Here is a 72,089-nt window from a genome sequence, read left to right on the forward strand (position 1 = left end):
GCTTCCGCTCCACGATGGCGGTGCTGGTCCCACACGTGTGACCGTGCCTTCGGGTTTCTGGGCCTGAGGACCTGAAATCCCCTGCCGGTCGGCTTCTGCTGCTGGGTAGGAGTTAGTCCCCACAGCCTCGGACGCCGGGTCCGGTAAGAAAGCTTCTCAGTCAGGGCGAGCTCTGCAGCTGCCAGCCCCTGACTCGTAGTAGTATTGCTCCCACTGAGCTCCAGCTGTTTCTTCCTATGACTGTCTCTTGTCTCTACTCTCCTTGACTCCTAACCCTGCTTCAGCCCCGGGTTTATATAGGGGAAGTTCTTCCCCTCCCAAGACTGGGCAGGAGGTGTGGCATGCACAGGATCCCTGACCAAAGGACCTCCCACCTGCTCTCAGACATAACATCTCTATCACTGTGGCAACCAGACCCCTGGGGTGTCACATTCCCCCCTAGTGAAATTTAGTACTCCGGGACTAAACATATTTTAGAAAAACATAACAAGATAAAAACAATAATAATACAATAAGAAAAACATATAAAGTTGGTTACGGCATGTCCGTAACCGGGTGCAGTCTTTGAAGAAAAGCAAGGTGTCCATTTCACCAAAACAGGGAGACGTAACCAGGTAGGGGTTTGTCCTACCCCGAGTCCTTAACAGTCTTTAGTCCGTCCTGGGTTACGCTCCAACTATGTACAAGGATTCCCGGTAAATCCACCAAGGATTCCTAAAAATAACTGGAAACACAAAATTATACACAAGCAACAATACACAGATAAACATAAATAAAACCATTTATACACTTCAAATCCTCCAGCGTGCGGGTAACTGGCCTCTAGTGGCCCTAGTGGACCTACGGAGCTGACTGTCTGGCCCTGAACTACAGGGTGTAGGAGCTGTCAAGGGTAAACTGGGCAGCTGTCTACCGGCTCTTTGTCTCACTAGGGGTACGGCAGGCTCACTATAAGCAGAGGGTTGATCCTCCTGTTCTGCTTGTGTGGAGTCTTCTGCCTCCTGGACCGGCTGTTCTTCCAGCTCTACCTGTTGCTCCGTAGGTGCTTGGGATGCTGGTTGGAGGAAGGTGAGTACGGGTACCACAACTGCACCATTGACTTGAGTCCAAGACCGAGGGAAGTCCCCGAGCACAGTACTAACCATATCTTCCCTTTCCTCTACGGGTCGATGGTCTTCTTGTTCCTCTTCAGGGTTCCTCAGTTGTTCGGGACACTTCTTCAGGTGGTCCCGGGATACAATGGCTGTGGTTTCCCCTCCGTCTTTACTGATGGTACAAACCTTCGGGTTCTCGTGGCTTGAGGGCAGTACGGTGTACGGGTCCTTCTCCCACTGGTCGTCCAACTTGTGGAGCCGTCTCTTCCTCTTCAAGACCTGCTCTCCGGGTACCAGGGGAACAGCGGGAGCATACTGGTTGTAAGTTTTCTCTTGTCTTTCCCTAGCCTGACAGAGACTTCGCTCCACGCTCTCCTGTACTCTCCGGTACTGCTGCTGCCTCTCTGTGTCCCAGTCTGTTTCTGGTGAAGTGTCCTCGGGTGTCAGGACTCCCATTTCCAGGTCAACAGGTAACTTACCAGGTCTTGCCCTCATTAGGTAAGCCGGGGTACAGTTGGTGGAACCTACCGGGATGTGGTTGTATAGGTCCACCAGATCGGGCAACTTCTCAGGCCACAGACTGCGTTCTTCCAGGGGCAACGTTTTTAGAAGATCCATTACCACCTGGTTCATTTTCTCACAAAGTCCATTAGTTTGCGGATGGTAGGGTGTCGTCCTTATCTTCCGGCAGCCATACAGATTGCAGAATTCCTGGAAGACCTCCGCTTCAAAGGCAGGTCCCTGGTCCGTCAGCACTTGGTCCGGGTACCCGTGTGGACGGCAAAAGTGCTGCTGGAAGGCTCTAGCTGCTGTTTGAGCCGTTAAGTCCTTGACGGGGACGACAACCAGAAACCGGGAGTAATGATCCACGATGGTTAACGCGTAGACGTAGCCACTTCTGCTTGGAGTCAGTTTTACATGATCCAAGGCTACCAGTTCCAACGGTTGCCGGGTGACGATGGACTGCAGGGGAGTCTTCTGGCTGGCACGGTCCTTCCTTCTCAGGTTGCACGGGCCACAGTCTCTGCACCACTTCTCGATGGTTCCCCTCATGTCTACCCAGTGGAACCGCTCGCGCAGCAGGAACTCCAGCTTCTTCCACCCGAAGTGTCCAGCTCCGTCGTGGTATGCCTCCATCACCATGGCTGCGTCTCTTCGTGGCACCACTACTTGCCAGAGTAATTCATGCGTCCGGGAGTTAACCATTCTGCGGCACAACTTCCCTTTGTAAAGGAACAGTCGACTCTTCTCTGCCCATAGTTGTTTGGCTTCCTCCGGAGCGTCTGGTTCAAGGCGAGCCTCCGGCCGAGTCAGCATCTCCTTCACCAGTCGGACGGCAGGGTCGCTGTCTTGCGTTTCCGCCCAGTTGTAGTGGGGTAAGGGGTTCAACGTAGCAGCCTGCTTACTCCTTACCCGGTGGGAATACTGGATAGTCCCATGATGGTGGAACGCAGGGAGTTCAACTTCTTCCAGTCCCTCCGGATCTTCTCCTCCGTCCGGCAGGTTGGGCATCCTGGACAGGGCGTCCGCGTTGGTATTGGAGCGTCCTGCCCGGTATTTGATTGTGAACTCGTAGTTGGACAGACGGGCCATCCACCTCTGCTCCAGGGCACCGAGTCTTGCCGTGTCCAGGTGTGTCAACGGGTTGTTATCCGTGTACACGGTGAACCGGGAAGAAGCGAGGTAATGCTTAAAGCGCTCGGTGACTGCCCATACTACGGCCAGGAACTCTAGCTTAAATGAGCTGTAATTCTCGGGGTTCCTTTCGGTGGGTCGCAGTTTTCGGCTGGCGTAGGCGATTACTCGTTCCTTCCCCTGCTGGATCTGGGACAGTACGGCTCCTAGCCCGATGTTACTGGCGTCGGTGTAGAGGATAAAGGGCTGGCTATAATCCGGGTACGCCAGGATTTCGTCCCCCGTGAGGGCCATCTTCAGCTGGCGGAAGGACTCTTCTTCCAGCTCCTCCCATTTGAAGGGCGGCTTCTGGTTCTTGGCCTTCCGGGACTGGCCTATCAGGAGGTCCTGCATAGGTGCTGCCTTTTTGGTGAAACCGGGAATAAACCTTCGGTAGTAGCCTACCAACCCGAGGAACTGCCGCACTTCTTTTACGCTGGAGGGGCTTGGCCATTCCTTAATTGCGGTGATCTTATCAGGGTCGGGAGCCACTCCGTCAGCGCTCACCACGTGTCCCAGGTACTGCACCTTTGGTTTCAGGAGGTGACACTTGGAAGGTTTCACCTTTAGGCCGTAACTTGCCAGAGCTTCGAACACTTCCGCCAGGTGTTTCAGGTGGTCCTCATACGTCTTGGAATATACGATGACATCGTCCAGGTACAACAGGACCGTCTCGAAGTTTCTGTGGCCCAGACAACACTCCATTAGTCGTTGGAAGGTTCCCGGTGCGTTGCAGAGTCCGAACGGCATGCAGGTGAACTCGCTAAGTCCCATCGGGGTGGTGAATGCGGTCTTCTCCCGGTCCGCCTCTGCTACAGGAACCTGCCAGTACCCGCTAGTGAGATCCAAGGTAGAGAAGAAGTTAGCAGATCTTAAAGCAGCCAAAGACTCCTCTATCCTTGGTAAGGGGTACGCATCCTTGTGTGTGATACGGTTGATTTTCCGGTAATCTACACACATCCTCATGGTGTTGTCTTTCTTTTTGACTAAGACTAGTGGAGCTGCCCAGGGGCTACAGCTATCCCTGATCACCCCAGCCTCCTTCATGTCCCTAAGCATCCCCTTGGCGTGTTGGTAGTGTGCAGGGGGTACGGGTCGATACCTCTCTTTTATGGGAAGATGGTCTCCCGTGGGGATGCGGTGTTCTACCCCCTTGACTCGCCCGAAGTCTAACGGGTGTTTACTAAACACTCTCTCGTACTCCTGAACCACCCGATAGACTCCTTGTTTCTGGTGGGCGGGAGTGGAGTCAGTACCCAGATGTAGTTGCTGACACCAGTCCTCCATGTTTTTCTTAGAGCCGTTACCTTCCTCCGGGTGAGATGGAGGCAAGGGTTCCACAGATTGTATAGAATTTTGGTTAATGGTATATAATTTAGCTAGCGTGGCATACCGGGGCAGATACACTTCCCTCTCCCCGATATTTATTATGCGAACGGGCACCCTCCCATGGCGTACATCAACCACCCCCCGTGCTGTCAAAATGGTGGGCCTACTGTCCGAGTAAACTGGTTCTACCATTGCCTGGTAATCCCTACCTCTCAGACCAATAGCTGCCCGGCACCAAATCATCATTTCACTTTTTGGGGGCATGGCAATAGGAAAAGGGTCACACATTCTTACGCTACCAATCTCACCGCCGGAGAGTTCCACCTGTTGCCGTCGCATCAGTGCCCGGATCTCTTTCTGGAGCACCCGCTGCTCGCCGGAGCTGGCGTTCTTGGCAACCTGCTGTAAAAGGAAAATCACCTCTGCAAGACAATTTTCAATTACATTAGTTCCTAGAGTTATTTTTGGGTGACTCTCATGTTTGTCAATATCTACAATGATCAGTCCCTGTGCTGCCAGTTCGACTCTACCGATTTTGATGGTCACCTCTTTAAATCCGATCTGTGGCACGGGCTGGCCATTGCTGGCGATGATACTCAAGTCGTCGTCAGGGTAGCGGGTAATATCCGAGTCATTCCAGTACTGCTTAAAGAGCACGTACGGGATGGTGGTGACCTGTGACCCGGTGTCCAGTAGGGCACTCATGGGAATGCCATCCAGTACCACAGGCAAGACTGGACGTCCTCCCACATATCTGTCGCGCCAGTTCGATGGGCCTGGTGATCTTTTTCCTGGGGGTTGGCCCTCTACCCCAGGTTGTGCCCGTTTAAAGAACAGTACCTGGCCATATGTCCGGGTTGATTGCAGCGGCGGCAGATGGGTCGTCCGTCCTCGCTGTATCGGTCACTGGGTCTTCCTCTGGCCGGTGGGGTCCTCCTTGGTCGACGCCACGGGATGTCCTCCGGTCCGGATGCCAGCTGGATCTTCCCTGGGGTGGAAACCTGTAAAGACTGCACAGTTCGGGTTAGCGCAGCAACGCTCTTAGCTAGCTCTTGGACCTGATGGTGTAGGTCTGGAGCCGGGTCATTGTCCAAAGCCTGCGCATCAGCTCCCACAGGCCCTGCCGACAAGGGCGCCGCCTCCTGGTGGTAAGTAATAGCTGGGCGCCTGTGGGTCATAACGCCACCCGGTGCCGGTTCTCGGAGCACCCGGATGGCTCTGTCCTTGAACTGTGCAAAGCCCAGATGGGGATTCTGTAAGGCCATCGCCCGCAACTGAGTTCGGTGGGCATTACAATACAGTCCCTCTATAAACTGTTCGGTCAACAGCCTGTCCTCATTTCCCACTCCATCAGGGTCGGTCTGCTTAATGGCCCTCAGGGCCTCTTGTAGGTTTAGTGCATAGTCCCTTATACTCTCATGCGCTCGCTGCTTGCACCCGTAGAATCTAAGCTTAATCTCGGCTGAGGTGCGGGTATCAAAGGTGTCCTTCAGCCGGGTTAGTATCCCTGCGACAGTCTTCCTCCCAGGTGGCCAGGATTTTACTTCCCTTTTGGCTGCCCCGGTTAGTTGGGCCACCAGGATGCTCACTTTTTGCTCTTCTGTGAGGGGGTACACCTGGAAGAGGCTATCCAGCTTTTCTCTAAAGTCATGCAGGGTATGTGACTCCCCTGAGTACTGGGGTAGCCAAGCTGCTCCCGGGATATAGGGCATGGTGAAGGGCATAACTGCAGCAGCGGTAGCGCTGGCGGGGGTTGAGGCAGTGAAGCTCTCCTCCGTATCCGACATCTTCCTCCCCCCTAGTGGACCGTGGCCTACCTTGCGATGATCCTCTTCCGTAGGCCGCGGCTCCGCAGTGGATTGTCAGGGTTGAGGACCTTCCGTCGCGCTCCTGTGACGTCGGCGTCTGCTGGGCTCCTTCCAGGACCTTACGCAACGTCCGGACGTGAGGCGGGGCTTCAGTTCTCGCGCGCTTTCGGAGTCCACGCCCCTCTTCTTCCCGCGCGGCGTCCTCAAGATGGCGTCCAATGGCGGGAAAACTCCACGGATGGCGGGAAGAAGGCAGAAGATGGCGCCGGATGGCGGGAAACTTCACCGATGGCGGGAAGAAGGCTGAAGATGGCGCCGGATGGCGGGAATCTTCACCACAGGTAAGTTTGAAAAGTCTCTTTTTCAGGCACGCAGTACCCGGTGGTTGCGGGCACGAAATCCTGCCGACTACGCCAAAGTTGACGCGCCCCTGGGCCTGCTGTGTCGCGCAGCGTCTCGCGCACGGGGGCTTACCCGGAACCGGATCAGATGAGGGTTGTAGTCTCCGAGTGGCGGGGACCCGGTCCGTGCCCAGGGAGTCAGACTCAGTGTGTGGCAGTCTTGATAGATGTTATTTGAGTGTCGACTACGCCACCCGTTGATTTGCAGCTATGGAGCTGCCGCTGCAGGGCAGACCGCTGAGGCCGGTGTAGAATTGTGCAGCGTGATAGTATAACCCCCAACGGGAGGGGTATGGCCTCAGGGCAGCCGACGTGGAAGATGGGGGTAGCAGGAACCACTCAGAGACAGTGCGGTGTAATTCAGGGTCTTTACTGGTAACAACGATAGACCCTCCCGGAGTACTTGCTAGCGAACGGGGCCTGGTCAGTCCTTGAGCAGATGGGATCTCCCCTGGCCAGGCGGAGTTGTAGGCCTCCCAAACTGACTGTACTCTTCTGGCTACCTTGCTAGAAGCGGATATAAGTAGCCCACGTCCCTGAGTGTACTGTGTGGTGCTCACCCGTATGGCCGGTGACTCGGGGCCTTCTATTGGCTTCCGCTCCACGATGGCGGTGCTGGTCCCACACGTGTGACCGTGCCTTCGGGTTTCTGGGCCTGAGGACCTGAAATCCCCTGCCGGTCGGCTTCTGCTGCTGGGTAGGAGTTAGTCCCCACAGCCTCGGACGCCGGGTCCGGTAAGAAAGCTTCTCAGTCAGGGCGAGCTCTGCAGCTGCCAGCCCCTGACTCGTAGTAGTATTGCTCCCACTGAGCTCCAGCTGTTTCTTCCTATGACTGTCTCTTGTCTCTACTCTCCTTGACTCCTAACCCTGCTTCAGCCCCGGGTTTATATAGGGGAAGTTCTTCCCCTCCCAAGACTGGGCAGGAGGTGTGGCATGCACAGGATCCCTGACCAAAGGACCTCCCACCTGCTCTCAGACATAACATCTCTATCACTGTGGCAACCAGACCCCTGGGGTGTCACATTTGCATGGGGTGTCCATCAACCAGCCATCCTCCACTCCATCCATCTGGACCATCGAGATCATTTCATGCATGATAATGCCCCGTCTCATGCTGCACATAACACATCTGCATCTCTGGCTGCTATGGGCATAAAAGGGGACAAACTTATGGTGTGGCACCCATGCTCCCCTGACCTCAACCCCATTGAGAACCTCTGGAGCATCATCAAAAGGAGTGTCTATGATGGTGGGAGGCAGGTCACATCTAAGCAACAGCTCTGGGAGGGTATTCTGTCCTCATGCAAAACAATTAAAGCAGGACCCATCCAAAACCTGTCAAATTCAATGGACGAGAGAGTTCAGAAGCTCCTTTCGAACAAGGCGTCCTATGTGCAAATGTAACATCACATAGAATAAAGTTTTGAGTTGAAAACTGTTTGATTTCAGTTTGTAATAACCTGCTAATGCTTATAATTTCAAAAATGACCATTTTTTTGTTCTTTATTAAAATGAAAAGGTTGAAAACTCTGCTGTGCATAATAATTTGGAACATGCATTTTGAGTGCAGTTTGAGTTTCTGATTTTTTTTAAAATATACTGTTATCATAGGCAGTTTGTACAAAAACCTTTCAATTGTACTCTAATAGTTATTTGACTGGAAAATTTGGGAAAATCTGAGAAAATATTATTTGCATAATAATTTGGAACACAGTGTAGATAGATAGATAGATAAATGCGCCACAGGTAACATACAGATGATGTGAGGTGCATAGAACATGTATGGATACAGTAACATTGTGGATAATATAAGTTGATAAAAATTAAGCTCTGAGAGGGTGATCAATGTATTATGTGCTGAACATAGCCTACAGATCGCTTCTCTGCAGACGGCTAATCTGATTTTACCATTCAGGGTACGTGGCCACGATCAGGAGCCGCTGCAGGTTTGACTCTACATGTTTATACAGCGCCAAACCCGCAGCGCCAGATGTTACAGCATAGTGGATGGGATCTCTAGAAATCCCATGTCCGCTATGAGTGCATCTGAGGCTGCGGTTCACCCGTGGACACTGACATGCGGCGCGTCTTTCAGGACAGCAGCATGTCAAATTCTCTTGCGGAGTCGCTAGTCTGCGCAACAGAAATTTGACCACTAGAAAGTATTGAATGCGGTAAACCTGCATGGATCAGTGAACATATGTGGATTTACCTGCGTTCAATAGAATGCAACGTTTGGGACGAAGCAAAAAATATGCCATGTAAGGCAGCTCATGTACCCAGACCTGACCAGACATACACAAGCAGCATTATATATATATACACACATATCATATAAATACACACACACACACTCTATGTCCACCTGCACGCATGAACCTACAGAGAAACACACTGTAAAATGTGTAATACACTATACACACAATATTACATATACCATATACACACTGTCATGTACACTATATACTACGTGCTATTATGTACACTATATATTAATTATATACCCACTTAGGTACACTATATATCATATTCATACTATTTACTAGTATAAACTCTATATACTACATACATTTACACAGGCTATATACTGTATACAGACTGGGATATACTCACCTAGGCTGAGGTCGGTCTCCAGAAGCAGTCGGGGTCTTCACACACCGGGCGCCCCCAGTACAGCAGTCATGAGCAGAGGTGAATGGTCGGCAGGATATTGGGGACACAGAAGGACTGAGAGCCGAGCGGCCTCCTGTCACTGCCTCTACACACAGCACAGCTGCCATGTCTGCCCTCCCCCTCCATCTGTCCCGACTGCCTGTCTAGTGATGACTGGTGAGGGACGGGACAGGACATGGTTTATACACAGGCGCCTGTGGGGCAGTGACACTGCTATGGAGGTGGAGAGCCTGTGTACTGGGGAGCTGGGGCTCCCTCCTGCCCCCCATACTGCCGGCATCTGCAGACTTCTCACAAATCACTCAGTCTCTGATGCCGCCACCTGCTGGACATTACGATGTTTTTCTCTCACACAGAGAAGACATCATTACTGAAGCTTTACTGAGCCCGGACACAGAGTTTACCTGGAGGGCAGAGCAGCTCCAACTCCACTGTGCAGGAGGAGCAGAGGGACTTACCAGGTGTGCTGCTCAGGGTGACTGCTCTCTCCCTGCAGCACCGCCTCTCCTGCACAGCTCCTGTCAGCGGCGGCTCCATCAGTAACAGGAGAGCCCCCGCTGTCTCTATGATGATGATGTCATCGTCGGTAGTTGTTTGGGCCCCCGTCCTTCAGGGCCCCAGTGCACCGGTGGTATGTCCGCCCGATGTAGTGGACCACCTCTTTGGTTTTCCCACGAATGAAAGTTCATTTTAAAAATTGTCTGTGTCTGACCGTGTACGGAGCATACCACAGCTCCTGGGCAGGGGAGGACGCAAAGACAATACAGACATTACAGCAGGGGATCGCAGAGGATTCATTTTTGAGGTAAAACATTTCACTGACTGTTTTTAAACGATATTTTACCTCACAAAACGAATCCTCTGCGATCCCCTGCTGTAATGTCTGTATTGTCTTTGCGTCCTCCCCTGCCCAGGAGCTGTGGTATGCTCCGTACACGGTCAGACACAGACAATTTTTAAAATGAACTTTCATTCGTGGGAAAACCCCTTTAAGTCTGCAATTACAATCCGGCCAATGCCTCCGTTCGTCGGCGTCATGTAACACATGCTGTCTCGTGAAACGGCTGGTACCCATGGTACCTGAATTCTAAATTTCTCTACCTCCTTTTCCCCATCCTCTTTAAGGCTGTGTGCCCACTATGCGTTTTTCAAGCGTTTTTGCTACGGAATTTCCACAGCGAAAACGCTTAAAAAATGCTTGTTAATACGTGCCCCATGGACCCCAATGATAATCCGCATGTGCTGTGCACATGCTGTGGAGATTTCCGCTGCGGATTATCATTGCGGAAAAATACGCAGCATGTCCATTAATTTTGTGGATACGCAGCGTAATTGCCGCCATTGACTTGCATTGAATCGCATAATATCTGCATGACTACATGTGCACATGCGGATATTAAGCGATTCAATGTCCGGATGGTACCTGGGTCTGGAGAAGAGGAGACTCTCCTCCAGACCCGTGTACCATAGAACCTGTTAAAAAAAAGAATTTAAAATAAAAAATAAAGATAATACTCACCTTCTGATGGCCGCCGGTCTTTTCTCCGCTGCGTCCAGTTTGTTGTTCGGCTCGCGATGGTCTAAAAGGACCTTTCATGACGTCATTTGGTCATGTGATAGGTCACGCTACCGATGACGTCGGCGGTCGCGTGACCTGTCACATGACTCAATGACGTCATGAAAGGGCCTTTCACACCACCGCGAGCTGTACAAGAGACCGGACGCAGCGGAGAAAACACCGGGGCCATTGGAAGGTAAGTATTATCTTTATTTTTTTTACCATTTTTATTCTTTTTGTTTAACTATTAACTTGGTCACACAATATAAATCCATGCCGGTTGCATGGATTTATATAGTGTGACCGAGTAGTCAAGCACTTTTCCAAGTGATGCTAAAATCGCTTGGCAAAGCGCTTGATAACCCGCATGCAGAAATGCATGCAAAAACGCTTCACAAACGCTTCTACCTGGCGGGAAAAAAGCATTGAAACTCTGCATGCGTTTTTCCTGCCAGCGAGATGCAGAAAAAATCTGCAGCATTTCTGCATCGTGGGCACTTAGCCTTATTCATTAATATATATTCAATTGCAAATCAAAAGGGTTTTGATAGATATTGTTACCAATACCCCAAAAATGTGACGGTCAAAATTCTTGACACCCTCAACTCAACCCCTTCACCACCTTGCAATTTTCTGTTTTTTGCTCCCCTTTTCTTCCCGGAGCCATAACTTTTTTATTTTTCTGTCAATATGGCCATGTAAGGGCCTGAATTTTTGCAGGACGAGTTGTACTTTTGAACAACGCCATTGATTTTACCATATAGTGTACTGGAAAATGGGGAAAAAATTTCCAAGTTTGGTGAAATTGCAAAAACAAGTGCAATTCCACAATTATTTTTTTTTTTTTTACCATGTTCATTAAATGCTACAAACATGTATAGGTTCTTTTTCAAGTGTTGAAAAAAAATTAAAGTTTGTAAGAAAAAAAAACAATAGTGCCATTTTCCGAGACCCGTAGTGTCTCCATTTTTCTTTATCTGGGACTGGGTGAGGGCTTATTTTTTGCGCACCAAGCTGACATTTTTATTGATACCATTTTGGGGTAGATCCGATGTTTTGATCGCCTGTTATTGCAATGTTGCTAAAAAAAAAATCCTGGTGTTTTGATTTTCTTTTCTCGCTATGCCGTTTACTGATCGTATTAATTTACTTTATATTTTGATAGATCAGACATTTCTGAACGCAGTGATAAAAAAAAACAGATGTTTGGTATTATCGTTTTATTTTGAATGGGGCAAAAGAGGGGTGATTTGAACTTTTATATTTTTTTAATATTTAAAACTTTTTTATTTTCACTTTTCAATGTGCTTCAATAGTTCCCTTAGGAGACTTGAAGCTGTAATCATCTGATCGCTTGTGCTACACATAGGAGGGTTTGAACCCTGCTACGTGTAGCAAAAATCATCATCTATGAATGCCGGTGACGAGTCGGCGTTCATAGGAGATCTACAGTGACAAGCAAGGGTTTTTCTGCAGACTCCAGGTTGTCATGCCAACCCATCGGCGCCCCACGATCATGTGACAGGGGCGCTGATGGGCGGGTGTTATACACACATCCAGTTTGCGCGAGTTAAATGCCGCAGTCAGATTGATAGAGGCATTTAATATGTTAGCAGGTGCGGGCGGTTCGTGATTCCACCCTTGGTTGTTAGGGGCACATGACAGCTGATCAACTCAGAGGTCATGCGAAGGGAAAGATGCGGCCTCAGCATCGGAGCACACATCAAAGGGAGGGAGACTACTTTGAACGTACCTTTGTCATAGGTCGTAAAGAAGTTAATATTTGGTTGCACACCCTTTGGAATAAATCATTTCAATCATTTGCTTCCTATAACCATCAACAAGCTTCTTACACCTCTCAACTGGAATTTTCTGCTGTTGGGAGAAGGGACCCTTCAAATATAAGATCTCTCCACAGGTGTTCAATGGGATTTAGATCCAGACTCATTGTCGCCACTTCAGAACTCTCCAGCGCTTTGTTTCTATCCATTTCTGGGGGCTTTGTGAAGTATGTTTTGGTCATTATCCTGTTGGAAGACCCATGACCTAGGATGCAAACCCAGCTTTGACACTGGACACTACACTCCGACCCAAAATCCTTTGGTAATTTTCAGATTTCATGATGCCTTGCACACAGTCAAGAAACTCAGTGCCAGAGGCAGCAAAACAACCCCAAAGCATCTTTGAACCTCCACCATATTTGACTGTAGGTACTGTGTTCATTTCTTTGTGGGCCTCATTCCATTTTTGGTAAACAGTAGAATGATGTGCTGTACCGAAAAGCTCTATCTTGGTCTCATCTGTCCACAAGATGCTTTCCCAGAAGGATTTTGGCTTACTCACGTACATTTTGGCAAACTGCAGTCTAGCTTTTTTATGTCTGTGTCAGCAGTGGGGTCATCCTGCCATAGCATTTTATTCAAATGTTGACGGATAGTTCGTGCTGACACTGATGCAAGCTGCGCGACAGCTTGAATTTCTTTGGAACTTGATTGGTGGATAAGCAGCCCCATTACGCGTTTTTTCATTGCAACCTTTCATCAATTTGTCTCTGCCGCCCACGTCCAGGGAGATTAGCTACAGTGCCATGAGTTGTAAACTTCTTGATTATGTTGCGCACCATAAACAAAAGGAACCTCAAGATCTCTGGAGATGGACTTGTAACCTTGAGATTGTGGATATTGTTTAATGATTTTGGCTCTCAAATCCTCAGACAGCTCTCTTCTCCTCTTTGTTCTCCATTCTTAGTGCGGTACACAGACACACAATGCAAAGATTGAGTCAACTCCTCACCTTTTCATCTGGCTTGAAGTGTGATTTTCATATTGCCCACACCTGTTACTTGCCACAGGTGAGTTTGAACGAGCATCACATGTTTGAAACAAAGTTTTTTACCCATAATTTTGGAAAGGTGTCAACAATTTTTTCGGGCCCAATTTTTTGGGTTAAATCATAGAATCCTAGAATGTTAGAGTTGGAGGGGACCTCCAGGGTCATCGTGTCCAACCCCCTGCTCAATGCAGGATTCACTAAACCATCTCAGAGAAATGTCTCTTTGAAGGCTTCCATTGAAGGAGAACTCACCACCTCTTGTGGCAGCCTGTTCCTCTCATTGACCACCCTCACTGTCAAAAAGTTTCTTCTAATATCTAATCCGTATTGTCTCCTTTTCAGTTTCATCCCATTGCTTCTAGTCTTTGTGCAAATGAGAATAAAGCTGAACCCTCTACAGTGTGACAGCTCTTCAGATATTTGTAGACAACTATTAAGTCTCCTCTCAGTCTTCTCTTTTGCAAGCTAAAGTTTCCCAAATCCTCTAACCGTTCCTCATAGGACATTGTTTGCAGACCAGTCACCATTCTGGTCACTCTTCTCTGAACTTGCTCCAGTTTTTTCATGTCTTTTTAAAGATGTGCCCAGAAGTGTACACAGTATTCCAGATGAGGTCTGATCAAAGAGTAGAGGGGGATAATTACTTCACGTGTTCTAGACTGTATGCTTCTGCTAATGAAACCCAGAATTGTGTTTTCCTTTTTTTTTGCTGCTGCATCACACTATTGATCAGTCTGTGATCTATTAGTATACCCAAGTCTTTTTCACATGTGCTGTTGCTTATAATAATAATAATTTTTATTTACATAGCGCCCACATATTCCGCAGCACTTTACAATTAAGCGGGGACATGTACAGACAATAAATTCAATACAAGGTAAGACAGTTTAAACAGTTAGATTAGGAGTGAGGTCCCTGCTCGCAAGCTTACAATCTACAAGGAAATGGGGGGACACAATAGGTGAAAAGTGCTTATTTTAGGTCTGGCAATTATAATAAATAGGGATTTTCATATAAAGTTGCATGATCGGTCATCAGCCCGTATGTTTAATTGCAATAATCAAGTATCGAGTGCAGTTATCGTGTGCCTGGAGGGTGTAGAGACAGATGAACAGTAGGTAGCAGATTCTGAATAATATTTAGGAGGGAACAGGGGAAAGTTAGTTTACGGAGTAGTTGAGGTGGTAGGCTTGTTTAAAGAGATGGGTTTTTAAAGAGCGCTTGAAGACGTGGGGGCTAGGCCTCAGTCGGATTGTCTGGGGTAGTGCATTCCAGAGAACTGGCGCAGCACGAGAGAAGTCTTGGAAACGGAGGTGTGAGGTTCAGATTATGGGGCATGTTAGTCTTAGGTCATTTGTAGAATAGAGGGCATGTGTAGGGTGAATGACAGAGATGAGAGAGGAGGTATAAGGCGGTGCAGAACTGTGGAGAGCTTTGTGGTTGAGAGCAATGAGTTTATATTGGACCCTGTAGCGAATGGGTAACCAGTGTAATGACTGGCACAAGATGAAGACATCGGTGAAGCGGCTGGACAGAAATACGACCCTCCCTGCCGCATTCAGGACAGATTGGAGAGGAGAAAGCTTGGGAAGAGGGAGACCGATCAGAAGAGAGCTGCAGTAGTCCAGACGAAGCTTGGTAAGAGGGAGACAGATCAGGAGAGAGCTGCAGTAGTCCAGACGAGAGTGAATAAGAGCAACAATAAGAGTTTTAGCAGTTTCAAAGGTGAGAAAATGTTGGATTCTGGAGATGTTTTTAAGATGCAGGTGACAAGAGCGAGTGAGTGATCGAATATAGGGAGTAAAGGAAAGTTTAGTGTCGAATATGACCCCAAGGTAGCGGGCGTGCTGCTTGAGAGTTATAGTTGAACCCTCCAAGGTAATTTCGATGTTAGGTAGAGTTAGGTTAGTAGAGGGGAGAAACACAACAAGTTCAGTTTTGGAGAGATTCAGTTTAAGATAGAGGGAGGACATGATGTTAGAGACAGCAGATAAACAATCTTTGGTAATTTGTATTAGGGTAGGGGGTGATGTCAGGGGAAGAAGTGTATAATTGGGTGTCATCAGCATAGTGATGATACTAGAACCCAAATCTGCTGATTGTTTGTCCAATAGGGGCAGTGTATAAAGAGAAGAGGAGGGGGCCTAGGACTGAGCCCTGCGGGACCCCGATAGTAAGGAGACGAGGAGAGGAAGAGGAGCAGGCGAAAGATACAGTGAAGGAGCGGTAAGAGAGGTAGGAGGAGAACCAGGAGAGAACGGTTTCCTTGAGGCCTATAGAGTGGAGCATAGTGAGGAGGTGCTAGTGATCCACAGTGTCAAATGCGGCAGAGATCCAGGAGAATCAGCAGGGAGCAGTGACCTTTGGATTTAGCTGTTAGTAGATCACTAGAGACTTCAGTGAGGGCAGTTTCAGTGTAGTGTAAAGAGCAGAAACCAGATTGTAGAGGGTTGAGAAGAGAGTTATCTGATTGCGGATTATACGGGAATGGACCAAGCGTTCCAGGAACGTAGCCCCATTCCGTATATGCTTTTTTCATTTTCCTTGCCAAGATGTAGGACTTTGCATTTCTCCTTGTTCAAAACCATTCTGTTAGTTGCTGTCCATAGTTCCAGTTTGTTTAGATCTTTTTGAATCCTCTCTCTTCTCTAGTATTAGTTATCCCTCCTAGCTTTGTGTCATCGGCAAATTTAATCTGTTTACCCACAATTCCTTCATCTAAATTATTGATAAAGATTTGGAACAACACAGAGCCCAGGACAGAGCCTTGTGGTACCCCACTTGAAACATTCCTCCAACTAAATAAGCAACCATTTATGACCACTCTTTGGGTCCGATCACTGAGCCAGTTATGAATCCACCTAACAGTTGCCTTGTCCATTCGATAGTTAGTCATTTTTTCAATAAGGATGGTATAAGATACGTTATCAAATGCTTTGCTGAAGTCGACATACAGTGCCTACAAGTAGTATTCAACCCCCTGCAGATTTAGCTGGTTTGATAAGATGCAAATAAGTTAGAGCCTTCAAACTGCAAACGAGAGTAGGTTTTATGAACAGAAGCATAAATCTTACAAACCAAAAAGTTATGTTGCTCAGTTGAATTTTATTAATTTTTAAACATAAAAGTGTGGGTCAATTATTATACAACCCCTATGTTTAATATTTTGTGGAATAACCCTTGTTTGCAATTACAGCTAATAATCGTCTTTTATAAGACCTGATCAGGCCGGCACAGGTCTGTGGAGTTATCTTGGCCCACTCCTCCATGCAGATCTTCTCCAAGTTATCTAGGTTCTTTGGGTGTCTCATGTGGACTTTATTCTTGAGCTCCTTCCACAAGTTTTCAATTGGGTTAAGGTCAGGAGACTGACTAGGCCACTCCAACACCTTGACTTTTTCCCTCTTGAACCAGGCCTTGGTTTTCTTGGCTGTGTGCTTTGGGTCGTTGTCTTGTTGGAAGATGAAATTACGACCCATCTTAAGATCCTTGATGGAGGAGCGGAGGTTCTTGGCCAAAATCTCCAGGTAGGCCGTGCTATCCATCTTCCCATGGATGCGGACCAGATGGCCAGGCCCCTTGGCTGAGAAACAGCCCCACAGCATGATGCTGCCACCACCATGCTTGACTGTAGGGATGGTATTCTTGGGGTCGTATGCAGTGCCATCCAGTCTCCAAACGTCACGTGTGTGGTTGGCACCAAAGATCTCGATCTTGGTCTCATCAGACCATAGAACCTTGAACCAGTCTGTCTCAGAGTCCTCCAAGTGATCATGAGCAAACTGTAGACGAGCCTTGACATGACGTTTTGAAAGTAAAGGTACCATACAGGCTCGTCTGGAACGGAGACCATTACGGTGGAGTACGTTACTTATGGTATTGACTGAAACCAATGTCCCCACTGCCATGAGATCTTCCCGGAGCTCCTTCCTTGTTGTCCTTGGGTTAGCCTTGACTCTTCGGACAAGCCTGGCCTCGGCACGGGAGGACACTTTCAAAGGCTGTCCAGGCCGTGGAAGGCTAACAGTAGTCCCATAAGCCTTCCACTTACGGATGATGCTCCCAACAGTGGAGACAGGTAGGCCCAACTCCTTGGAAAGGGTTTTGTACCCCTTGCCAGCCTTGTGACCCTCCACGATCTTGTCTCTGATGGCCTTGGAATGCTCCTTTGTCTTTCCCATGTTGACCATGTCTGAGTGCTGTTCACAAGTTTGGGGAGGGTCTTAAATAGTCAGAAAAGGCTGGCAAAAGAGATCTTTAATCCACACATGTGAAGCTCATTATTCTTGGTGCCTGAACTACTTCTTAATACTTTAGGGGGACCAAACAGAATTCTTGTGGTTTGAGGGGTTGAATAATAAATGACACTCTGAATTAACTTTTAACGTTTAAAAAAAAAAAAAAAAATTTGCTGCAGTGCATTTCCCACTTCCAGGCTGATCTACAGTACAAATGTCACAATGCCAAGTTAATTCCGCATGTGTCAACCAGCTAAATCTGCAGGGGGTTGAATACTACTTGTAGGCACTGTATACTACATCTACTGCGTTTCCCTGATCCACTCAGTCAGTGATTCTGTCATAGAAGCAAATTAAGTTAGTCTGACATGACTTATTAGCTACAAACCCATGCTGGCTCTGGTTAATCACTTCATTCTCATAAAGGTTACATACATGTTAAATAATTTGTTCAAAGATCTTTCCTGGCATAGAAGTAAGACTCACAGGCCTATAGTTCCCTGGGTCCATCTTCTTCCCCTTTTTGAAGATAGGGACAACATTCACTCTTCTCCAGTCTTCTGGGACTTCTCCTGTTCTCCAAAAATTTTCAAAGATTATGGAGAGTGGTTCAATAAGTTCCTCGGCTATCTCCTTCAGTACCCTAGGATGTAATTCATCTGGACCTGGAGACTTGAATTCATTTATGTTAGCTAAGTATTCCCTCACGATCTCTCTGTTTATAGATAGAAGAATCCACACTATTCCTTCAATAGTACAGTGAAGATCAGTTGCAAGTGTATAATTGGGTGTCATCAGCATAGTGATGATCCTGGAACCCAAATCTGCTAATTGTTTGTCCAATAGGGGCAGTGTATAGAGAGAAGAGGAGGGGGCCTAGGACTGAGCCCTGCGGGACCCCGATAGTAAGGGGACGAGGAGAGGAAGAGGAGCCGGCGAAAGATACAGTGAAGGAGCGGTAAGAGAGGTAGGAGGAGAACCAGGAGAGAATGGCTTCCATGAGGCCTATAGAGTGGAGCATAGTGAGGAGGTGCTAGTGATCCACAGTGTCAAATGCGGCAGAGATCCAGGAGAATCAGCAGGGAGCAGTGACCTTTGGATTTAGCTGTTAGTAGATCACTAGAGACTTTAGTGAGGGCAGTTTCAGTCTTCTGGGACTTCTCCTGTTCTCCAAAAATTTTCAAAGATTATGGAGAGTGGTTCAATAATTTCCTCGGCTATCTCCTTCAGTACCCTAGGATGTAATTCATCTGGACCTGGAGACTTGAATTCATTTATGTTAGCTAAGTATTCCCTCACTATCTCTCTGTTTATAGATAGAAGAATCCACGCTATTCCTTCAATAGTACAGTGAAGATCAGTTGAGGTTACATTTACTTTCTTAGAGAACGCAAAAGCAAAATAGAAATTTAAAAGTTCGGTCTTAGCATTTTTTTACCACTTTACCATTTTCATCCTGTAAAAATCCTATAGCGTCTTTGACTTTTGTTTTACTTTTGACATACCCCAAAATCCTTTCTTATTGCTTTTGACATGTCTTGCAAGTCTTAATTCATTATCAGCTTTAGCTAATATGTGTACCCTGCAGGTTCTGCAGACAGAATTATATTCTTCTTTAGATATGCCTCCCTCTTTCTATTTGATAAACACATGCTAAAAAGGAAGAAAGAAATGTTTAAGTTCTGTGTTCATCCATCCTGGTTTCCTTAAATGCTTCCTATTCTTCCCTCTTTTAGGGATTGTTAATGATTGTGCTTGGTTGTGTGTGAAATTATGTTCAATTTGCCTGTTTTCCTTTGTGTGTATTAAAACAAAACGTGCGTGATTGCAAGAATTTTCTCGGAGAAATACTTCATTTTCTGGAACAATTTCATAGGTGCCAACATTGTATATAAAAGATCTACAGTTGTGCTCAAAAGTTCACATACCCCAGCAGTATTTTTGCTTTCTTGGCTTTGTTTCAGAGAATATGAATGATAACAAAAAAACTTTCTTCACTCATGGTTATTGGTTGGGTGAAGCCATTTATTGTCAAACTACTGTGTTTTCTTTTTTCAAATCTTAATGACAACCAAAAACATCCAAATTACCCTGATCAAAAGTTCACATACCCCAGTTAATACCGTGTATTGCCCCCTCTAACATCAATGACAGCTTGAAGTCTTTTGTGGTAGTTGTGGATGAGGTTCTTTATTTTCTTAGATGGTAAAGCTGCCCATTCTTCTTGGCAAAAAGCCTCCAGTTCCTGTAAATTCCTGGGCTGTCTAGCATGAACTGCGCGCTTAAGATCTCCCCAGAGTGGCTCAATGATATTGAGGTCAAGAGACAGAGATGGCCACTCCAGAACCTTCACTTTGTTCTGCTGTAGCCAATGACAGGTTGAGTTGGCCTTGTGTTTTGGATCGTTGTCATGTTGGAACGTCCACGTATATCCCATGCGCAGCTTCCGGGCTGATTAGTGCAAATTTGCCTCCAGTATTTGCTGAGAACGTGCTGCATTCATCTTTCCTTCAACTGTTACCAAGTTTCCTGTGTCTTTGTAGCTCACACATCCCCAAAACATCAGCGATACACCTCCGTGCTTTACAGTAGGAATGGTGATCCTTTCATCATAGGCCTTGTTGATCTCTCTCCAAATGTAACGTTTATGGTTGTGGCCAAAAAGTTTAATTTTGGTCTCATCATTCCAAATTACCTTGTTCCAGAAGTTTTGAGGCTCGTCTCTGTGCTGTTTGGCGTATTGTATGCGAGATACTTTGTGGCATTCATGCAGTAATGGATTTATTCTGGCGACTAGACCATGCAGCCCATTTTCCTTCAAGAGCCTCCTTATTGTGCATCTCGAAACAGCCACACCACTAGTTTTCAAAGAGTCCTGAATTTCAGCTGATGTTATTTGTGGGTTTTTCTTTGCATCCCGAACAATTTTCCTGGCAGTTGTGGCCAAAATTTTTGTTGGTCTACCTGACCGTGGTTTGGTTTTCACAGATTTGATTTTCCATTTCTTAATCACAGTTTGAACGCTGCTGACTGGCATAATCAATTCCTTGGATATCTTTTTGTACCCCTTTCCTGTGTTATACAGTTCAGCTACCTTTTCCCGTAGATCCGTTGACAATTCTTTTGCTTTCTCCATGACTCATAATCCAGAAATAATGTGCAAATAGAGGTGGTCAATGGGGCGCTGGAATCTGGACAAGGCGCTGGAAAAGGATAAAACAAACCTCTTTATTGAAGGTCTAATGCCCACAACGCGTTTCTGAAGCGATCTGCTGCCTTCATCAGGTGGAGTTATGGGAAATGGCAGATACAGACACTTTTATACATAAAGCAAAGGAACTCAATGGGAGGTACCAAGGAAATTTCTGGTACTTAACCCCTCAATCACCATTCAAAAAGACAATTGCAATTTAATAACAAAGAGGACTTAAAAAAGCATTACGGGTCAATAACTACACATTATAAACTTACAAGATGCAAATATTAGCAGCTGCCTTAAAAATACATACATGTGAAAATGCATATACAAATAAGGATAAATGAACATATTACATAAAAATTAGTGGGGCATATCCTGAGTATACACCTCGAACCATTTTTTTCCCCCCCAAAAAAAAATCACATGGTTTTTCAATAGAAACATCCACTTCCAAAGGACTGGATATTGCATTATACTAATGATTCACTTGGAACTGTCCATTGATTTGGCCACATCTGCAAGTCATATGGACATGTAATAATAGCTATTTATTATCTTCCGCGCATTTCATGTACATTTTAATCATTAATGTGATTTTTTCCATTTCCTTGTTTTAGATTTTTTTTTTCCCACCTTAGCCATAATAGATCCTCACTTCATAATCATACGTCCACCCTAATATACGTTTTGCAGTAGTTCCATCTATACTCACGCAGTCAATATGGACTACTTGTCCCATGAGGAGTCTAGGAGAGAGAGGCTCATTTTAGGAGCCATTTGCACCCCTAATAGCCTCCATGTGGAGAGTATCTGCACCACACATCGTGATACCTTAAGTGAATCAGATAAGAAACACATGTACGATCTATTTTTGGAGTTTGAAAACAGATCCAAGATTGAGATTGTGAATAAATTGGATATACTGTTTCTCAAACAATATGTGCTGAACAGAATCACGCCAGGGGTTTAAAGGTGAAGGTATCATCCTCTTTTCTCCAGGATGTTGAGTTCACTAAATATTGGGATAAATGTCTTACTGATTGCTCCATGAGCCTTATGGAGCTCCTCATTAAGAAAAGAACAGCTTTGGTGGACAAAGCTATGGGCGAGATGGTTGATTTAAGGAATAATTTGGAACTGTATTCTTGTCATAGGGACTTCCAGGAATTTTATCCCGTTCTTAAAAGTAGATTATTGAGGTTTGAAGGTGACATTGTGAAGAAAAAAGGGAATAAATATTTAAGAGATAAAATGTAGAACTCCACGCTTCACCAGGCTGGGGTCTCTTCCCAAGCATGTAACACTGTAGGTGAAGTTGACACCACGAGTAAAATGACAGGACAGAGGGCAAGAACACCCGCTACTGGTTCCTCTGGAATCTTAAAAACTAAAGAGCAAAGGGATAATTATGAGAAGCATAAGAAAACCTAGCTAGGAAAAAATAGAAGTGTACCCAAAACTGCCGTCTTCTCCGCTCCACCAAGTATATTATTAGATCAGCATAAGATGCAAGGCAGCGATGGCATTTTGCAGGTCACAACATCATCAAATCCGTTTGCTCCACCCTTGGATTTTGGCTGTAATGATGGTTTGGGGAAGTCCATGAGGATGGACAATGTGTCCGTGCTCCCCATAGGGTCAATAATATCGGAGTCACAGGGCACTATTGCTGCATGTAATGTCAGTGATAAAGCAAAAATCACTGCCTCTGATATTAATAACTCCATGGTTATGTTCAACAACACACTTGAAGTTGTACATAACACAATGGAACCGATCATTATGCCATGCACGAGTAGTTCCATTACCTCCCCCTCCAACATGGTACCTGTGGTAAATCAGGATGCTGGGTTGGCATCAAGTCACGAACGTTCGTTTAATAATACGAACACTGCAGATGCTTCGTTATGTTTCACAATTCACCCGACCTCACAAGACTTTAATAGGATCATAGAACCAGACATGAGTCAGGAATTATTTGAATCAGGAGATAATACTAAATTGGTCGAACCCATTGTGGACACCACATGTACCATGTACTCGCCATCATTAGAGGTAAAAAACTCTGCCTTGTTTCTAACTGCACCCATGTTGGATACGGCTAACATAGCAATGAGATCCACATCATTGCTTGGCCCATCTACGTTACCAATATCAATGAAAGATTCAAAAACACTCAATTTTTTCAAGTGGCACCAGGGCGCCACCCAAAAAGAAAAAGAGGACACGTGGATGTAGAGGGATCTCAGGGAACAGCCGTCACCTCGGAATCCCTAATCACCAAGAAAACAAAGGTATAGGTGAGGTAGCATCCAGCTCACAAATTTCCGAGATTAGTGATTTAAGATCCTGTGATATATTTAAGCTTTCTAGTCACATGCTTACAGAAGGTGAAACTTCCTTATTGGCTAAAGGATTATCATTTTGTCCAGATGCTGAATTAAATACTTTTAATCTTTTTTAAGATCTGAACAAATTTTTTCATAAATTGACTATTAAACGACATTTTTTGATAGAGGAACGTGGCAATAAATTACCAGCTCCCAATGCTTCCGTAGGTTCTTCCAATTCACCTGATGAGGTGACCATCTCCACTGATCAATATAAGCATATGGCGGTCAGGGGAGGCTCTAACAAGTTTTACCCGATGCACCACAAGGGTGCGCATATAGAATCTTTTCAGCAATTGGTCCTCAGAGATCTACGCTCGATTGAGCGGTGTAAAAAATCAGACAATATGATAAAAAGCGAAAGGGAAGCAATATAGTCTTTGAAGAATAATAATAGCATTATAATAAAAAGTGCCGACAAAGGAGGAGGAGTCGTAGGATACTTAGTGACGAACAGTACTATCATAAATTGGATATTGATCCCTCTATCTCCATCTTTGTTAATTATACTTATTTGATTAAGGAAGGTTATGAAAAGGGCATTCTGAATAAGAATGAAAATAGGTTTTTAGATATCTCAAGTTACCGGACCCCCATTTTTTTATTTTTTACCTAAATTACACAAGGATCCCTGTAACCCACCCGGGCGCCCCATCATATCTGGGATAAATTCCATTACGTCCAACCTATAACATTTTATCGACTTGTTTCTTCAGAAATATGTATGTGAATTGGGGTCCTATCTCAAAGACTCTTCAACTCTGATTGCCACAGTTAGAAGTTTGCCGTCTGTGAAAAATTGTATTCTCATTACAGCAGACGTTGCATCCCTTTAACCACTTCGCGCCAGAGCCTGTTTTTGCCTTCGTGACCGGGCCAATTTTTTCAATTCTGACCACTGCCAGTTTATGAAGTAATTACCCTGGAACGCTTCAACGTATTCCCCTGATTCTGAGATTGTTTTTTCGTGACATATTGTACTTCATGATAGTGGTAAAATTTCTTCGATATCACTTGCGTTTATTTGTGAAAAAATCGGAAATTTGGCGAAAATTTTGAAAATTTTGCAATTTTCAAACTTTGAATTTTCATGCCCTTAAATCAGAGAGATATGTCACACAAAATAGTTAATAAATAACATTTCCCACATGTCTACTTTACATCAGCACAATTTTGGAACCCAAATTTTTTTTTGTTAGGGAGCTATAAGGGTTAAAAGTTGACCAGCGATTTCTCATTTTTCCAACAAAATTTACAAAACCATTTTTTTAGGGACCACATCACATTTGAAGTCACTTTGAGGGGTCTTTATGACAGAAAATACCCAAAAGTGACACCATTCTAAAAACTGCACCCCTCAAGGTGCTCAAAACCACATTCAAGAACTTTATTAACCCTTCAGGTGATTCACAGGAATTTTTGGAATGTGGAAGAAAAAAATTAACATTTAACTTTTTTCACAAAAATGTTACTTCAGACCCAATTTTTTTATTTTCACAGGGGTAACATGAAAAAATGGACCCCAAATTTTTTTGTGCAATTTCTCTTGAGCGTGCTGATACCCCATATGTGAGGGAAAACCACTGTTTGGGCGCACGGCAGGGTTCGGAAGGGAAGGAGCGCCATTAGACTTTTTGAATGTAAAATTTGTCTGAATAATTAGCGGACGCCATGTTGCGTTTGGAGAGCTCCTGATGTGCCTAAACAGTGGAAACCCCCCACAAGTGACACCATTTTGGAAACTAGACCCCTTAGGGAACTTATCTAGATGTGTGGTGAGCACCTTGAACCCCAAGGTGCTTCACAGAAGTTTATAATATTGAGCTGTAAAAATAAAATTTTCACATTTTTCCCACAAAACCGTTTTTCATCCCTTAATTTTGCATTATCATAAGGGTAATAGGATAAATTGCACCATGAAATTTGTTATGCAATTTCTCCTGAACACGCTGATACCCCATATGTGGAGGCAAATTACTGTTTGGGCACATTGCAGGGTTTGAAAGGGAAGGAGCGCCATTTGACTTTTTGAATGTAAAATTTGTTTGAATAATTAGCGGACGCCATGTCACATTTGGGGAGCCCCTAATGTGCCTAAACAGTGGAAACCCCCCACAAGTGCCACCATTTTGGAAACTAGACCCCTTAGGGAACTTATCTAGATGTGTGGTGAGCACCTTGCACCCCCAGCTGCTTCACAGAAGTTTATAATATTGAGCCGTAAAAATAAAATTTTCACATTTTTCCCTCAAAAAATGTTTTTCATTCCCTAATTTTGTATTATCATAAGGGTAACAGGATAAATTGCACCATGAAATTTGTTGTGCAATTTCTCCTGAACACGCCGATACCCCATATGTGGAGGCAAATTACTGTTTGGGCACATGGCAGGGTTTGAAAGGGAAGGAGCGCCATTTGACTTTTTGAATGTAAAATTTGTTTGAATAATTAGCGGACGCCATGTCACATTTCGGGAGCCCCTAATGTGCCTAAACAGCGGAAACCCCCCACAAGTGCCACCATTTTGGAAACTAGACCCCTTAGGGAACTTATCTAGATGTGTGGTGAGCACCTTGCACCCCCAGGTGCTTCACAGAAGTTTATAATATTGAGCCGTAAAAATAAAATTTTCACATTTTTCCCATAAAAAATGTTTTTCATTCCCTAATTTTGCATTATCATAAGGGTAACAGGATAAATTGCACCATGAAATTTGTTGTACAATTTCTCCTGAGTACGCCGATACCCCATATGTGGGGGAAAACCACTGCTTTGGTGTACGGCAGGGTTCGGAAGAGAAAGAAGCGCTATGTTGGCTGGGATAGGCAGCAGACACCATGTCACATTTGAAGAGTCGCTGACATGCCAAAACAGCAGAAACCCCCACAAGTGACCCCATTTTGTAAACTACACCTCTCAAGGAATTCATCTAGGGAAGTAGTGAGCATTTTTTAATTTTTAAATTTATACCATTGGGCAGTGAAAAAAGCATAATTATATTTTTACCACAAAAAAATGTTTTACCCTCAGATTTTACATTTTCACACAGGGCAATGGGTAAAAATGGTGCCGAAATGTGTCACACAATTTCTTCTAAAAGTGTCAATACCCCATATGTGGCTGTATCGTACCACTGAGCCATACGGTGAGATTTGAGGGGGAAGGAGCGCTATTTGACAATTGGAGAACAAATTATTGTAGAATAGGCATTTGGATTTGGGAGCACAAAATTTTCTGAATTTCTTTTGGGGGGCAAGGACCATTTTGCTTTTCCAGAGCCTTTCTGCTACCAGTAACTTGGAAGTCCCTTATATTTTTAACAGATGATGGACCTGAGTGGGGACTAGCTTTTTTTGAGGACTGAGTTGAAGCTTTTATTGGGAACATTTTACGTAACATTTATCCGGCGCTCTAGGCTGAGCATTTACATCGGGGTTTCCATCTAAATTTCCAAGTGATGTAATTCAGATGAATCCCCTGCAGGATCCATTCACTGTAATGAGGCAGCAGAGTTACTCTGGACTCCGTCTGGCCTCTGTTTAGTGGTGTCCTTTTTTTCAGAAGTGCACAAAACTGTGGCCAACCGCACTTTTATGCACGCCTAAAACAAATGACACCGTGGGATCCCAGGCTAGACGGCATCCACAGTGGCCTATATCTGCCTCATTACAGGGAATCTTCCATCATGGGTTCTGGCTGAATCACGTATTTCAGAGATTTACACGGAAACTCTGGTGTAAGTGCTCAGCGCAGAGCACAGGATAAATGTGAGCAGAGCCTTACTGGGATCTTTGGGAGACATAATAAATCAGTAGCAGGTGAATAATATTTGTTTTATTTATTTTTTTATGCCGTTCCTAGTGTGATATAACTGATTAGATTACTTTATTCTTCGGGTCGGTGCGATTACAGAGATACCAGATTTATATCGGGTTTTTATGACTGACAGCTGTCACACACTAAAATACGCTTTTTTTGCAAAATCTAGTTTTTGCATCACCATATTTTGAGAGCTATAATTTTTCCATATTTCGGCCGATAGAGTCATGTGATGGCTTGTTTTTTGCGGGACAAGTTGAAATTTTTATTGGAACCATTTTTGGGCACGTGACATTTTTTGATCGCTTTCTATTCCGTTTTTTGGGAGGTAAAGTTAACAAAAACAAACACTTCAGGAATTGTTTTTTGAGTTTTTTTTTATGGCGTTCTGCGTGTGGTAAAAGTGATCAGGCAGTGTTATTCTTCGGGTCAGTACGTTTACAGCGATACTACACTTACTGTATTTTTTTCATGTTTTGGCGCTTTTACACAATAAAACAATTTTATAGAAAAAAAAATATTTTTTTTGCATTGCTTTATTCTGAGCGCTATAACTTTTTTATTTTTCGGCTGATGGAGCTGTATGGCGGCTTTTTTTTGCGGAACAAGATGACGTTTTCAGTGGTACCATTTTTATTTCTATTCTGCTTTTTGATCGCATTTTTTTCCACTTTTTGTTTGGCGATATGATGAAAAAGCATATTTTTTTGCTTCGTTTTTTATTTATTTTTATTACGGTGTGCACAGAAGGAGTTAATTAGTGTGACAGTTTTATAGCTCGGGTTGTTTCGGACGCGGCGATACCAAATATGTGTACTTTTTTTGGTTTTGTAATAATTTACGGATTTATTGGTTTAATATTTTATTTATTTATTTTTATTTATTTTGTGATTTTTTTTTTTAATAGTTTAAAAACTTTTTTTTTACATTTTTACTTAGTCCCTGTATGGGACATTAATTTTTATTTTTCTGATCACTGATCTCATGTAATGTAATACACATATATTACATTATATGAGATCTTCACTGACTGTTTCAGTCAGAGTCTCCTGTCTGACTTCAGCTACATACAGGCTGAAGTCAGACAGGAAGGACACCATATATGGCAGAGCTGGAGGCGGTCATGTGACCTCCAGCTGCCATAGCAACCCCAGGTCCTCAAACGAAACGGAGGTCTTCGGAGGTAAGTAAGACGACCCCCTCTCTTCCTGCTGTCTCCTATATGCCGTGATCACTATAGATCACAGCATATAGAAGACAGCAAAGGGTTAACATCACTGGGACCTGATCTAATCAGGTCCCGATGATGTACCCTGTCAGAGCTAACGCTCTGCACCGGAATCGCAGTGCTTGCAGGACCCTGGGGGTCCTGAGCACTGCGAGACCACCCACCGTTTTTAAACGTCGGCACTGCACAGAGCCCGGCAAGCGCCGACGTTTATCTACAGTGGGCGGTCGGGAACCGGTTAAGGTAATATCTCCCATGAACTAGGTATAGAAGCAGTGGGCAGTTACTTAACGGAAGATGGTAGTATCCCCCTTTTTCAAAAAGAGTTCATTTTGAAATCAATAGAATTCATATTAAATAATGTTCTCATTCGAGGATAATTTTTATAAGCAAATAAAGGGCTGTGCAATGGGGACAAAGGTAGCCCCAAGCTACGCGAATATCTTCATGGGACGCTTTGAATCTTTATTCATCACGTCTTCTCCTCTAACCCAAGGCCGTATACGATTATATCGTCGTTATATCGATGATTTGTTCTTTATCTGGGAAGGGACGGAGAAATCAGCCCAGGATTTCTTTGATATTTTGGATAATAACCCATGGGGTCTTAAGTTCACTGTATCCATGTCAAGTGACTCCATACAGTTTCTTGACTTTGTTTTAAAATTGGATGATTTGGGGAAGGTTCTCACATCCACCCATTTTAAAACCGTGGATGTGAATAGCTACCTCAGATTTGATAGTGGCCATCTTCCAAGGTGGATTAAGAACATTCCGTATGGCCAGTATTGGCGTATACGGAAAAATTGTACGCAGGATGAAGATTTTGAAAAGGAGGCTGATGTCCTAAGAAATTGATCAGGGATGCACATAAAAGAATTAAGCCGCTCAGTCAGGAATTATGTTTAGCTCGAAATTCAGGCCCTAAATGTGAGCATGCGAATATAGGATATAAAGACTGGAGTTTAGTGACTACTTTTAATAAATCTAGAGTGTGCATACAGAAACTATTAAGTCGTTATTGGTGCGTCCTGTTGGCAAATGCTTAGACAAAAGCGGATCCCCCATGTAAACCCAGGATTGTTTATAGGAAAAAAAATTGAAATTTACGGTCCTTTATATCGCCCAGTAACACGACATTGAAATCTGCAGCTTCAGCACGGGGATATGGGAGGCAAAGACAAGGAGTAGGTTGTTCTGCTTGCAGATCTCCTGGCTGTTTATGCTGTAGTAACATTAAGCATGGGGCAGCAACCACTGGTGAGCAATTTCCCATTGCCTGTAAAGTAGACTGTCATTCTGACTATGTGGTCTACTTGTTGCAGTGTGGATGTGGTTTGCAATATGTGGGCCGTACCATACAAAGAATGCAGGCCCGCCTCTAATATTAAGAATGGATATGTGCAGCATAGTGTCTCCAAGCACTTTCTGACTACCCACCAGAGAGATCCCAGTAGCTTGAAACTCATAATTTTAGAACAAGTCCCTGATAATGTAACAAATCGGCTTAATTATCTTATGAAGAGAGAGAATTTTAGGATTTTTAAATTGGGTACATTATATCAAGAAGGACTGAATTTAGCAATTGATAATGTGTGCAGATTAATTATTAATAATAAATAAATTCTATATATATATATATATATATATATATATATATATATATATATATATATATATATATATATATATATAAATAAACCCCCCCCCCTCTTTTTTTTGGGGGGGGGGGGGGGGTGGTTCGAGGTGTATACTCAGGATATGCCCCACTAATTTTTATGTAATATGTTCATTTATCCTTATTTGTATATGCATTTTCACATGTATGTATTTTTAAGGCATTGCTGCTAATATTTGCATCTTCTAAGTTTATAATGTGTAGTTATTGACCCGTAATGCTTTTTTAAGTCCTCTTTGTTATTAAATTGTAATTGTCTTTCTGAATGGTGATTGAGGGGTTAAGTACCAGAAATTTCCTTGGTACCTCCCATTGAGTTCCTTTGCTTTATGTATAAAAGTGCCTGTATCTGCCATTTTTCCCATAACTCCACCTTATGAAGGCAGAAGATCGCTGCAGAAGCGTGTTGCGGGCATTAGACCTTCAATAAAGAGGTTTGTTTTATCCTTTTCCAGCGCCTTGTCCAGATTCCAGCGCCCCACTGACCCCCTCTATTTGCACATTGTTCACTTTTCCCTCGGGAGTTGTGGCTCAGGGCTGCGGATATCTGGATACATTTTCAGCTGCAGGACCTGTAGGACCTGCGATGATGTCATCACCCACGTGATCCCACCCGGAACCACGTGATTGGAAGCTCCGTCTGCTAACCCAGAGGAGACGCTGAAGGCATTGTGGCAGCGCTATCAGCTGTTATACCTGGGTTGTGCGGTCTGCACAACCCACTCAGGTGAGCAGACCACTGTATCTGCACACATATTTCACGTCCATACAGGCTCACACAAGCACCGCACTTCTCCACCCCACCCCTTTTTTTGTCTTCACAATCCAGAAAGGTCAGTGGCTGGATGAAAGATGTAAGAGTCTGTCTGGATCCCAGAAACTCACTCAGCTTTTATGCACACACATTGATTACAAGCAAACAGGTGAGGATGTTACCTTTAGTAGCCATTCAAACCCATTTGTGTCAAATTCTGAGCATGTTATCAGGCCAAAATCACCAGGGTATGTGAACTTTTGATCAGGGTCATTTGGATGTTTTTGGTTGTCATTAAGATTTAAAAAGAGAAAACACAGTAGTTTGACAATAAATGGCTTCACCCAACCAATAACCATGAGTGGAGAAAGGTTTTTTTGTTATCATTCATATTCTCTGAAACAAGGCCAAGAAAGCAAAAATTCTGCCGGGGTATGTAAACTTTTCAGCACGACTTCCCATTCGCCTTTAAAATAGAGACTTTACTCGGATTCCCCTGACAAACTCCAACATATATTGTCATACAGGTTCTCAATAAGGCACCATGCATCAGCAGATAAAGCTCACAGGTCTGACAGACACTTCTTGTGCAGCCATAGTGTTTCCCCACAAAAGCAGACATGACGCAAATGGTGCATTTCTGTGCACTGCTGGTTCAGACAGCCATTCCCAATACCGTAAGGTGATAAAGAATAAGGGACTATATGAAAACTACTCCATATTCAGACTGTGCAGATTGCATGGTGTAAAATCCATTAACTTTCCTTCTTACCGATCTTTCCATTAAGAGTGAATGATTACAATCCTGAATTCTCTCTGCAAGGTTGTTTACTTCACTGTAAGGAGTTTGTCCTGGACTGTATGCAAGAGATCTGCAGCTCCTTATAGTACTAACAGAAGAAAAGTGAAAGCTGACAAAGAATATACATTTTTTGTTAAATTTATTTATTTCCCAGACTTCAACAGCAGGTCGTGCGGCAGGAGAACCACCCCCCAAAACAGAGCAACCAGCCACTGGTAGATATACAGGAACCTGAAGAACAGGAGATACTTCACATGGCAAACAGGATGAGGAAAGCGACCATGAGACAGAACAGACCCATAGCTTCAGACAGGGCAAAGCCCAAGATGGCGTAGGAGAACAGCTGCTGCTTAAGAGATGGGTTCCTATAGAGCAGAGAGAAGAAAAGTGGAATTTTTTATTTTTTTAAATGCAAATTACAATACATATATCCTACAGAAAGTTATTAATTACGAAATCTGCATGATTTAAAAAAAAAAAATAAAAAAAAAAAATGATATGTGCACGCTCCGGGAACAGCAGCACCGAAATTGCTGCAACGGCGCCGATGCAGGAGGTAGTAAATACAGTTGTTATTTGAATTGGGGTCCTGCATCGATTACTCTGGGATTATCCAGTAGTGGGAGGCACTTTTAAAGCCTAGAGATTGATTTAAACATTGGAAAATGTACCAGAATTAACTGTATTTTGCTTTTGGCAATGTCATTAAATGGGGATTTTACAGTGTTAAAGTCAGCAGCAGATTCTTGATGTCAGCATATAGGAAATGACTGAAATCTGCAAAGCAAAGGTTTTATTGTGGATCTTTTAGGCTGGGTTCCAAAACATAATTTACTACATATGAACCCAGCCCAAATGCATGATAACATTTAGGCCCAGATTACTTAAACCAATTACTCCATAATTTTGTCATAAAACACCTTGGGAGGAGGGGGGGGGGGTGGGGGAGTAGGAAGTGAGAAGATGCAAATTTTGCAACTTTAGATGTTTCATGCTAATTTCAACTTCACCAAAATGCAGCTGGAGGTCGACATGAGACCACAGCTGATCTAATTCAAGATGACGTGGCGTTCCTTAGACCAGGACTGGAGTAAGATTTAGATTTGTGGCGAGATGTACGGAGGCACACGCCACTACTCAGCTGCACAAAATACATTAAGAGGTGCTGATCTCGGTCTTTATGAACCGGGACCTTTGTGTTTTCCCTTAGGGCTCAGCTGAAACCACAGGCCTTTATCTAGTCAGACACTATAAAGCAGGCTATAGACTGATGTTAGACAACTGGGGATGCTAGACATGAGGCCATTCTACATACAATTTACATTCCTGGTAGCATCCTTATTTTGTGTTCGTACACAATGGAAATGTTAAAATAATGGCCAAAAAGAGAGGAAGCTAGTCGAGGGTCCTACAAAGGGGGTTTTAAATATCCTAGTTGTGAAAACAATGGTTGCACCAACCTTCTTTAGATACGTCTCCTTTCATAGTACAATCATTAAGCCAAGATGACTGACAACAGACGCTAGTAGGACTCCAGCTTATAAGCCTGACATAACATTAAATGGAACCTGCCATCTGATTCGTGCTGTCCGAATTGCAGGCAGCATGAATCACAGCCACATAATTTATCTCTGAAGCACCAGAGAGGAGACAACACCAGTCCAGCTCTGCTAGAGGAGGTGACCCACAGGTCTCACACTATAGTAGAGACCTATCAGACAATCACCTGCAGCAGCACTGGGAAGAGACCTGTCAGTCACCTACTGCAACGCTGAGAGAAGTCGGCCGGGGGCGGCTCCGGACTAGTCTCCTCTCTAGCTGGATGCAGTCGTGAGCAATGCCAGTTCGTGGTTTGGGCAGCATGAATCAGATGACCCATTCCCTTTACAGGGACGGTCAGCACAGAATGACTGTTCAACGAAGTCCCACTGCTCGGTGCTCCATGGCGGAGCCAATCATTTAATACACCTTCCCACCTGCTTGTTTTCCCTCCATCTCCACCCCCCTCTTTGATTGACAGCTCTGGCTTCATAGGGCCAGAGAAGGGAGGAGATAGATGGAAACCAGCAGGTGGGACGGTGCATTTAACTGATTGGCTGTTCAAACCAAGTACAGGTGCCTGGTTCTTCATGGCCAGTCTGTGCCGACAGAGTCCCTTTAAAGCTTTTTGGCATTACAAAACGATTATGGCCAGGTCTGGAACAGGTCTATGCTATGTCTAGTTATTAAAGTGGTTGTCCACTACTAGGACAACCCGTTCTTGAACAAAATGTTTGGCCCCAATATAAAAAAAAAAAAAAAAAAAAAAAACACACCACCTTATAGGCACCTCTTGTGCCAGCACCGTTCCAGTTGTGTCGGCACTCACTGTCCCCAGAGCTCTGGTGAAGTGAAATGACATGTGATGCCAGAGATGTAGTCCGGACCCTGACTAGAGAAACATTTCTGGATGAGGCGCACACCAGCTGTAAGATGCACCACATTCATCAAAGGCCTCGTAATAAATTTGGAGCTTCTTACTACAGCGCAATGGAGTCATAGTCTAAATAAGGCCTAATAAGTATTACCATCAGTATCAAGGCCTTCAGACAGTTACATATGGTTGTGTACCGCTACAGAGAGCAAAATAACCAATTGGTTTGCTGGGTGCTAGTCAGAAGAAAACCTATAGTATCTGATGATAATGTACAGATAATCTAATAACAAACTTCTTAAAATTCCTCTACCTGGCATATCCGATAATGAGGCTACCGAACACTGTACCAATACCAGCACCAGAACCGGCTACTCCTACAGTGGCAGCTCCAGCACCAATAAATTTTGCAGCAGTATCAATATCCCGGCACACAGCGCTGCTCTGAATTCCTCGAGCTGGAACCAGCGCCATCTGGGAAAAACACAAGCAAGAAGAGCATTGACAAAACAAAAAGATGCATTAGTAATGCAAACAGTATGGACCTGGCTCATTGGGCGAAAGCTCAGCGCATACAAAAAACATATCTATGGACACATTTACAAGAAGCTACAGTCATGGCCAAAAGTATTGAGAATGAGACAAATAGTAATTTTTCCAAAGTTTACTGCTTCATTTTTTGTAATGACAATTTGCATATACTCCTGAATGTCAAAGAGTGATCAGCTTAACAGCAATTACTGTACTTCCAAAGTCAATATTTGCCCAGAAAATGAACTTTAACCCCCAAAACACATTTCAACATCATTGCAGTCCTGCCTTAAAAGGAGCAGCTAACATCGTTTTAGTGATTGATCCATTAACACAGGTGTGGGTGTTGATGAGGACAGGGCGTGCGATCAATCAGTCATGATTAAGTAAGAATGACATCACTGGACACTTTAAAAGGAGGCTGGTTCTTGGTATCATTGTTTCTCTTCAGTTAACCATGGTTATCTCTAAAGAAACACGTGCAGCCATCATTGCACTGCACAAAAATGGCCTAACAGGAAAGAGTATCGCAGCTACAAAGATTGCACCTCAGTCAACAATCTATCGCATCATCAAGAACTTCAAGGAGAGAGCTTCCATTGTTGTCAAAAAGGCTCCAGGGCGCCCAAGAAAGACCAGCAAGCGCCAGGACCGTATCTTAAAACTGTTTCAGCTGCGGGATCGGACTACCAGCAGTGCCGAGCTTGCTCAGGAATGGCAGCAGGCTGGTGTGAGTGCTTCTGCACGCACTGTGAGGCAGAGACTCTCTGAGCAAGGGCTGGTTTCAAGGAGGGCAGCAAAGAAGCCACTTCTCTCCAGAAAAAACATCAGGGACCGACTGATATTCTGCAAAAGGTACAGGGAGTGGACTGCTGAGGACTGGGGCAAAGTCATTTTCTCTAATGAATCCCCTTTTCGATTGTTTGGGACATCTGGAAAGCAGCTTATTCGGAGAAGAGGTGAGCGCTACCACCAGTCTTGTCTCATGCCAACTGTAAAGCATCCTGAAACCATTCATGTGTGGGGTTGCTTCTCAGCCAAGGGAATCGGCTCACTCACAGTCTTGCCTAAAAACACAGCCATGAATAAAGAATGGTACCAGAATGTCCTCCAAGAGCAACTTCTCCCAACCGTCCAAGAGCAGTTTGGCGCCCAAAAATGCCTTTTCCAGCATGATGGAGCACCTTGCCATAAAGCAAAGGTGATAACAAAATGGCTCATGGAACAAAGCATAGAGATTTTGGGTCCATGGCCTGGAAACTCCCCAGATCTTAATCCCATTGAGAACTTGTGGTCAATCATCAAGAGATGGGTGGACAAACAAAAACCAACAAATTCTGGCAAAATGCAAGCATTGATTATGCAAGAATGGACTGCTATCAGTCAGGATTTGGTCCAAAAGTTGATTGAGAGCATGCCAGGGAGAATTACAGAGGTCTTGAAGAAGAAGGGGCAACACTGCAAATATTGACTTGCTGCATTAACTCATTCTAACTGTCAATATAACCTATTGGTACTCATAATATGATTGCAATTATATTTCTGTATGTGATATAAACAGCAGACAGGCACTAATAAAAACCAGAGGCCAGCAGATCATGTGAAAATATAATTTTGGTGTCATTCTCAAAACTTTTGGCCATGACTGTAGAAATGATCTATTGGCTGACTTTGCATTTTCTTTTTCTAACAGCTTCCAGATCGCCCATAGACTAGACGTCCAGACAGTCCGGCTGCTATTCCGCAGTGATGTTCTAAAACGTCACTGTATAGGAGCGTGGCTATACGCCATCATGTAGCGGAAGCCCCACAGGGAAGGCGCAGATGATTTATTACCATCTGTGCCGTCTCCATCGCTGCACACACAATGCTAAAGAAGCGCAGTGTACACACTAAAGGCTCGTGCACATGACCGTATTTTCGGTCACACTGCTATCCATTTAAAAAAAAAAAAACACAGATCGCACTCGGACCAATGTTATTCAATGGGCAGTGCAAATGAACAATTTTTTTTCTCACTGACTGAATCGGCATGTAAAAATCGCATTAGGTACGATTTTCTTTGTAAACTGGATGAGGCTCACCTTATCAAGTCAATTGATATGAGGTTGGGGGGACAAAGAAAAAAACAAAAAACGGATGCCACAGTTTACCATTTCATTTTTAAGGATATATTACAATTCTGTGACATAGGAAACTTAAGTGTTCTTGTAAATGATTAATAGCTGCTGCTATAAAAAAATAGAGTGTATGTGGTCTGCACACGGATGGCAAGTGAGAAAGATATCGTTTCACTTTTCCAGAAGAAACTCTGAATGATTGCTTATACACTCATGTGAACCTACCCAATTAGGAAGGGGTGACGGCGCTTCCTCTTCTACAAAGTGGTCTTGTGATCGCTGTATATATTTTGAGGGAGCAGGAGCTGCTGGGTCATAAGAAACCCCACCAACTCTGCTGTACAGCCAAGAGGCTCCATTTCCCCTGTAACTGGGGCCGATATACCAGCCTCAGTTACAGGAGAAATAAGATGAAAATGAGTATTTGAAATGCCCTCCAAAGGGTCTTTTATGGCCTTATGTGGGGCACAATTTGTATAAGTGAATAAAAAAAAAAAAAAAAAAAAAAAAAAAAACAGGTGAAAAAAATAAATAAACTAAAAGTGCAGCAATAATAAAAATGGTAATAATACATTGGTGAGGCCTAGTGCCAGTTAGTTAGTAAGTTAGTGTAGTATTCGTGTAGGGAGTACAATTGGAGAAGGAAGGTTGAACTTGATGGACCTAGGTCTTTATTCAACCTATGTTACTATGCCTGAATAAATGGCCCAGTCTTTAAATAGTTAAACCGGCATAGAAATAACAATTTATGCTTATCATAATTTTTACAATTTTATTAGCACCATTATGGGTTTAACGTAAAAATTATTTGCATAATGCAGTATTACCTTACCTGAAATGATTACAACATTACATTAGGCATCCATGAGGGCAACCCATTAATACTGGACAGCACTGGGGGCTGTTTTCATAAAACCAGGCAGCTCCAGCGATGCCGTGCTGCAGTAAGAGCAGGCAAAGTGCGCTAACAAGGTTAGATGGCAGGATCGTTACTGACCATTACAATCACCCATCGCTGGTGACTCCTACACATCGCTGCTGACAGATGCCTCCCCACCCAATTACCTAACACTCTGGACTCATGTACAGTACAGACCAAAAGTTTGGTGAGCTTCAAGAGGTAGTCACCGGAAATGGTCTTCCAACAATCTTGAAGGAGCTTCCAGAGATGCTTAGCACTTGTTGGCCCTTTTGCCTTCACTCTGCGGTCTAGCTCACCCCAAACAATCTCAATTGGGTTCAGGTGACTGTGGAGGCCAGGTCATCTGGCGTAGCCCCCCCATCACTCTCCCTCTTGGTCCAATAGCCCTTACACAGCCTGGAGGTGTGTTTGCGGTCTTTGTCCTGTTGAAAAATAAATGATGGTCCATCTAAACGCAAACCGGATGGAATAGCATGCCGCTGCAAGATTCTGTGGTAGCCATGCTGGTTCAGTATGCCTTCAATTTTGAATAAATCCCCAACAGTGTCACCAGCAAAGCACCCCCACACCATCACACCTCCTCCTCCATGCTTCACGGTGGGAACCAGGCATGTAGAGTCCATCCGTTCAGCTTTTCTGCGTCACACAAAGACACGGTGGTTGGAACCAAAGATCTCAAATTTGGACTCATCAGACCAAAGCACAGATTTCCACTGGTCTAATGTCCATTCTTTGTGTTCTTTAGCCTAAACAAGTCTCTTCTGCTTGTTGCCTGTCCTTAGCAATGGTTTCCTAGCAGCTATTTTACCATGAAGGCCTGCTGCACAAAGTCTCCTCTTAACAGTTGTTGAAGAAATGTGTCTGCTGCTAGAACTCTGTGTAGCATTGACCTGGTCTCTAATCTGAGCTGCTGTTAACCTGCGATTTCTGAGGCTGGTCACTCGGATAAACTTATCCTCAGAAGCAGAGGTGACTCTTGGTCTTCCTTTCCTGGGGCGGTCCTCATGTGAGCAAGTTTCTTTGTAGCGCTTGATGGTTTTTGCAACTGCACTTGGGGACACTTTCAAAGTTTGCCCAATTTTTCACACTGACGGACCTTCATTTCTTAAAGTAACGATGGCCACTCGTTTTTCTTTACTTAGAATTTGTATTATGGCAAGAAAAAAGCAGCTAAGTCTATTCAGTAGGACTATCAGCTGTGTTTCCACCTGACTTCTGCACAACACAACTGATGGTCCCAACCCCATTTATAAGGCAAGAAATCCCACTTATTAAACCTGACAGGGCACACCTGTGAAGTGAAAACCATTTCCGGTGACTACCTCTTGAAGTTCATCAAGAGAATGCCAAGAGTGTGCAAAGCAGTCATCAAAGCAAAAGGTGGCTACTTTGAAGAACCTAGAATATAAGACATATTTTCAGTTGTTTCACACTTTTTTGTCAAGTATATAATTCCACATGTGTTAATTCATAGTTTTGATGCCTTCAGTGTGAATGTACAATTTTCATAGTCATGAAAATACAGAAACATCTTTAAATGAGAAACTTTTGGTCTGTACTGTATATTTCCTCACTCCCCTACAGTTCAGACTCTTCTACTGTACAGATATATTTAGAGATAGAAGCAGCAATATATTCTAATGGAACATGAGAAACTTTGAATTTGGACAGTTTTACTTCAGCTATTCTAATCTTAACCCTGTTCAAGACCTGGACATTTCTCATTTTGTTTCAAGAGCCATAAACTTTATTTTTCCAGTGATACAGCCCTTCCCCATTGTACATTTGGCCTGTGCATCTGCACTACATGGTAGACTGTGTAAAGCACGTGTCTGCAGAGAAGAGGATGTTTAGGAGTTGCCCGTACCTGCTCTGTCTTGGCTACAGGATGGCTCAGCAGGGAGGTGGAGAGAGGTCTGCAGAGCAGGCACGCTCCATTCCTCACCTGTGGAGGAAAAGAAACAAGAGGTTACGTATGAGAAGCAAAAACCTTTGGAAGAGAACTGTCAATCACCTAGAGCAGATGTGCTGGGGACATGATAGTAACTGTACACTATTATCTCCATGTTACAGCTTCTCCTCCTGCCCTTGTTAGTGCTGCCTTCCTCAGACAGAACAGCTCTCCAGTCTATTAAATGGTTATTGGTGGGAAACAAAAAAAGTATGTGACCAGATCCATCCATCAGTCTCATCCAATACAAAAGCAGCTTTAACAGGTTCTGTTTTTTTAATTGGATGAGGCTGAAGGACAGGTCCCGTCACAACCTCCTTCATCAGAATCAAAATTTTGTGAACCAGGAGAGCTGTGCAATCTGTGAGAAAGGTGGCATTGACAAGTACAGGAGGAAGAAACTAATACTTATATAATGGTAAACGTCCCCAACACATCTGTTAAAGGGAATCTGTCACCAGGTTTTTGCCACCTAATCCAAGAGCAGCATAATGTAGATGTCCTGATTCCAGCGATGTGTCACTTACTGAGCTGATTAGTGTAGATTTGTTAAAGAAAAAACAAAAAACACTTTAAATCAGCAGGAGATTATCACTAGAGGACTAGTAAACCTGCTGCCGTGTAGTTCTCCATATCCATGAGATCTGTACAACTTCACCCACACCACTGATTGGCAGCTGTCTGCCTATGCACAGAGTACACAGAGAGTTGCCAATCAGTGGTGTGTGGAGTTATACAGAGCTCAGCATTAAAAGAACTGGTAGATCTGCAGCAGATAAAACAGTGATTATATCAATATAACACCAAGCAGCCCAGTAAGTGACATTACTAGAATCAGGGTCTCTGCCCCTACATTTTGCTGCTCTCAAATAGAGCAGCAAGAACCTGGTGGACAGATTCCCAGTAAAATAAAGATAAAGTGGACAACCCCTTTAACCACTAGATCTCCTCCCTCAGCAGAAGAGTAACTAGTGATCACTGCTTTCCATACAGCGAGATGGCAACTACATCCTTCAGAAGATCTGGATATGTACTTGTAAGGCATCATTCAGATGGCCACAATGAGGGCGATTTTAGCATCTGCATATACAACGGGCCTGATTTATGCAAACATTCAATGGCATATTGAGAGGATTTGGGTTTTTGTTTATATTAAAAAAAGGAAATTTGACAGTTGTCCCAATGCATATATACCAATAAATACAGAAACTAGTTCTGGAATAGCATTTCTTACAATCCTGTATTGTCCAGCTCCTCTGTTACGCCTCCTGGCTGCATAAATTGGCAAACAGATGTTACCAATCCACTTGGCAATAGTAGGCAGTGTCAGTCTAAGGACTCACCCAATTGACAATGCAAAAATTAACAAGTGTTTGTTAGCATTCTTATATTTCCAGGAAGAACAGAGGAACAGCACATCATGTTCTAAGAGGAGATGCTACTGATTTGCCATTTTAGGGCAATAAAAGCAAGTACAGAACAGACGTCAGGAGAGAGGGCAGATCCTGGAAAATGAAAGCTGTGCTGCGGGAAACAAGGCCAGCTTTACTGCTACACCAGATCGATAAGTAAATCATTGTTTTCATCGACATGGAATACACTCCCCACCCGTGCGGACCTGGCCGCCAACTAAAAAAGCTGCTGCAGTATAAAGCACTCACCAGGGATGGGTTGGACATAAGCCTGACACAAGCGTACATTGTTCTGGTAAAGTGGACGGACTGGATGCAAAAGAAGCTGTAAGAGAAGGGAGAAAGACATCACATGCATCACACATACCCAGAACTCTGCTCTTACAGTTTTATTCTGGGCAACTTCCTGGAAGTTTCGATTAATAAAAAAAACAAATCCCGCTTCCACCTCATACTGACAGACAGCATCAATGAATAAAACATATGTCAATCATGATCACAGGATACGATCAAAGCCAGCTCCATAAGAGGATTAGGATGGGAGTCTGATGCAGTGTGAACTTCGCAGATAACCGCTCTGGTGACAGCAGCCTCCAGAGCCCCTGCGATTCCCTATGGGGGGGTGTGTATGTGTGTGTCACCCTGCAGCATTAGCAGCGATTCCTTATTGGGGCGGGCAGTCACCCTGCAGCAGTAGCAGCGATTCCTTATTGGGGCGGGCAGTCACCCTGCAGCAGTAGCAGCGATTCCCTATGGAGGGGGGGGCAGTCACCCTGCAGCATTAGCAGCGATTCCTTATTGGGGCGGGCAGTCACCCTGCAGCAGTAGCAGCGATTCCCTATGGAGGGGGGGGCAGTCACCCTGCAGCATTAGCAGCGATTCCTTATTGGGGCGGGCAGTCACCCTGCAGCAGTAGCAGCGATTCCCTATGGAGGGGGCAGTCACCCTGCAGCAGTAGCAGCGATTCCCTATGGAGGGGGGGGGGGGCAGTCACCCTGCAGCAGTAGCAGCGATTCCCTATGGAGGGGGGGGGGGGGGCAGTCACCCTGCAGCAGTAGCAGCGATTCCCTATGGAGGGGGGGGGGGCAGTCACCCTGCAGCAGTAGCAGCCATTCCCTATGGAGGGGGGGGGGGGCAGTCACCCTGCAGCAGTAGCAGCGATTCCCTATGGAGGGGGGGGGGCAGTCACCCTGCAGCAGTAGCAGCGATTCCCTATGGAGGGGGGGGGGCAGTCACCCTGCAGCAGTAGCAGCGATTCCCTATGGAGGGGGGGGGGGGCAGTCACCCTGCAGCAGTAGCAGCGATTCCCTATGGAGGGGGGGGGGCAGTCACCCTGCAGCAGTAGCAGCGATTCCCTAAGGAGGGGGGGGGGGGGGGCAGTCACCCTGCAGCAGTAGCAGCGATTCCCTATGGGGGGGGCAGTCACCCTGCAGCAGTAGCAGCGATTCCCTATGGAGGGGGGGGCAGTCACCCTGCAGCAGTAGCAGCGATTCCCTATCGGGGGGGCAGTCACCCTGCAGCATTAGCAATAATTCCCTATGGGGGGCGGCCACTATGCAGCATTAGCAGTGGTTTCCTTGCACCCCATCCGACCAATCAGCATTACACTCCCCATTGCATTCTGCAGCCTGAGCTCTGCACGGACAGGGACATGCACAAGGTCATATTACCAGCATAGACAGCACTGACCGCACCACCACGTATCCCGCCGCTGACACCCGTTCACTACAACTATGCGAACCCCTGAGCCAGCTCACAGCACCGCAGTCGCCCCCAGCTCGGCAGCCGCGGACCTAGACTCCAGCAAAGTAGGGCCTCACCTTGGCGGGGAGAGAATGAAGGAGCGCGACCACACTGCGCACGCGCTGATGAATGCCTTTGACAGGAGAGAATGCGCATGTCCGTTCACCCAGAGCGGCTCTCGATAAGTCCCATAGACCGAGAGCTTAGACAATTATTTACAGCGACATCCAGCGGCTAGGAGAATAGAGGCTGCACGGGATTGGACGATCGTCTGTTCAGTGACGTAAGCGCGTTCACAGACTCGTTTCACAATGACTTTCAAACAGTGCAATGACGTGCGTGACCAGTGAAGGTTATCAGAGCTGGGTGTGCGGAGCATTGTGTGAGCCGCCGTTATCTGTGCACAGCGTCACTTATACACTAGTGTGGGCACAACGTCCACTATGCATAGAGCCACTTATACACTGGTGGGTGTGGGCACACCGTCCTCTGCACAGCGTCACTTATACACTGGTGGGTGTGGGCACACCGCCCTCTGTGAACAGTGTCACTTATACACTGGTGGGTGTGGGCACACCGCCCTCTGTGAACAGTGTCCCTTATACACTGGTGGGTGTGGGCACACCGCCCTCTGTGAACAGTGTCACTTATACACTGGTGGGTGTGGGCACACCGTCCTCTGCACAGCATCACTTATACACTGGTGGGTGTGGGCACACCGCCCTCTGTGAACAGCGTCACTTATATACTGGTGTAAACACACCGCCCTCTGCACAGCGTCACTTATATACTGGTGGGGGCACACCGTCCTCTGCACAGCGTCACTTATATACTGGTGGGGGCACACCGTCCTCTGCACAGCGTCACTTATACACTGGTGTGGGCACACCGCCCTCTGCACAGCGTCACTTATATACTGGTGGGGGCACACCGTCCTCTGCACAGCGTCACTTATATACTGGTGTGGGCACACTTCCCTCTGCACAGCGTCACTTATATACTGGTGGGGGCACACCGTCCTCTGCACAGCGTCACTTATATACTGGTGGGGGCACACCGTCCTCTGAACAGCTTCACTTATATACTGGTGTGGGCACACCGCCCTCTGTGCATAGCGTCACTTATATACTGGTGTGAACATACCGACCTCTGCACAGCGTCACTTATATACTGGTGTGAACATACCGACCTCTGCACAGCGTCACTTATACACTGGTGTGGGCACACTGCCCTCTGTGAACAGTGTCACTTATACACTGGTGTGGGCACACCGTCCTCTGCACAGCGTCACTTATATACTGGTGGGGGCACACTGCCCTCTGTGCACAGCGTCACTTATATACTGGTGTGGGCACACCGCCCTCTGTGAACAGTGTCACTTATACACTGGTGGGGGCACACCGCCCTCTGTGCATAGCGTCACTTATATACTGGTGTGAACACACCGACCTCTGTGCACAGTGTCACTTATACACTGGTGGGGGCACACTGCCCTCTGTGCACAGCGTCACTTATATACTGGTGTAAACACACTGCCCTCTGTGAACAGTGTCACTTATACACTGGTGGGGGCACACCGCCCTCTGTGTTTAGCGTCACTTATATACTGGTGTGAACATACCGACCTCTGCACAGCGTCACTTATACACTGGTGTGGGCACACTGCCCTCTGTGAACAGTGTCACTTATACACTGGTGGGGGCACACCGTCCTCTGCACAGCGTCACTTATATACTGGTGGGGGCACACCGCCCTCTGTGAACAGTGTCACTTATACACTGGTGTGGGCACACCGCCCTCTGTGAACAGTGTCACTAATACACTGGTGTGGGCACACCGCCCTCTGTGCACAGCGTCACTTATACACTATGAGCACACCGCCCTCTGTGCACAGCGTCACATATACACTGGTGGGGGCACACCGTCCTCTGCACAGCGTCACTTATACACTGGTGTGGGCACACCGCCCTCTGTGAACAGTGTCACTTATACACTGGTGTGGGCACACCGCCCTCTGTGAACAGTGTCACTTATACACTGGTGTGGGCACATCGTCCTCTGTGCATAGCGTCACTTATATACTGGTGTGAACATACCGACCTCTGCACAGCGTCACTTATACACTGGTGTGGGCACCCTGTCCTCTGCACAGCGTCACTTATACACTGGTGTAAACACACCGACCTCTGTGCACAGCGTGACTTATACACTGGTGTGGGCACACCGTCCTCTGTGCACTGCGTCAATTATACACTGGTGTGGGCACACTATCCGCTCATGGTTCATTTTTTGTCTCAGTTTTGCAAAAAATTAATGCAAAAACTGCAGTTTTGACATACACGTGGGTCTGTGGCCGGCACATGTACATGGGGATTTGTGTGTAGCTGTAGAGTGCCGCATTCACTACAAGCTAGCCCAGAGCTGAGTTTCCAAGAATGCTGTGCACTATTGTGTACTTGTGAAGGAAAAACCTGTGGTTGTGTATGTGGCACCCCTGAGGGTTCGGTCGCCACAGAGGTATTGCATCTCATCCAGAGGTGTGGTACCTCACTCTCAGGTAAGGAAGGAGTATGGCTCAGGATCCTAACACCAGCATTCACTACACTACATTTCCGGGGCACAGGGCGAGATTGCTCCTACGGGAGAGCACAGTCCCTGATCCCTGGCTGGAGTGGGGGAAACCACCTAGAGAGGGGGAACCATGTAGTGGATGGGGTGGAGGAAGTAGATCCTGGGAGCACTTGAGTAGAAGCAGTATAAAATAGAGACACCATCTTAGAGTGAGAGAGTTCAGTGAGTTCAGTCAGAGGAGGAGAAGTGAGGGAGCAGAGGCTCTGTATGAGCTCTTCTCCAGAGGCGGGCCTAGCCTGTGAGGCCCAGGACTGAAGGAGAGAAGAGAGGAGTGGGAGCAGGAAGGCTCCAGGAACCGAAGGGACCCTAGGAGTACGGGCCGTGCAGAAGGCCACCCGTACTCCCGCTGCTACCAGGAGGTAGAGGGGTCAGGCCAGATAAGGGGAACCGGACCCTCAACTAGCGGAGAAACAGCAAGGCTCAACTAGAAACCGGAGGCTGCAGCACTTTATGTACCGTAAGCCAGAAGTCCACACCAGTCTCACTAAGAAGGTAGCCACATAGGACCCAGGGGACGGAACACACGTCGCCCGCCAAGGCCCGAGGGTACCGGATAAAAGTGTCACTGGGTGTGAGGTGCAGGGAGAAGGCCAGAGAAAGGACACACAGAAGGGGGTCCTGTTAAATACTCCGAAGTTACCTGGGGATCGGCTGAACCCCTCAATGAGTGAGCACAGAACGACGAGGGCCATTATATGGGTCCCTGTAACAAGAACTGCAACAACTGTGAGTAAAGGTCTTGAGACTGCATTACACGGACTCTGTGTTCATTACTGACTCCCTGCACTACAACCACCATCATCCACCCACACTGCCCTGAAGCTACACTCCTCCTGTGGGGAGTAATAATACCCTTGCTGCCATACCACCAGCTTCGGAGGACTGTTCCGTAGCGGCGGCCTCATTAGCCACACTCCACAGGTGGCGTAGTCGGACATTATATCACCTACATATATATATTACCCCTGGATTGACCGGACCGGGTCACTGCCACTGTGACTACAAACCCCAGCATCTACCGGCCCGGCTCCGGGTACCCCACGGCTCAGGGGGCGCGTCATGTATGCATAGAAGTGTGCTGCAAAGAGATCTAATCTGTGCTGAATTATGCTACTGAAGAGACTGACGTTACTGTGCCTGCTTTAATAGACTGTACTGTGGTGAAGCCTGTTGCTTCAAAGAGTTAAATGGTACTGGCCGTACTTGATTAAACTCCACTGTTCAACTGTTTATGAAGACTCTTGTCAGATGTGTCTAGTCAGCCATTGAATATATCGTGTGCCTGAGAGAAGCTGCCGCCTATGTTAACCCTGGGTAACAGTTCCCCCATGATTCCTACGAATTCATGAAACTCATCTCGCCCCTATATGAACCTAGCGGCGTGCGTGTAACACACACCTCCTGTGCTTCAACTGGTCCTATATAGCTCAGTACTTGCCTGTCAACATGACACTTCGGCCAAAATACAGATACCAGAGCAGCGGCAGAGAGTCGGTACTGGAGCTGGGGAGGGTGACTACATGCTTTGTTATTCTACATTACAGAAATTGTTTGGGGTCAATTTTTCTAAAAGTGAAAAACCCGTTTAAGGATATGTGCACATGGTGCGTTTTTGATGCAGTAAATCCGCGTGGAATTGGCCTCAAAAATGCATTGCAAAACTTATCCCATCATTTTCTATGAGATTTTGCAAGATCTGTGCACACAATCAGGATTTTTCCTCACAAAATTTAATGTGCATTAAAAGAAGCAGTATGTCCATTCTTTGTATGTTTTTGACTGCGTTTTTCCCATACAGTGCAATGGAAAAAACGTATAGCAAATCCACAGTCACAAACGCTGCAGATTTTCCGCAGCGTTTTTTCTGCCAAGAGGTGCAGAAACGCTGCAGAAACTTCTGCAAGCAAATCCTGATCGTTCTCACATACTGTAAGACTTAATTTTCTTGCAATGACTTTTGCTGTAACAGAAACCGCTATCTATGGACATATCATTCAGATAGTAGAGAATATCTGTGCATATTGTGGAGAACATCATGCTGTCACTTTCTTTTTGGAACCTTTGGCAGTTGAATCATCTGTATCTAACAATGACAATCTCTTTATTTTGCTGCAGCATTAGAGATTTTTGCTCTTTTCTCAAAGTTTACAGGGGGTAGGCATGCTTTTAAGAAAAAAACAAATCATAGCGCTAAAATCCGCTTCCTACTCTAGCATGGCCACTCTGATGGTCTCCATGGGGGTCAATCAGTGGCCTCAGCCAAAGTGGAAAGACCCTTTAACTGATGAAGCCATATCCTAGAAGTTACTTTGGTACCAGCATATACACTGCTCAAAAAAATAAAGGGAACACTTAAACAACAGAATATAACTCCAAGTAAATCAAACTTCTGTGAAATCAAACTGTCCACTTAGGAAGCAACACTGATTGACAATCAATTTCACATGCTGTTGTGCAAATGGAATAGACAATAGATGGAAATTATTGGCAATTATCAAGACACCCTCAATAAAGGAGTGGTTCTGTAGGTGGGGACCACAGACCACATCTCAGTACCAATGCTTTCTGGCTGATGTTTTGGTCACGTTTGAATGTTGGTTGTGCTTTCACACTCGTGGTATCATGAGACGGACTCTACAACCCACAGAAGTTGCTCAGGTAGTGCAGCTCATCCAGGATGGCACATCAATGCGAGCTATGGCAAGAAGGTTTGCTGTGTCTGTCAGCGTAGTGTCCAGAGGCTGGAGGCGCTACCAGGAGACAGGCCAGTACACCAGGAGAGGAGGGGGCCGTAGGAGGGCAACAACCTAGCAGCTGGACCGCTACCTCCGGCTTTGTGCAAGGAGGAACAGGAGGAGCACTGCCAGAGCCGTGCAAAATGACCTCCAGCAGGCCACAAATGTGCATGTGTCTGCACAAATGGTTAGAAACCGACTCCATGAGGGCCCGACGTCCACAGATGGGGGTTGTGCTCACAGCCCAACACCGTGCAAGACGCTTTGCATTTGCCACAGAACACCAGGAATGGCAAAGTCGCCACTGGCGCCCTGTGCTCTTCACAGATGAAAGCAGGTTCACACTGAGCACATGTGACAGAGTCTGGAGATGCCGTGGAGAGCGATATGCTGCCTGCAACATCCTTCAGCATGACCGGTTTGGCAGTGGATCACTAATAGTGTGGGGTGGTATTTCTTTGGAGGGCCGCACAGTCCTCCATGTGCTCGCCAGAGGTACCCTGACTACCATTAGGTACCGAGATGAGATCCTCAGACCCCTTGTGAGACCATATGGTGGTGCGGTTGGCCATGGGTTCCTCCTAATGCAGGATAAGCCACTCCATGTGGCTGGAGTGTGTCAGCAGTTCCTGCAAGATGAAGGCATTGAAGCTATGGACTTGACCGCCCGTTCCTCAGACCTGAATCCGATTGAGCACATCTGGGACATCATGTCCCAGACATCATGTCTCGCTCCATCCAACAACGTCACGTTGCACACAGACTGTCCAGAAGTTGGCGGACCATCTGCAACCTCATCAGGAGCATGCCCAGGCGTTGTAGGGAGGTCATACAGGCACGTGGAGGCCACACACAATACTGAGCCTCATTTTGACTTGTTTTAAGGACATTACATCAAAGTTGGCCTCCATTGGTTAATAAATTTGATTTCCATTGATGATTTTTGTATGATTTTGTTGTCAGCACATTCAACTTTGTACAGAACAAAGTATTCAATGAGAATATTTCATTCATTAAGATCTAGGATGTATTATTTGAGTGTTCCCTTTATATTTTTGAGCAGTGTACATAGTAGAAAGTTGATCCCTCTGTTCAGAGGTGGGTAAAACAATATAGTGTGTGGCTGACGTAGAGGACAGGATCCACATCAAGTAAAAACAATAGGCTGGCTTATGGCAGATTCAACAAGTGGCTTGCATGGCCAAACACGTCCAGCGGACTGTTCTTTGCTGATGAGCGTATGGTACTGGAGTTATACAAGTTACTTCTAAGAAATGCCAGGCAGCAGGACACTGCTAAACATACTTGTATGTTCAGACTGAGATTTTCAAAGCATAGTGTGGTGAGAATGGTCGAGAAGGGTGCTACCTGCTGACAGGTTTCCATTGGGGCACACATGTCAAACTCTGGCTTGTGGGCCAAATCTGGCCCGCAGGATGATTATATTTGGCCCACGACAGGGAGGTAATTAGAAAGAAGCTTCTTTTCATCATAAAAACACATTAGGCTATTTTGAATAGTACTGGACAACCCTTTTAAAAAATCAAGGTTGGCCCAAGACTTTGTCCTAGATTTTTATTTTGGCCTTCTCTGTATTTGAGTTTGACATCACTGCTTTAGGATATCTGCACACAATGTCTTTTTCAGGCGGATTCATTAAAAAGAATGAATATATGCACTGCAACGTAAAAACGACGACGTTGAATCATTTTCAGCTTTTTTTTAACCACTTCAGGCATCCAAAGCTGTTAACTAGCTGTTAACTAGCTGTTAACTAGCTAAAGGAAGTGACCTGATCAAAATATTATACCAATAATTATGTATAGTAAAAACAAAAGTAAACAAATGAAGTACACATATTTGGTATCTCCACTTCCGGATTGACCCAACCTATCACCCCTTCAATGAACACCGTAAAAAAATATATATAAAAGCTGGCAAAAAATTATACTTTTTCATCATACTGCTGAAAAAAAGTAGAATAAAATGCAATCAAAAAGTCTTATGTAAATAAAAATGGTACCGCTGAAAACGTCATCTTGTCCTGCAAAAAACAAGCCCTCATACAGCTCCATCAGCGGAGAAATAAAAAAGCTATAGCTCTCAGTGTATAGCGATGCAAAAATAATTACTTTTTTGTATAAAATTGTCTTTATTGTGGAAAAGTATAAAAAAATGATATAAACATGGTATCGCCGTAATCGTACAGACTCGAAGAATAAAGCTGCCTTAACACTTTTACCACACGGTGAGCATAACAAAAAAATTTTTAAAAAACACCTTAATTGCTGTTTTTTGTTCATTCTGTCTCCCAAAAATCAGAATAGAAAGCGATCAAAAAATGTTATGTGAACGGAAATGGTACCAATATAATTTTCAACTCCTCCGTCAAAAAATAAGCCCTTACATGACTGTCAGCAGAAATACAGCAAAATTATACCTTTCAAAATATGGCGATGCAAGTGTCTTTTAGTGTGTGATAGCAGCCAAACATAAAAACCCAATATAAATCTGGTATCGCTGTAATCGCACCAACCCGAAGAGTAAAGTATAATCACTTATACCACACGAGAAGCGGCGTAAAAGAAAACAAAAACAATTCTTGACCAGCTGTTGATTTTTTTCATTCTGCTTCCCAAAGATCACAGTATGGATCAGCTCACATTTATCCTGCGCTCTGTGCTGAGCGCTTACGCCGGGGTTTCCGTGTAAATCTCTTAAATATGTGATTAAGATGTAATCCCTGAGGGAAGATTCCCTGTAATGAGGAAGATAGAGACATTTTGGACGTTGTCTGGCCTTTGATCTGGTGGTGTCCGTCTTTTTAAGTGTGCATAAAAGCACAGTCTACCATAGTTTTGTGTAAAAGTTCCTGAAAAAAAGGACTACGCCAAACAGAGGCCAGACGGAGTCCAGAGTTACTCTGCTGTCTCATTATAGTGAAAGGATCCCTCGGGGGTTTTATCTGAATAACATCATTTGGAGATTTAGATGGAAAAGGCAATATAAGTGGTCAGCGTAGAGCGCAAGATAAATGTGATCCAAAATGTTATGGAAAATGTTCTTAATAAAAGCTTCAACTCAATCTACAAAAAAAAGTGAAGTCCCCACGAAGGTCTGTCATCTGTCAATAGAAATATAGGGGGCTTCCACGTTGTTCGTAACACAAAGGCTCTTGAAAAGCTATATGGCTTATCATCCCCCAAAAGAAATTAAGCAAATTCTCCAAAATCCAAATTCCCCCCTCCCTTCTGAGCCCAACAGTGTGCCTAAACTGCATTTAGCATCTACATGTTTGTCAGTACTGTAGCAATGAGAGTCCACTTAATTTACGGGATGCATGTCTCCAGAAGCACTAGCTAGGCAGAATGTTCTGGGCACTACAATGTACGGGCACTAAAACTGCAGATTTTAAATTTTCACTCCGCAACATCCATTACTGCTTTGTTTCTGGAAAACACCCATAGAGTCAAAATTGTTAGTACACCTGTAGATAAATTCTCCGAGGTGTAATTCGCAAAATGTGGTCACTTGTGGGAGGATTCTGCTCTTCTGGCACTTAGGGGCTCTGTATATGGAGTCTGCAAACAACTCTAGGAAAATCTGTGCTCCAAGAGTCAAATAGAACTCCTTCCCTCCCGAGTCTCTCTGTGTGGCTAAGGAGTACTGTACTGCCACAAATGGGATATTGCCACATTCAGGAGAAATTGTGCAGCAAATGATGGGGCCATTTTTACCTATTTCCTCTTATGAAAATGTAAAATCTGGGGCTAAAACAACATTTTTGTGGTAAAAATGTAATTATTTTTTCTTCATCACCCAATGGTATAAAATGATGTGACACACATGTGATGTTAATATGCTCACTGCACCCCTAGATGAATTTATTGAGGGTTGTAGTTTGTAAAATGGGGTCACTTGTGGGGTTTGTCCACTGTTTAGGCATATCAGGAGCTCTAAACGCAACATAGTGTCCTCTATCTTTACCAGCCAATTTTGCTTTAGAAAACAAAATGGTTCTCCTTCCCTTCCAAGCCCTGCCATGCGCTCAAACAGTAGTTTTCCACAACATATGGGGTAAAAGAAGAAATAGGAATGCGGCACATCCATCCATATGATAAATTAATCTTTATTGAAGAATCATAAAAAAGTTTTAAAAATGCATGGATCCATCATGGATAATAACCCTGATGCCTTTCTGGCGCACACTGCACTTTTAGTCATGGGAATAAGAGCGCAGTGTGCGCCTGAAAGGCGTCATGGTTATGATTCATGATGGATCCATCCATTTTTTTTAAGTATTTTATGATTCTTCAATAAAGACTCCTTTATCTTATGGATGGATGTGCCGCCCAGCAGGATGTGACACTCACTCATCAGTATCTTGATGTACCTTGGATAATATCAGCGTGGTGAGCTTGCTTTTCCTTTCCTTTTATATGAAGTAACGGTGTACTCAGGAGAAATTGCACAACAAATAGTTTGGTCCATTTTCTCCTGTTACCTTTGTGAAAATGAAAAATATGGGGCTAAAGCAACATTTTTGTGGGAAAAATGTGACTTTTTATTTTCACAGCTCAATGTCATAAAATTCTGTGAAGCACCCGCGGGTTTAAGGTGCTCACCATACCTCTAGATAAATTCCAAAATGGTGTCATTTGTGGGGGGTTTCCACTGTTTAGGCACATCAGGGGCTCTACGAACATGACATGGCATCCACCATCTATTCTAGCCAAAAGTCAAGTGGTGCTCCTTCCCTTCAGAGCCCTGCCGTGCGCCCATACCACCACATATGGGGTATCAGTGTACTCATCAGAAATGACACAACAAATTATATGGTTCATTTTCTTCTGTTACCATTGTGAAAATGAAAAATTTGAGGCGAAACGAATATTTTTGCAAGAAAAATTTGAATTACATTTTTTTCCTTCCACATTGCTTTTAATTCCAGTGAAGCACCTACAGGGTTAATAAACATCTTGAATCTGGTTTTGAGCACTTTGAGGGGTGCGGTTTTTAAAATGGTGTCACTTTTGGATATTTTCTGTCACATAGAAATCTGAAAATCACTTCAAATGTGATGTGGTCCCTAAAAAATTGATTTTGTAAATTTTGTTGGAAAAATGAGAAATTGCTGATAAAATTTTAACCCTTATAACTTCCTAACAAAAAAAATGGTTAAAAAAATGATGCTGATGTAAAGTAGACATGTGGTTAATGTTATGTATTTATTTTGTATGGTATAACTATCTGGTTTAAGGGCATAAAAATTAAAAGTTTGAAAATTGCAAAATTTCTATATTTTCATAAATAAACGCAAATTATCCTTTCCATGCTGAAGAAAAAAAACCTTCACAACATCCACCCAAGTGAAGAACACTCTTCAAGAAGTAGGTGTTTCAGTATCTAAGTCTACCATAAAGAGAAGACTTCAAGAGAGCAAATACAGAGGGTTCACCACAAGGTGCAAACTATTAATCAGTCATAAAGTTGCACTCCCATCAAAAAATGTTATCCTCTTAATTAGGGATGAGCGAACCCGAACTGTAAATTTCAGGGGTTGTACTGGACACCTAGTTCGAATGCTTAATAAATCTTATTGAAAGGCTGCAGTGCAGCCAATCAACAAGCTTTTAGGCTGTGGGCACTTCCGCAGCCATTACTGCCATACCAAGTATTGACATGGCTATGATTGGCCAGTGCCACTTGTGACCCGGTTTGTATAACCGTCGGATCACGGGTGGCGCCGCCATTGTGCTTTCACTAGCGTAGGAACAGGACGCTGCTCAACTGAGGGACAATGTAAAAGAATTAAATAATTAAAAATAAGACGTGGGGTCACCACTATTTTTAGTAACCAGCCAAGGGAAAGCAGACAGCTGTGAACTGGTCTTATTATGCTGGGAAAGGCCCAATATCCATGGACCTTCCCTGCCTGCTAATATCAGTCCCCAGCTGTCTGCTTTGCCCTTGCTTAATAAAAATGAGGGGGACCTTAAAAAAATGAAGTGGGGTCCCCCCTATTTTTAATAACCAGCTAAGGCAAAGCAGACAGCTGGGCGCTTTTATTAAAAGGCTGGGAAGGTTTTTGGCCCCTTCCTAGCCTAATAACACCAGCCCTCAGCTGCCTCAGAAGTGGCGCATCTATTAGACAACATTTTGGCAAACTTGGCTTTGGACTAAACCAGGAAATGGAGTCTAATGGATTGAGAGTTGCTAACCCTGGCAAGAGGGGCTAGACTTTCCCACAAGTCGGTACCCCTAGAGTAGTCTCCACTAGCAACTGTAACTATAAAGCTGATTTGATGACTCCAAGTTGCAGTATCATATCGGCATCTAGTAATTATATTGAGGCAGAGCAAGGGTCAGGTCACATTCGGTCAGCAGGGACAGGCAGAGGACAGTTTGGGCAGCAAGAAGATGTATTCATGTCGGGTCAGTTTCGAATGAACATACACACTTTGGCACCTGTGTGCTGCCCGCGATTTTCACATATCCATAGACTTGTATAGGTGATTTTGCTCTGTGACTCAGATCAAAAATTAACATGTATCCAAGATTTTTTTGTGGAAACATGGACATGTGAACACCACCGTAGACTACAATGGGTATATATTCTATCCATGAGAATCACGGATAGAACACTTAGAAGAAAAATGGACTTTTGAATGAGGTTTTAGGGTGTGCTCACACTGCGTCTTTATGAAAATTTTTAAGAAGAAAATGCAACAAAAAAGCACTAAAAACCCTAAAAAAATGAACATATGCATTTTTATGTTAAAACGACTTGATGTTCAGTCTTTTGAGCTTCTTTTAAGCACTTCAGGCTCTCAAATATTGCCAAACATTTAAAAGGGGTAACATGTCATTTTCTGATAGGAAGACACTCAATACTTACAATACAAGTCAAGTGGAAGGCTAAAAAAAAGCCCAGGCGTTCTTATTTTTACACGTTTGACATTTCGTTTTGGAACCCCCAATAAATGCTAGGATACTCAAACAAGCAATCATCAAGTGGCAGAGGCCACGGTCACAGCCGCAACCCCCCCCCCCCCCCCCCGAAATGAAGCATCATCAGTGACGTCCGTTAAAGGGGCTGGGCTAGTCCATGCTGTAGTGAGTATGGGTTGGTTGTCCATTTGGATGCTCAATAGGTTCTTGTCACTGTGCAATTTGCATAGTGACAGTGCACTCGCTCACCAGCTTTGATGAGAAGTGACGAGTCGGCAAGAGTACTACTATTGAGTTGAAATTGACTACTGACGCATGCTCAGTACAGCAGTACAGCAGGGACTAGCCCAACCCAGGTTTAGCACTTCAGAAGAGCAAGGGTCCAAATGAGAGGACTCCAACATCAATTATGTTTGCCTGCAGATAATTGGTAAAAATATATTAACTTCTATTATACGTTGTTTTCTTCCCTCCAAGTGATTTGACAGTGTTATTACCGCATATATCAAGTTTATGCTCTTTTTCTGCCTGTCCCTATTAAATCCGTGGGATCTCTTTAAAAAAAAAAAGACTAAACCAAAATATGTTTTCTCTCATTAACTCAAGAATAACAAGTAACAAAGCATCTAAAATTTGTACATCAGTGCACATGTCCTACTTGCCACAAGGGGGCATACCGACACAGATATATAAAAGCCTTGCTTGAAATCACACAATGACTGAAAATCTTGTAATTGAATTCAGAAAAAGAAAAGAAATGTCTGATAAATCTGCAGTAAATGAATGAGATATCAAAGTATCATTGGAAAAAAATTTGCCAGCTACTGCAGGGGAAAGTTTTTTTTTATATAACATACACACCAATAAGAAAACTAACAAAGACATCAGAGTATAATGTACACATCTACATAACAGAGCAGATATCCATGACATCGGAATAACTCATGAGAAAACTAATATGGAAAAACAAAGATAACTCATTGGACAATGACAACCTATAATTTTGGAGAGCAGGGATGTGACAAAGCTACTGGTCTGAACTGTCAGTCGTCAGGAGCGCGCCGGCACCGCAACCAGGAAGACAGGAGACTGGGGAGTGGTGCACTCCTGAAGAAACACTTGAGTGAGAGATAACATGCAGTACTCGGCATCAGACGCATAGCAAGGTATGGGCTGCTGTATTCCACCCTGTACATGGACAGTGGGGGTGACGGACAACCACATATTGGTGTTTGACAGACATCCTCAGGGTTGGTATAGACTCCTATATCTTTAATATATAGTTGTGCACAGATCTGGTTTTGTGTATATATACAGTTGGTACGGAAAGTATTCAAACCCATTTAAATGTTTCACTCTGTTTCATTGCAGCCATTTGGTAAATTCTAAAAAGTTCATTTTTTTCTCATTAATGTACACTCTGCACCCTATCTTGACTGAAAAAAAACAGAAATGTAGAACTTTTTGCAAATTTATTAAAAAAGAAAAACTGAAATATCACATGGTCATAAGTATTCAGATCCTTTGCTCAGACACTCATATTTAAGTCACATGCTGTCCATTTCCTTGTGATCCTCCTTGAGATGGTTCTACTCCTTCATTGGAGTCCAGCTGTGTTTAATTAAACTGATAGGACTTGATTTGGAAAGGCAAACACCTGTCTATATAAGACCTCACAGCTCACAGTGCATGTCAGACCAAATGAGAATCATTGGAGCTCAAAGGAACTGCCCAAGGAGCTCAGAGACAGAATTGTGGCAAGGCACAGATCTGGCCAAGATTACAAAAGAATTTCTGCAGTACTCAAGGTTCCTAAGAGCACAGTGGCCTCCATAATCCTTAAATGGAAGAAGTTTAGGACCACCAGAAGTCTTCCTGTACTTGGCTGTCCAGCCAAACTGAGCAATCGTGGGAGAAGAGCCTTGGTGAGAAAGGTAAATAAGAACCCCAAGATCACTGTGGCTGAGCTCCACAGATGCAGTAGGGAGATGGGAGAAAGTTTCACAAAGTCAACTATCACTTCAGCCCTCCACCAGTTTGGCATTTATGACAGAGTGGCCCGACGGAAGCCTCTCCTCAGTGCAAGACATTTTGCTCAAAAACACTTGAAGGACTTCCAGACTATAAAAAATTAGATTCTCTGGTCTGATGAGACGAAGATAGAACTTTTTGGTGATAATTCTAAGCGGTATGTGTGGAGAAAACCAGGCACTGCTCATCACCTGCCCAATACTATCCCAATAGTGAAACATGGTGGTGGCAGCATCATGCTATGGGGGTGTTTTTCAGCTGCAGGGACAGGATGACTGGTTGTAATTGAAAGAAACATGAATGTGGCCAAATACAGAGATATCCTGGATGAAAACCTCTCCCAGAGTGCTCTGGACCTCAGACTTGGCTGAAGGTTCACCTTCCAACAAGACAATGACCCTAAGCACACAGCTGAAATAATAAAGGAGTAGCTTCAGAACAACTCTGTGACCATTCTTGACTGGCCCAGCCAGAGCTCTGACCTAAACCCAATTGAGCATCTCTGGAGAGACCTGAAAATGGCTGTCCACCAACGTTCACCATCCAACCTGACGGAACTGGAGAGGATCTGCAAGGAAGAATAGCAGAGGATCCCCAAATCCAGGTGTGAAAAACTTGTTGCATCATTCCCAAGAAGACTCATGGCTGTACTAGCTCAAAAGTATGCTTCTACTCAATATTGAGCAAAGGGTCTGAATACTTATGACCATGTGATATTTCAGTTTTTCTTTTTTTAATAAATTTGCAAAAATTTCTACATTCCTGTTTTTTTTTCAGTCAAGATGGGGTGCAGAGTGAACTTTAATGAGAAAAAAAATGAACTTTTTAGAATTTACCAAATTGTTGCAATGAAACAACGAGTGAAAAATTTAAAGGGGTGTGAAGACTTTCTGTACCCACTGTAATTATTTAGTTGGAATTTTTTATTATTTATCAGCTCTTGTGTTCATAGATTGAAACGTCTTCCAAGATAGTTAATCATTTATTTCTATGTGTATATTATATTAATTGTGTGACCCTGCTTTTAGCAAACAATTTGAAAAAAAATGTACGGTAAATTTTTTTTCAAAACATCTTGTTTTATTCAGTATCAAATATGCAGACACATAGGATATAGCCACATATATAGGAGTTTCATCAGAGACCAGTTGGTCAATATAAAACATCCAAATGATGAAAGGATGTGTGCTATATGGACGAAGAATGGCAGACCATTCGGCTAAACACACAACAACCAAGAGAAATTGCCAAATGTTATGTCCAAAAGGATATCATATGACACATAAGGTATAATAAAAAACCTTTATTAAACTATGGTTACAGTGGTAAAAAGAGCACAAGAGTGCCCGCATTCATGAAAAATATATACATACAAAAGGCATCACACCTGCACAGGCATATATGCACAAGTCAGTCATATATAATGAATGAAAGCCACAACAATCGATTTACATATACCTACAAAGCATATAGGGTAGTATGAAATGTCCATGCATTGTAATATGTTAAGAACAATAAAAAATCATTGCAATAAATATAACATCCAAGGATAACTACCATATAAGCACTATCAAATAAATATAAATTATAAGCTAACACCCCTTAAAAGGGGAATGGTGAAAGCCCACAGATGTGGCCACCTATTGTATAATCAATGTTGTAGCAAGAAAAGGTAAGGAGATACCGTATGTTACCTGATAAGGGTGGTGAGATAGAATGCGGCGCACACCCTGATATTTATTTGATAATGCTTATATGGTAGTTATCCTTGGATGTTATATTTATTGCAATGATTTTTTATTGTTCTTAACATATTACAATGTATGGACATTTCATACTACCCTATATGCTTTGTAGGTATATGTAAATCGATTGTTGTGGCTTTCATTCATTATATATGACTGACTTGTGCATATATGCCTGTGCAGGTGTGATGCCTTTTGTATGTATATATTTTTCATGAATGCGGGCACTCTTGTGCTCTTTTTACCACTGTAACCATAGTTTAATAAAGGTTTTTTATTATACCTTATGTGTCATATGATATCCTTTTGGACATAACATTCGGCAATTTCTCTTGGTTGTTTTATTCAGTATCAAGTGTGAGTGCTACATGCAGAAATCCCCGATCTTAGGATGCATTTCTACAATGAGCGTTTTGTGAGTTTTTGATGTTGCAGATTTTCTGCACCATTTTTGCACCCATTAAGTAAAATAGGTTACTTGCATTTTTCCAAAATTATGAAGCGTAAAAAACTGACCAAAAACTCATTGTGTGAACATAGCATTACACACCTTGGCTGCAATCAATGAGGTTATGAATGGTTGCAGAATGTTCTGCCATGCTGAAGGCACTTTGGCATGCAAATGCTCAAGATCCGCTGCTGATGTCCCAGATGTGCTCAATGGGAGACAAGTCCGAAGACTGTGCAGGCCATTTAGGCCACGCAGGCTGTGCACAGTAGCACAAGCAACACGTGGCTTTGTGTGTTAAAAAACAGCTCCTGGGACACTTACGAGAAATGGCCATGCCACTGATTGCATTACCAAATCAATGTAATGCCGAGCTGTAAGTGTACATGGTATAAAGACTAGAGAGAGAGAGGGTCGGCTACTGTACATTATGTCACCTGACGCCATAATCCCTGGAGCAGTTCAGGTGTGAAGCTCCCTCAAGAAGGCCTCTGCATGCCATTTCCCTCATGTTCTTGTTAGATTTAAAAAAATGGCACTTAGTAATACATTTAGTTAGACATCAAATACCAAGTCTAAGGTGTCTAACAGCGTCTACACAAACCATCAAAAACAAACCTTCACACAGCTCCATCACCTGTAAATTGAAAACAATACGGCTCTTGGAAAATGGTGACACAATATTTGTTGTGCTACATACAGTATATTATAGCAATGCTAGGCAGGCTATGGTTAAATCCTAGCTCTGCAAGATTTGATTAGTGCACCTGGCTAGCTCTGCATATAAACAGGCTAGATGTTCATCTAAGGCAGTCAGCTTAGGGAAGCTGACCAGAGTGGATGTGTCTGGGAGCTAATGAGAGAGGCAAGTCAGAATCCCTCTCTGAGAAGAGTCTGCACAGGCCATTTGCAGAGAGGCGCAAGTATCATTGGTTGTTATGTACAATAGCTACTTTGTTTGACCAAGTTGGGGCTAGATCAGCCTTGTACCAGTAGCCAGGGTCAGTTCTGTTTAGTTAGTGCCTGGACAAGGCTAGGGATTTATGGTTATGAGTTTGTTTTGGTGCTATGCAGCCTGTGAAAAGCAATAAAAACTGCACTTGTTTGGACCAAAACTGCATTGCTTGTGTGAACGCTACCTAAGGCTTAATGCCTACCAGAGAGAGTGAATATATAATTTCCAGAGAGATTTTTCATTTTCGCACATTGTTTTTTTCTTACATTAATTTTTTAGTTTTCCATCAACATTTCCATATGAGGGCTTAATTTTTTGGCGGGATGAGTTGTAGTTGTGAATGATACCATTCCCTTTACCATGTAAACACACACAGTGGGGAAAATAAATATTTGATACATTGTCAATTTTGCAAGTTTCCCCACCTACAACAAATGGAGAGGTCTGTAATTTTTATCATAGGTACACTTCAACTGTGAAAGACAGAATCTTAAAAAAAATACGGAAAATCACATTGTATGATTTTTACATAATTAAATTGCATTGCATTTTATTGCATAAAATATGTATTTGATCACCTACCAACCAACAAGAATTCTGTCTCTCACAAACCTGTTAGTTTTTCTTTAAGAAGCCCTTATACTCTGCACTCATTACTGTAACATCACTGCCGGCATGCCTGCACGGCTGCCCATTCCCCACTATCCAGGCACATTGACTTACTCACCAATCCAGGCCGTGCAGTGTGTTCCTTGTCCTCTGCTTGCTGTATGCAGTAAACTCCTGGCCCTCTGCTTGCTGTGCTTGCTTCCAGGCTGTATGCTTAGGGCACGGCCCGAGCATTTCCTGATTCTTGAAGGAACAGCACGTGCATTCCTAATGTGTCCCCAGCATATGAGATGGAGACACTTGGTACTTAAAGCACCTCCATTTGTACGAAGGTGCCTGAACAACACTCTTTCCGTGTGTTTGTGCAACTGCTGAGTTGCCAGGTCCTGTCCTGTTTCTGCCACCCTGGGGGCTGAGTACCCAGGCCTGAACCTGAACCTTTACCTGATTCTTATCTAGTCTGTTTCTGCCACACTGGGGGCTGAATACACAGGCCTGTATCCTAAATCTGTAATTGTGTCTGTTCCTGTCTGAATTGGGACCTATCCCTGAACCTGCTTGTATCTGTGTAAGTATCTTTCCTTAAACCTGCACAGTCTGAACTAGTGCCTATCTCTAATCTGTTGTCGCTGAGCAACATTAGTGTCACGCAACGTGTAGAAAGACTAATTGCAACACAAAAGGAAGGAAATGGGGCCCAGAATCTAGGGAAAGGGGTAGTGGAGACCTCCTAGGCTGACCTTATATCACCTTGTCTCCCCTAAACGTCCCTATATTGTTTGGGATGAGCGCTAGTCGATCCCCACTAAAGACAACAAGGGGGAACAAACAAGGGAAAATAGCTTAGCTTTAGTAGACTTCAGAGAGATGCACACACATCCTTTTAACACCAGAGAGGAAGAAGTACTGCACTTGCACCAAGCCTTCACAAGAGGTCATGTGAATATCACCGGCACCACCCTCTATCAACTGCCAGTATTTAAACACCCAGCCTGGGTGTCAATAAGCCAGAGGTAGGTAGCCGCTGGGTCCTAGCGTCAGGCAGCTAAGAAGGTGTCTGTAATGTCAAATGAAGAGATCTTTTGCAACCAACGGCAGGGCGACTGTCTGTCACATCTGACACACCCATGACAGTACCCCACCCCCACCCCTATACGAGTGCCTCAGGACCAAGTTTCTCAGGATAAGAGGTGTGGAATGAACGAACCAACCTGGGAGCGTTCACCTCTGATGCTGAAATCCACATCCTCTCCTCTGGACCATAATTCATTCTCTGGTTTCATTGGGTGAATGGGACTAGGTGACACCCAGCTCTTTTGTTTGGTGATGTCAAGGTGTCAATCAGACCTTTTCATGACCAAACAAAGTAAAGAAACAAACAGACACAGTGTAAATACATTATTTGAAATACAACAGACCCATTCTTTAATAATTTAAATGAACCAATATACTCATCGCAGTTCTTATGGTAATCCAAGGGCTTAATCAATGTCCCACCAACTTTATTTAGCTCCAAAAATCATTAATTGATGCTCAAAAACGCTTAAAAAAATGCATGTAAAAAACGCATGCGTTTTTTCTGACAAGGAGAGACAAAAACGCTCAGGAAATTTCTGCTTCAAATCTGCATAGTGGGCACATACCATCACCCTTCCAGTGAAAGTATTGTAGAGAACGACGTTGGAGATGAGAATCTACAATCCTCAAAATCTGGAACTCCAGATTACCATTAACCATTACTGGGGGTGGTAGTAGAGGTGAGGGTTCAAGAGGTTCCACATACTTCTTGAGCGAGGACCTGTGGAACACGTTGTGGACCTTAGGGGTCTGAGGAAGTTCAAGACGAAAAGCTGCTGGGTTAATGACGGTTGTTATTTTATAGGGACCAATAAACCTAGGCCCCAGCTTCCAATAAGGAACTTTCAATCTTATATTCCTAGTAGACAACCACACAAAGCCATTCACATTCAGGTCCGGACCTGGCAAGCATTTTCTGTCAGCCATACGTTTATACCTGTCTCCCATGATCTTTAAATTATTCAGAACACCCCGCCATACCGAGGAGAGCGACGAAGCAAACTGTTCCTCCTAAGGAACTCCCGAAGCTCCTCCCCTACTAAAGGTACCAAATTGTGGGTGGTAACCATATGCACCGAAGAACGGTGACATGCCAGTAAATTCTTGTCAATGATTATTAATAGCAAATTCTGCAAGCGTTAAGTAGGATACCCAATCCTCTTGATTTTCGGAGACGAAACACCTGAGATAGGTCTCCAAACTCTGATTGACACTCTTGGTCTGTCCATTCGACTGAGAGTGGAAGGCAGAGGAAAAGGACAGCTGCAGCCCAAGTCGAGAACAGAATGCCTTCCAGAACTTGGAAACAATTTCAGTCCCCCGATCTGACACCACATCGGAGGGAACCAGTGTCTAGTGAGTACACTTGCTACTTCTTTGTAAGTACCCTGTGTAAACTTGTTCCAAACTTTTCTATCCCTACCTATCCCTGTGTGAACCTGATCCTGTCTATTCCTTGTCAACAGAGTCATGCCATGCCTGGCCGCGCCTGCAGTTTCCTTACCTTTCCGTCTAGTCTGAACTGGTTCCTACCCATCCTCACCTGCCAGTGCTTATCTGTATACCAGCCGGATCTGTCCGCACCTGCCAGTGTGAATCTGTACACCAGCCGAACTTGCCAGTGGCTACATATCTCGTTGAGGACCACAGTCTCAAACATTAGCGTTGGTAACACACTACGCCGTCATGGATTAAAATTCTGCAGGGCATGTAAAGTCCTCCGCTCAAGTTTGAAGTTTGCCAATGACCATCTGGATGATCCAGAGGAGGCATGGAAGAAGGTCATGTGGTCAGATGAGATCAAAATAGAACTTTTTGTTATCAACTCCACTCACCATATTTGGAGGAAGAAGAAGGATGAGTATTTCACAGCTGAACCTGTCTAGTGGCTGCGGCCTGGCGCCATACACCTGTATGGAGAGAAGCCACGCCCACTAGACGGGTTTTGGCCGGGAGTATCCATATCGCATGCATCACCGCTGTTCCCAGCTCAGAAGCCGGTGAATCCTTGCAGCGCACAGTGTGTATGCTAGGGGGACTCATAAGTCTGCAGTAACAAACCTTATAGAGGATAAGCGCAAGGCACAATAACATAAGAGTAAAAAATAGTTTTTATTAAATATTGAGTAAAAAATACATAAAGGTAAGATACAAGAATAACAAGACTTATGGGAAACACCGAAATGATGTGTGGTAGAAAAATTGCTCACAACATTGCATACAGAAAGAAAGGGGTACTTTCAGAATGTAACATTGAATAATGCATAAATTAATATATAATAAAGGTACATAAAACAAATCAAGGTATCCAAAAAAGAGTAATCACACTATTGCAAACGGACACTAATGTATGTAATACATAACAATATAAGGTGTCATGATGAAGAAAAGGTATGTATATTAGAGTATGTAAACATGCACAGTGGCATGAAGTAACCTCAAGAAGAAAACCGCACCCGACGCACTTTTCGCACCTAGCTTCTCCTTTAGCTAACTGAAGTGAACTTGCGTGTCGATTTTCTTCAAGCCTTCTCATCAGAAGATGATCCTGTTTGGATGTTCAAGGGAACTTGTTATGTAAAAAAACGCTATTAACCTGCAGGTATGGGTTAATCTGTTGGTTGATAGCAAAAAACTGACCAGCAACTCCGAGCAGAATAAATCAAGTTTGAACAGGTACAAGCTACCATGACTGCATAATATAAAAACAAAAGAATACAGCAACACACTGTAAGCGCTAAGATGTATGCAAACATTGAATATATGAAATTTGAACTGCATTACTGCTATATGGAAATATACTTTTTAAAAATGAAGGTACTTAGCACATAATTTGGCCAATTTATACATCTTAGCGCTTATTCTTTTGTTTGTATATTATGCAGTAATGGCAGCTTCAACCTGCTCATACTTGCTTTAGGCTGTGTGCCCACGATGCGTTTTTTAAGCGTTTCCGCTGTGGCAAAAACACTGCAGAAACGCTTGTGCTGTGTACATGCTGCGGAAATTTCCGCTGCGGGTTATCATTACGGAAAAAAACGCAGCTCTACCAATTATTTTGCGGAAGCGCTGCGTGTTCGCCGCCATTGACTTTCATTGGAACGCTTGGATTCTGCATCACTGCATCTTTACATGCGGAATCCAAGCGTTTCAATGTGCGGATGGTACCTGGGTGTGGAGGAAAGGAGACTCTCCTCCAGACCCGGGTACCATAGAATCTGTAAAAAAAAGAATAAAAAAAAAAATAAGTATTATATTTACCTTCTGATGGCCCGCGGTGCGCTTGTCTTCGCTTGCTGGCAGATCGCGGTGGACTGAAGGACCTGCGCTGACGTCATTTAGTCATGTGACGGCAGGTCCTTCAGTGTACCGCGAGCTGCCGGCAAGCCAGGACAGAGCGAAGCTAGACTGCGGGGGCCATCAGAAGGTAAGTAAATATATTAATTTTTATTTTTTACCATTCTTTCGGTCACACTATATAAATCCATGCCGTTTGCATGGATTTATATAGTGTGACCAAGTTGACAAGCACTTTCCAATTGATGCTAAAATCGCTTGGAAAGCGCTTGTCAACCCGCATGCGGAAATGCATGTGAAGAACGTTTCACATCCGCTTGTCCCTGGCAGGAAAAACGCATGTACAATCCGCATGCGTTTTTTCTGCCAGGGAGATGCAGAAACACTCAGGAAAAAATCTGGAGCATTTCTGCATCGTGAGCACATAGCCTTATTCTGTTTAGAGGTGCTGGTCAGTCTTTTTGTAGTATACTATTTGAGGTTGTGACTGTGTCCTTTTCTGACTGCACTCCTCCCCAAAGCTATTTTTGATTAATGCTGGATCCTACCTGCCCTTTAAATTTGTAGGCTTTTATCCCAGGAGAGGCATGATATTAGGTTAGGGTCTCTGGTTGCGGCTGATGGGCTCTCATGAATTGGCCAATTTATGAGGTAAGTACCTTCATTTTTATAAGTACAGTGCTGGCCAAAAGTATTGGCACCCCTGCAATTCTGTCAGATAATACTCAGTTTCTTCCTGAAAATGATTTCAATCACAAATTCTTTGGTATTATTCTCTTCATTTAATTTGTCTTCAATGAAAAAAACACAAAAAGAATTGTTCTAAAGCCAAATTGGATATAATTCTACACCAAAGCTAAAAAAGGGGGTGGACAAAAGTATTGGCACCCTTTGAAAAATCATGTGATGCTTCTCTAATTCGTGTAATTAACAGCACCTGTAACTTACCTGTGGCACCTAACAGGTGTTGGCAATAACTAAATCACACTTGCAGCCAGTTAACATGGATTAAAGTTGACTCAACCTCTGTCCTGTGTCCTTGTGTGTACCACATTGAGCATGGAGAAAAGAAAGAAGACCAAAGAACTGTCTGAGGACTTGAGAAACCAAATTGTGAGGAAGCATGAGCAATCTCAAGGCTACAAGTCCATCCCCAAAGACCTGAATGTTCCTGTGTCTTCCGTGCGCAGTGTCATCAAGAAGTTTAAAGCCCATGGCACTGTGGCTAACCTCCCTAGATGTGGACGGAAAAGAAAAATTGATGAGAGATTTCAACGCAAGATTGTGCGGATGGTGGATAAAGAACCTTGACTAACATCCAAACAAGTTCAAGCTGCCCTGCAGTCCGAGGGCACAACAGTGTCAACCCGTACTATCCATCGGCGTCTGAATGAAAAGGGACTGTATGGTAGGATACCCAGGAAGACCCCACTTCTTACCCCGAGTCATAAAAAAGCCAGGCTGGAGTTTGCCAAAACTTACCTGAGAAAGCCTAAAACGTTTTGGAAGAATGTTCTCTGGTCAGATGAGACAAAAGTAGAGCTTTTTGGGAAAAAGCATCAACATAGAGTGTACAGGAAAAAAAAGAGGCATTCAAAGAAAAGAACACAGTCCCTACAGTCAAACATGGAGGAGGTTCCCTGATGTTTTGGGGTTGCTTTGCTGCCTCTGGCACTGGACTGCTTGACCGTGTGCATGGCATTATGAAGTCTGAAGACTACCAACAAATTTTGCAGCATAATGTAGGGCCCCGTATGAGAAATCTGGGTCTCCCTCAGAGGTCATGGGTCTTCCAGCAGGACAATGACCCAAAACATACTTCCAAAAGCACTATAAAATGGTTTGAGAGAAAGCACTGGAGACTTCTAAGGTGGCCAGCAATGAGTCCAGACCTGAATCCCATAGAACACCTGTGGAGAGATCTCAAAATGGCAGTTTGGAGAAGGCACCCTTCAAATACCAGGGACCTGGAGCAGTTTGCCAAAGAAGAATGGTCTACAATTCCAGCAGAGCATTGTAAGAAACTCATTGATGATTATCGGAAGCGGTTGTTCGCAGTTATTTTGGCTAAAGGTTGTGCAACCAAGTATTAGGCTGAGGGTGCCAATACTTTTGTCCGGCCCTTTTTTGGATTTTGTGTGAAATGATCAATGATTTGATTTTTGCTGCTTTCTCTTTTGTGTTTTTTCCTTGCAAGCAAATTAAGTGAAGAGAATAATACCAAAGAATTTGTGATTGCAATCATTTTCAGGAAGAAACTGAATATTATCTGACAGAATTGCAGGGGTGCCAATACTTTTGGCCAGCACTGTAATACAGGTGACCATAGCCACACTTCTATGACTGAAAGCCCGAGGCTGCTTGGAGAAATAAAGTTAATTTCCTCCCAGCAGCCAGGCTTACATAGCGGCAGCCGCACGGCTTTAGAATGCTATTAACCTGCAGATTAACCGTATTTCTGTAGGTTAAGGGTTCACTCACACTTGCATGTAAATCAGCCCCATTCTCATCCAGGAGAGTGGGTCGATTTTTTTTTTTTCCCCTCACTTGTCATTCGTATGCTGTCGATGTACAATCCTTTTTTTACTCAGCAGCTATTACTGATTCTAAAGGCCGCAGACAGTTTGTGAGACGACCCATAAACACTGACTTCAAGCCACAGTACACTGCGAAGACTGTAATGGAGAAGCAAGCATAATGGTTTGGGGATGTTTCTCATACTATGGAGTTGGGCCCATTTATTACATACCAGGTGTTAGAATCTGTGTCTTTTTGACCATCTGCCATTTTGTTGTGGTTTATGGCTGCTGGTCTTTATCCCCTAGTGTTGGGTTTGTTTTGGTCAGGTGATTGTATCACCCTTTATTACCCAGCACCTGCCTCCTAGTCCTTACCGGACAACAGTGTTTATCCGTTAGTGTTCTGGCCAGGAGGTTTGATAGTAGTATGTCTGTGTTTAGTTTTGTGCAGTTCTGGGATCTTCTAGTTCTGCCAGCTGAGATTCATTTTAGTCCTTTTTCGTTACTGCAGCTTCCTCATTTCCTGCTAGGAGGTCACCTGTTTGTTATCCCAGCCCTTCCCTTTTCCTTTAGGTCTTCTATTGAGTTTAGTCTAGGAAACGTCGGTGGGTCTATTCGCCAGGAATAGGTTGCCCACTTCATCGTAGGGCTACAGACTAAACCTAGTGCAGGGACAGCTTTCTCCCTCTTGTCCTAGTTCTTAGTTGCAGTATCGTAACACCAGGCACCATAGACCAGTTGTAATATATCAAAATACTGGAAGAGGTCATGTTGCCTTATGCTGAAGAAGAAATACCCTTGAAATGGTTGTTTCAGCAGGACAACGACCCCAAACACATCAGCAAGTGGGCAATATCCTGGTTCCAGGCCAACAAGATTGATGTTACGAAGTGGCCAGCTCAATCCTCAGACCTCAATCAGATTGAGAATTTATGTAGTGACCTCAAAAATGCTTTTGATACAAAACCTAAAAATGCAAAAGAACTGTGGAATGTAGACCAGTCAGCTCGGCATGGGATATCTGTTTGCAGGTGTCAGATGTTAGTTGACTCCATGCCACACAGATGTAAAGCAGTTATCAGAAAAAAAGGTTACACAACTAAATATTAGTTCAGTGATTAACAGAAAAGCTTAGTCTATAAACAAATTTCAGATTATACTGTAAATATTCGAGTTTGTAAAGGAAAATGCAGACACTGCTGTTTTTTGAACAGCCTATTCCTTTTGTTTTCATTTTTAGTTTAAACATTGATATTTTATTCATGTTTTCATTTGGAATTGAATGTGCAGAGCTCCCAGTGCCTTGTGTATATGGAAATAAATGCTATCATGATGATTGAGCTTTTTCTCAGTTGTTTTAAACACACTATTATTTTGCACATAACTGTATCTGACTCTCCAAATTCCATGAACCTAATTCACATTGCGCCGACTAGACATCCTGCCACAATGCTCAAGTAAATAGATTTAGGGCCACAATTATGGGCACAGCTTCTCAAATTGATGAGCTCTGGAGACTGATTAACCCTTGTAGAGGCCACGTTGGTCTAGAGTGCTGCGTCCCTTTCATTCTGCTGATTGAGGGGGTCCCCTTACCATTAACTCCATTTGAGTTACATGCAGTCCTGATAGTATCCAGCTACTGCAAGTGTACAGCTCATTATAAGAGAGTAGGGAGAAAATGGTGAAGACTGTTTTTCATCTTCTAAATGTAACCAGACTATAGCAATTTTTAGTGAGCAGAGATCTTGAATGCGGTGAGGAAACACAATGGGTCTGTTCTTAAATCAAATGATTTCCTGCTATAGACATATGACTTTGATATGGCTTTATTTTGTTAAAACAGTTTTTATGCATCAGGTCTGTTGTAATTTAGACAATTGCATAAGTAAATTGCTAATTAGACAGCTATACAACAAATATACTGGGGGGAAAAAATGCTCTCTTCCTTGAGGACCAGGCAAATTTTGGCACCGCAAACATAGAAAATAGTAAGCCTGGTCAAGAAGGATTATTGGATGTTGTGCAATGGGGTGCGCTGTATGAATGCTGTAAATCCCAGGTGTAATTGTGGTATGCTGGTATTCAACCAAGGAACACCAGGGTCGATAAGTGTAATTTTTGACTTCAATGCAAACCTATTTCAACCACGACCTGTGGCATTGAAAACATGAACACTTTCTGATTTTCTCTCTTTGCATTCAACAACTTTTTTTTTTTACATTCTTTCTTGCTCTATTTTGTGCTTATTATTATTTTTTTTGTTTACACCTTTATTATCATTTGTTTAACAAATTGATACAGTCGTTGGAATACCAAATATGTCTATATTTGGTATAAACATACAATAGTAAGGACAATGGGCAATAAATATGGCTAGATGGCCTCGCGATCCTTCATATGATTGCTCCAGTGCCACAAGGAGTGATGTGTTGTAGCCAACAAGCGGTGGTTTGTATGTCACTTCATACCCCATCAAGACTACCCTGTACTTCTGAGGATCTTTATAAATGTCTAGCAAAATTAGAGCATGTACAACAGATTGTAAGTTGGTATGACTATTCATTTTTTTACAAGAGCCACATAACTTGACTAGCATACAAGCCATGACGCCAGCACTGATCATAGTTTGCATCAGTACCTCTCTAGAATTTGGAGACAAGAAGTGCAAGGTGGTATTGCCACTAGAGGCAGTAAGCTGAAAAATGGGCCTCTTTCCCTTTAGTAAGAGCAGTATATGGGGCATTTAAGGGATACTTACTTGTCCTTTTGTTATCCTGGTACCTTCAAGGAATCCCGGAACTTAATTTTCCTGATGTGGACACCACCACTATTGCACCATCATCCCCACTTTTCCTTTTGGCACAGCCAGTAATTTGGCCGCCAGCATTCTACCTATCTTTTATCTCATGAACCATACCTCTGACTCCCTGTCTTAGGGTAACACATAACCCCCACTTATGTCTATATGTTAGGAGTGTACCCAGATTGTTTGATGTTTCTATTTTACAACAGGATGTAGTATTGGAAACATTTATTATGAGCCATGTTAAGTTTTAAGGAACACATCTCATACATAAAACATCTTTCTTCAGCATTATTGAGAATTGGCCTCTCTAATATTCTTTCTTGAAGTACTGATCTCATGGACAATGTGGTTCCCATATGTGTTGTCCATAAAATTATCGTTATGTACTTTGACATGTACTCCACACCCCACTTCTAACTTTAAAGTCACTATCTTAAATGCAACTTTGTTTCATGTGAACAGGGCTTTTGAGTCACCTGGAAATACCCTTATGTGAATGAGGGCACATTTTTAGGTTTTGTTCAGGTTTTCTAACGTAATTTTGAAGCCAAAACCAGATGTATATCATAAAGGGTAAGAAGGTATAAAGGACAGATTTTGCTGCTCTTCTTTTTTATAATCCACTCTTGGTTTTAACCACAGAATCTGCATCATAAACAACAAAATCTGATCACCTTTTACGTGTACAATGTTGATTAATTTGGTGCAGGCTAAAAACAATGTCTGGTCAAACTCTAAAGCTTACTTTTCTAGGCACATTCATATGCGTCAGAAAATGGAGCATTAGGACTTTTCATATACAATGTCTCAATCAAAACTGGCGATGGTGATAAATCTGCCCTATTATTGCAGGAAAGGAGTGATTCTACAAACAAATGGGGGTGGAAAGGCAACTATGCCATGTGCACCATGAGGAGAGGACAAGGGGTACACGGGTGGATAACGTAGTGGTATCCAAACAATTGTGGGTGTAAATTGCTTTGAAAAGTTGCAAAGTTTTTGCGCAACTCGAAAGGTTGCGCAAAAATGTACCACTTTTGGTGTTTTCATGCCTGTTGTTCCCAGCTCTGCCAAAATGGGTAGGTTGGGGGAGCAGCTCATCTAATTCACGAGATATGGCATTCCTTACGCCAGAAATCTTACTCCAGTCAGCAGCTGGAGTAAGATTTCTGGAGTGGTCAATGGAGGCACATGGCATTTTTTCGACACTCCTGATTCATTAAGAAACTTGCTACTCTTAATGAATCAGGAGTGTCTGACTCAAACACGCACATGATTTTCTTTCCGGTCTTGATGAAGGCCAAGTCTGCATTTTATGTCCTCTCTAGTTTGTGTGTGTTCTCTTCCTATAGTTCTCCATGTTCATGATGAAGATAATGGTTGCAGTTTGTCTCAAGTAAAACAGGTCATTCTTCCACAATGCCTGAGTTCTGAAATGTGAAATCTGCATCATTTAACCCATACAAGTCAGTAGATATGGGCCATGGTGAGCTGAGCCCAGACTTCACACCAAGATGTCTCACCTGGGAAAGAGGGGAAAACACAGATGGATCTAGAGGTAGCCACCACTACCCATACTCCATAGGTAACAGCCAAAGTAGGCATGCTTACTTAATAAAAATTTTCCCATAATGCTGGTGTTCGTGTGTTTACTTACATGTATCAGTGATGGAGGTTACCATATGAGTTTCCACACTGTGCTATGCTCCTGGC

The 72,089-nt window shown here is 44.0% G+C and overlaps 1 protein-coding gene across 3 annotated transcripts; it reads right to left on the reverse strand.

Annotated features, from left to right (window-relative positions):
* Positions 1 to 31,599: 31,599 nt before the first annotated feature.
* On the reverse strand, positions 31,600 to 42,767 carry ATP5MC2 (ATP synthase membrane subunit c locus 2). Of its 3 annotated transcripts, none has more exons than XM_073662973.1 (5): positions 42,647 to 42,767; positions 41,076 to 41,151; positions 39,331 to 39,408; positions 34,204 to 34,364; positions 31,600 to 31,842 (listed from the first exon to the last, which is right to left on the reverse strand). In XM_073662973.1, the coding sequence occupies exons 2-5, from the start codon at positions 41,112 to 41,114 to the stop codon at positions 31,728 to 31,730; spliced, it is 393 nt and encodes a 130-aa protein (XP_073519074.1). In that variant the 5' UTR covers positions 41,115 to 41,151; positions 42,647 to 42,767; the 3' UTR covers positions 31,600 to 31,727. The 3 variants fall into 3 exon arrangements, with proteins under 3 accessions (XP_073519074.1, XP_073519071.1, XP_073519072.1); XM_073662970.1 differs by having other exon boundaries at positions 42,516 to 42,656; XM_073662971.1 differs by lacking the exon at positions 42,647 to 42,767 and adding an exon at positions 42,497 to 42,554.
* Positions 42,768 to 72,089: the final 29,322 nt, after the last annotated feature.

The sequence above is a fragment of the Phyllobates terribilis genome, unplaced genomic scaffold (assembly GCF_046119375.1).
Source record: "Phyllobates terribilis strain yellow unplaced genomic scaffold, ASM4611937v1 Scaffold_2__4_contigs__length_985480577, whole genome shotgun sequence".
NCBI classification, from domain to species: domain Eukaryota; kingdom Metazoa; phylum Chordata; class Amphibia; order Anura; family Dendrobatidae; genus Phyllobates; species Phyllobates terribilis.

What these genes read in the sequence shown, in the direction of transcription:
- ATP5MC2 (XM_073662973.1), bottom strand. Translation starts at nt 41,114, where the DNA reads ATGTACGCTTGTGTCAGGCTTATGTCCAACCCATCCCTG. An exon ending in TTATGTCCAACCCATCCCTG is followed by an intron (nt 39,409 to 41,075) that starts GTGAGTGCTTTA and finishes TTTCCTCCACAG; the next exon opens with GTGAGGAATGGAGCGTGCCT. An exon ending in CTCATTATCGGATATGCCAG is followed by an intron (nt 31,843 to 34,203) that starts GTAGAGGAATTT and finishes TCTGCTCTATAG; the next exon opens with GAACCCATCTCTTAAGCAGC.